Source organism: Dasypus novemcinctus, chromosome 21 (genome assembly GCF_030445035.2).
Source record: "Dasypus novemcinctus isolate mDasNov1 chromosome 21, mDasNov1.1.hap2, whole genome shotgun sequence".
Lineage (NCBI taxonomy): Eukaryota > Metazoa > Chordata > Mammalia > Cingulata > Dasypodidae > Dasypus > Dasypus novemcinctus.
In genome coordinates this window covers 56,401,894-56,472,442 of record NC_080693.1, presented here as the reverse complement: position 1 = coordinate 56,472,442, position 70,549 = coordinate 56,401,894, and the positions used below count along the sequence as shown (strand labels likewise).

The following is a 70,549-nucleotide window of genomic DNA, read 5'->3' as shown; positions in this document are numbered from 1 at the left end:
AAGTACTACATATTGTATTATTCCACTTATATATAATATGTAAATATAGATCAATTTATAAAGAAAAGATAATCATTGCCTGAATCAATAATTTCATAGCTTTTGATTTTCTAACTCTAGATTATTCTGTTAAATTTTCCCTTATCAATGGAATTTAAAGAAAAGATATATTCTTAAGCCTTGTCCTTTGAATGCCAGTGTTCGAAGTAAATGCTAGCCAAACAGCTGTATCAAATGATGAAAAATGACTGTCCTTATATCTACTCCAACCAGCTTTCATCCCCACCTATCCACCAAAACTTCTCTTGCCAATTGTTTAAGTTTGCAAGGCTGCTGAAATTTGACACCATGAAATGGGTTAACAGTGGGAATTTATTAGCTTACCGTTTTGAGGCTGAGAAAAATGTCTAAACCAAGGCATCATCAGGGCAATGCTTTCTTCCCAAAGACTGGTTGCTGGAGATTTTGATGCCTCTGCTACGCGGCAAGGCATATGGCAGTCTCTGCTGGTCTCTCCCTTCTCTTCCAGGTTTCATTCCTTTTGCTTCCTGTTTCTCTCTGTCTGAATTGCATTAGGGATTAAGGATTAAGACCCACCCTGGGCCAAACCTTAACTGAAGTAAATTCATCAAAAGGTCCTACATAAAATAGATTTACATCCACAGAAATGGACTAGCTTTAAGAAAATGATTTCTGAGGTACATACAGTTCCAAACAACCACACCAATTTCACCAATGATTTCCAGGTTTCTATATACTCAAGTCTAGTTCTCACCTGTCAGCAATATTTGAAGTCTCTCCTTGAAGCACTTTCTACTTCGGGCTTTTTATTTTTTTTTAAGATTTGTTTATTTTTTTTTATTTCTCTCCCCTTCCCCTCCTCCCCCCCAATTGTCTGCTTTCTGTGTCCATTCGCTGTGTATTTTTCTGTTACCGCTTCTATCCTTATCAGCGGCACCAGGAATCTGTGTTTCTTTTTGTTGCGTCATCTTGTTGTGTCAGCTCTCCATGTGTGCGGCACCATTCCTGGGCAGGCTGCACTTTCTTTCACACTGGGCGGCTCTCCTTACGGGGCACACTCCTTGCGCGTGGGGCTCTCCCACGTGGGGACACCCTTGTGTGGCACAGCACTCCTTGAGCACATCAGCACTGCACATGGGCAATCTCCACCCAGGTCAAGGAGGCTCATGGTTTGAACCGCGGACCTCCCATGTTGTAGGCGGACACCCTATCCATTGGGCCAAGTCCACTTCCCTTCTTTGCATTTCTAAGACACCATGTTGCCTAACTATCCTCTTACTCACTAGCTATTCTTCCTCAGACTCCTTTGCTAGTTCTCCTCATTTCCCTGACCTCTTAATATTGGGATGACCAAAGTCTCCCTCCTTGAACTTCTATATCTACACATTTTTTTTTTTTTAAATAATCTGGGGAAGCAGATTTGGCTCAACTGATAGAGCATCCACCTACCACACGGGAGGTCCAGGATTCAAACCCAGGGCCTCCCAACCCATGTGGTGAGCTGGCCCACGTGGAGTGCTGATGCGCACAAGGAATGCTGTGCCACACAAGAGTCCCACATGCAAAGAGTATGCCCCACAAGGAGAGCCACCCCATGTGAAGAAAGCACAGCCTGCCCAGGAGTGGTGTCACACACACAAAGAGTTGATACAGCAAGATGACACAACAAAAAGAGACATAGATTCCTGGTGCCACTGACAAGAATGCAAGCAGATAGAGAAGAACACACAGTGAATGGACACAAAGAACAGACAATGGGGGGGATGAAAGGAGAAGGGAAGAGAAATAAATATTTTTTTTTTTTAAATCTGGAACCCAAAGGGTTAAAAATAAGCTTTAATTGTTTTTTATATATTTGATTTTTCAAAATAAATGAAATATTTGTTCATTACATATAATTTAGAAATGCAAAAAAATAAAAATAAAATAAAAGCATTTTTTACCTTATAACCTCAAAACTGAGAGGAAACCATTGCTAACAGATACATTTTTAAGATTTTTCATTTCCTCTTTCTAATGACATAACATTAAAAATCATCAACATTTCACTTGAATATATTGCCCTCCATATTGTATTGTATGTACATGATCTCGAAATTATATATATTATTTATATATTTTTAAAGTTTTTAAATAACAGCTTTACTATGATATACTTCACATACCTTAAAAGTTCATCCTTTTTAAAAAAAATTTAAACTTTTTATTTTGAAATACTTTCAAACTTAAAAGAGAGTTTGGAGTTCACTAAAAGTTTTGGATGTGTATATTCACATCTTTTGCTCAATTTGGGTAGTTTTCTGCCATTATTTATTTGAATCGTTTTTCTGCCCATTCTCTCTCTCTTCTCCTTCTGAGACTCTCACAACACATATATTGGTATGCCTGATGGAGTCTCACAGGATTCTTAGGCTCTGTTCACTTTTCTTCATTCTTTCTTACTTCTGCTCTTCAGACTGGATGATTTCAATTGTCTTATCTTCAAGTTCACTGATTCTTTCTTCTGCCTGCTCCAGCCTGCTGTGGATCCCTCTAGAGAATTTGAAATTATGATTACCTGGAAGCAGATGTGGCTCAAGCAATTGAGCTCTTACCTACCACACAGGAGGTCCCAGGTTCAGTTCCCAGTGCCTCCTGGAGAAGATGTGCAAGACAGTGAGCTGGTGCAACAGGCAAGCATGGCGAGCTGATGCAACAAGGTGATGCAACAAGGAGACACAAAGAGGAAAGACAGTGAGAGACACACCAAAGCAGGAAGCTGAGGTGGCTCAAGCAATTGAGCACTTCTCTCCCACATGGGAGGTCCCAGGTTCAGTTCCCTATACCTCCTCAAGAGAAGATGAGCACATAGCAAATGGACACAGAGAGCCGACAACAAACACAAACAATGAGGAAGGGGAATAAATAAATAAAATAAATGTTTTTTTAAAAATTATGATCACTGTCGTCTTCAGCTCTGTTTGGTTCATTTTCACAATTTCCATCTCTATATTGATATTCTCTGTATTCATCTATCATTTTACTAATTTCCCTTAGTTCTTTATCCATGTTTTCCTTTAGCTCCGGAGTATATTTAGGACATTTAAAAAAAAATAGTCTTTGGTATATTCCAGATTGGGCCCTCTTAATTGCTTGTTTCTAATACTTTAATTTTCTCCTTCACCTGAGCCATCATTTCTGTTTATTTGTGTATTTTGTAATCTTTAATTGAAACCTGGGTATTTTGATATTTTAATGTGTTATTGTTGGAATTTAGACTAAAGCATCTGTTCCCTAAGTTTGTATCCAGCTAGTATTATAACTGAGCTTTCCTTAAATCCCAGGAGCTACAAGAAGAAGAAGAAAAAGAAGGAGGAGGACGTATAAAAGAAAACTCTCCCAGTCTTTGCAGACTGACTTGTGCGAGGGCTCTTCTTCAGGGCTTATCCATTCAATGACTTCAGATAATAGTTCCAGACCAGATCCTTTCTGCACATGCCCCTTGTCTTGGGCATGCACATGTGGCCCTGGGAATTTCCCATTGACATGGATATGATGACCTCAGGCTGACCAAGAGGGTGGGGTAAAATGCCCCAGGGTGCTGTCCCTCCATAGAATCTTTGAATAACTGACAAAAAAGGCAGAGCCATTTTCCTCATACTCCAGAAAACAATTAAAGTGTGCAGTAAATGGGCAAATGCCAAATCAAGAAAAAGCAGCCTGATAAACTGTAGGTGAAGCTGGAAGAACCCTTGCCAGCCCTCCCCCAACCCCTCCCCAGTCCATTGTGGAGCCAGTCTGCACTCCCATTGCAGGTCCCTGGCCTTGTTCCAAAGCAAGCAAAACAACCCCTATGCACATATGTGTTACATGTATATCAGTGCCAACCTATCTAGTAGAAGCCTGAAAAACTGAAACAGGAAACTTGTCTGAGGCTCACCTTCCCAGAATTTGCCCTGAAGACAGAGAAACAGCATACAGACAACTAAAGGAGTATAGGAAACAAATAGAAGTGACCTAGGGAACAAGACTACATGCATTAAGTCATAAAATAGATAACCCAAGAGAGCATGAAAGTCTATTTCAAAAGGAGTAGAAGCAACATTCAAACTCCTGTGTAAACTTTGAACTGAGTAATTCTTAAAACCATGAGCAAGCACAAGTCCAGGAAAAGAAGCAGGCTCCAGGACTCCATATAGACTCAGATAAAATTGAAAATCTGCACTTCACTTTCTACTTGGGGCTGATTTTCTTGATAAGAGGGCTAAATTCTAAAGGAAACCACCAGCAGAGTCAAATTGCAAAGTTGCTTTTTGTTTTGGCTTGTTTTTGTTAGCTCGTGACATTCATGGAAATCCTTAACATTTCAGTAGGGGGATACAAACTTAACAGCTCAGGGACTAGATCCCAGAGTTAACACTTTTTTAAAAAGATTTATTTTATTTATTCCCTGCCCCCTTCTTGTTTGCTCTTGTTGTCTGCTCTCTGTGTCCATTCATTGTGTGCTCTCTGTTCCTGCTTGTCTTCTATTTAGGAGGCACCAGGAACCAAACTTGGAATCTCCCATGTGGGAGAGAGGTGCTTAATTGCTTGAGCCACCTTCACTACCTGCTTTGTTGTGTCCCTTACTCTGTTTCTTCTTTGTGTCTCTTGATGTGCCAACTTTTTTTTTAAGATTTATTTTATCTATTTCTTTCTCCTTCCCCCCTGTTGTCTGCTGTGTCCATTTGCTGTGTGTTCTTTTGTGTCCGCTTGCATTCTTGTCGTGCGGCACCTTAAAACTGTGTCACTTTTTTTTGTTGTTGTTGCGTCATCTTGCTGCATCAGCTCTTCGTGTGTGAGGAACTACTCCTGGGTGGACTGCACTTTTTTCATGTGGGGCGGCTCTCCTTGTGGGGTGCACTCCTAGTGCATGGGGCACCCCTACATGGGGGACACTCCTGCGTGGCATAGCACTCCTTGCACACATCAGCACTGCATGTGGGCCAGCTCACCACCTGGGTCAGAAGACCCTAGGCATCAATCGAACCCTGGACCCTCCATATGGTAGGCAGATGCTCTCTCAGTTGAGCCACAACCACTTCCTTTGATGTGTCATCTTGTTGCATCAGCTCACTGTGCCAGCCCATCACGTCATCTTGCTGTCTTGCTCGTCTTCTGTAGGAGGCACCAGGAACCGAACCCATGACCTCCCATGTGGTAGGTGAGAGCCCAATCACTTGAGTCACATCTGCTTTCCCCAGGGTTAACACTCTAAAATATTAAAATGTACAGTGTGTAACAAAATATTACAAGACAAGCAAAGAAACAGGAAATGATAGCACCTCCAAAGGAACAAGATAAGTCAAGAAACCAGCAATGAAGAACAGATTTTGGACATATTGCACAAAGACTTTTAAAAAACATGGTTTTGAACATGCTCAAGGAGTTAAAGGAAAACATGAAGAAAGAATTAAAGTATATGAGAAAGACAATGAATGAACAATATGAGAATTTCTTTGAGATTCTCAACAAGAAACAGAAATATTGGAGTTGAAGACCACAATAATTTAAATGAAAAATTTCCTAGGGAGTTTCAACAGTAGTTTAGAACTGGCAGAAGAAAGAATGAGTGCTCTCAAGGACTATACAATTCAAGTGATTCAGGATGAGGGGCATAAAGAAAAAAAGAATGAATGGAAGTGAACAGAGCCAAAGAAATCATCAGATATACCAATATACACATTATGGGAATCTGAAGGAAAAGAAGAGAGAAAGGGACAGAAGGAATATTCAAAGAAATAATGGCAGAATAGTCCCTAAATTTAATGTAACATGAATATGCCCACTTACAAAACCCAACAAACCCCAAACAGTATAAACTCAAAGAAACACACCCAGACATATAGTAATCAAACTATCCAATACCAAGGACAGGGAGAGAGTTCTGAAAGCTGCAAGAGAAAGACAGTGAGTTGTGTGCAAAAGAATCCCAATAAGATTAAGTGCCTATTTCTCATCAGAAATCATGAAAGTAAGAAGGCAGTGAGATGAAATATTCTATAATGCTGAAAGAAGACAATTGCCAAACAAGAATTTTATATCCAGCGAGACTTTCTTTCAAAAATAAGGGAAATATTAGGACATTCCCATATAAACAAAAGCTGATGGAGGTCATCATCACTAGACCTGCCTGCAAGCAAGGTCTCCTCTATCAGTCTCGGCTCTTCTGCTCTCTTCCCAATTTCAGCTGTAAGCTATCAGGAAAATGGCTCATCTCTCCCCAGGGTCTCAGCTGTTTGGTCCTTCTCCTTTCTGTCACATGGAAGGATCAAAAATGACAGAGCAGGAAGCGGATTTGTCTCAACTGATAGAGTGTCTGCCTACCATATGGGAGTTCCAGGGTTCAAACCCAGGGCCTCCTGACCCATGTGGTAAGCTGGCCTATGAGCAGTGCTGATGCATACAAGGAGTGCCGTGCCACACAGGGATGTCCCTGTGTAAGGGTGCCCCACACATAATGAGTTCACCCTTCAAGGAGAGCCGCCCAGTGCAAATAAAGCACAGTGTGCTTCGTACACGGAGAGCTGATGCAGCAAGATGACACAACAAAAAGAGACATAGATTCCCAGTGCTGTTGACAAGAATGCAAGCAGACACAGCAGAACACACAGCAAATGGACACAGAGAGCAGACAACAGTGGCGGGGGGGGAGGGGGCGCGGCGGCTGGAAGGGGAGATAAATAAATAACAAATCTTTAAAAAAAAATGACAGTGCTCTCTCTCTTCCTGTGTCTGTCTCAGTCTGTCTTTACTGTGTTTCTGTTTATATCAGACCCAGCAAGGGGCCAGAGACCCAACCTGAGTTACACTTTACTGACATAGCCCAATCAAAAGTTCTAAAGTGATCTTATCAAGTAATCCAATCAAAAACTCCTCCACTGAATTTAATGCAATCAAAGGGTATCATACCCACAGGAATAGATTAGTTTACAAACGTCATCTTTCTCTTTTTGGAATTTATAAAATAATCTCAAACTGCCACACATGCATAAAACCACAACTTCTCTAAAAAAGAATATATTACAAATAGATACCAAAAGAGAGCTGGTATAGTTATGCTAATACCAGTTAAAATAGACTCTAAGTCAAAAATTGTTACAAAATTGTGCAGGAGAGAGTGTAAACTACAATGTAAACTATAATCCATGCTTAGTGGCAATGCTCTAAAGTGTTTTCATCAATTGTAATGAAGGTACCACACTAATGAAGGATATTTTTAATGTGGGAAAATATGGGAGGTATAGGGAACAGGGCATATTGGAACCCCCTATATTTTTATGTAACATTTATGTAATCTAAATACCTTTTTAAAAAAAATAATATATTAAAAAGAACTGTTACCATGGAGAAAAAAAGGTCATTATATACTGATAAAAGGGTCAATCCAACAAGGAGACATAACAGCTATAAAAATATATGCACCTAATGGAGGAGCCCCAAAATATATGAAGCAAATATTGACAGCTTTGACAGGAGAAATAGACAGTACTATATTACTAATAGGAGACGTCAACACACCACTTTTGATAATAGATAGAAAATCTATATAAAATATTAGTAAGGAAATAGAAAGACTTGAATAATATTACAAACCAACTAGACTTAAAGAATACTTCACCCAACATCAGCAGAATACACATTCTTCTAAAGTAAGTAGAGATAATTCTCCAGGATAGACCACACGTTAGGCCGCAAAACAAACCTCAATTAATTAAAAACTATTGAAGTCATACAATGTATCTTCTCTGACCACAATGGAATGAAGCTAGAAATCAATAACAGAGAGAGAAATGGAAAATTCACAAATATGTGGAAAGGTTGAACAAACATTCTTAAATTACAAATGGGTTAAAAAAAGAAATTCCAAAGGAAATTAGAAAATACCTGGAGGTGAAGGAAAATAAAATCATAATGTACCAAAACTTATGGGATACAGCAAAGGAAGTGCTGAGAAGTAAACTTATATAGCTCCAAATTCTTACATTAAAAAAAAAAAAGAAAAATCTCAAAGCAGAGATCTAAGCTTGCAATTGGAGGATCTTGAAAAAGAAGAGCAAAATAAACCCAAAGCAAACAGAAGGGAGGAAATAACAAAGATTAAAGCAGAGATAAATGAAATAGAGAATGAAAAAAAAATGGAATGAACAAAACCAAGTTTGGTTCTTTGAAAAGGTCAATACAACTGACAAAACTTTAGCTAGACTAACAAAGAAAAAAAGAACACAAATAATTATAATCAGAATAAGATAGGGACATTACTATCAACCACACAGAAATTAAAAGGACTATAAGAGGATAGTATAAATAACTGTATGCCAACAAATTAGACAACCTATATGAAATGGACAAATTCCTAGAAACACACAAACTACCTACACTGACTCAAGAAGAACTATGTCACACGTTTCCTCCATCTTTCTTCCAGGTGTGAAGCCTGGACTGTCTTGGGTATCAGGGAGAATGAACCAGAAGTTGCTCTGCTCCACTATCCAACTCTGCAGTGGCAGAACTTCTACCATGGGTTGGAGGCTGCTGAATGGAGAAAGGAACTGAGAACCTCCACCAAAAGTTGGTTGCCTTCCTCCAGAGAGGCCCTCTGCTGGTCTTGACCCAGAGCCTCCACTTCTGGGATGGTTTCAGCACCAGGGATTTTGACTGGGAGGAACTGCTGTTGATGCCTACTCAGAACAGTGCAAGACCAGCCAGGACTGGGGATGCTGCACTGTGAGAGCCATGCAACCGTGGGGGCTGTGAAAGGAAGGATGATAAAGAGACACGGTCTGGGCCAGGGATCCAGGATGGAGGTGGTGACTGGTTTCAGCAGGGAAATGAGCCCTGCCTTCTTAGAGGGAGCAGGGGAGGGGTCTGGGCAACCAGACAGCCCAGAGGGAGGGGAGTTTAAGTCTTGCTTTCTTGATTGATTACAATGGAAGTAATTTAAAGGTTTTTTAAAAAATGTAAATCAGAGTAATTCCAATTCAACATATAAAAACTCTGATGAAAATATACTCCCATTTAAAATAAATAAATAAAACTGAGTTGACGTGTACACAATATTTGGGTAAATACAACCTATTTTTTTATATATATATATATTTTTTAAAGATTTATTTATTTATTTAATTTCCCCCCCTCCCCTGGTTGTCTGTTCTTGGTGTCTATTTGCTGCGTCTTGTTTCTTTGTCCACTTCTGTTGTCGTCAGCAGCACGGGAAGTGTGGGTGGCGCCATTCCTGGGCAGGCTGCTCTTTCTTTTCACGCTGGGCGGCTCTCCTCACGGGTGCACTCCTTGCGTGTGGGGCTCCCCCACGCGGGGGACACCCTTGCGTGGCACGGCACTCCTTGCGCGCATCAGCGCTGCGCATGGCCAGCTCCACACGGGTCAAGGAGGCCCGGGGTATGAACCGCGGACCTCCCATATGGTAGACGGACGCCCTAACCACTGGGCCAAAGTCCGTTTCCCAATACAACCTATTTTTTGAAATTTTGTTGGAAATTAAAACAAATCCCATTTCCCCCTGTTTTTTCAAATGCTTCTTATTATGGATTGAATTGTGTCCTCCAAAAGACATGTTCAAGCCCTAACCCCTCAGTCTTTGAAGATGTGATTGTTAAGAAGAAGCCAGACTGGATTAGGGTTTGATCTAGTATGCCTGGTATCCTTATAAGAAGAGGGAAATTTGGACACAGGGACAGGCATGAGAAAGAGAGAGCATCATATGACAATGGAGACAGAAATTGAAGTGCTACAACTATAAGCCCAGGGATGCCAAAGATTGCCAAAAACTACCAGAAGCTTGGAAGAGGCAAGGAAGGATTCTTCTTTGCCAGTATTAGAGACAGCATGACCCTCTCTACACCTTGATTTCAGACTTCTGACCTCTAGAACTGTGAGACAATAAATTTATTTTGTTTTAAACCACACATACACAAAAGAGGAAGAAATAGAAGATGTTAACAGACCAGTAAAGAAATTCAATCAGATTGTAAACTTCCTAACAACAACAACAACAACAAAAGCCCAGGACTAGGAGGTTTTACAGGTGAATTTCACCAAACATCCCAAGAAGAATTAACACCAATCCTGCTCAAACTCTTCCAAAAAATTGAAGAGGAGGGGACACATCATAACTCCTTCTATGAGGCCAATAGTGCTGTAGTATCAAAGCCAGATAAAGACACTACAAGAAAAAACAAACAAAACACTACAGATCATTGTCCTATTAATATATTTGCAAAAATCCTCCACAAAATATTAGCAAACTGAATTCAAAAGCACATTAAAAGAATTATACACTGGGAAGTGGATGTGGCTCAACTGATAGAGCATCCGCCTACCATATGGAGGGTCCAGGGTTCGATTTCCAGGGCCTCCTGACCTGTGTGGTAAGCTGGCCCATGCACAGTTTTGCCGCATGCAAGGAGTGCTGTGCCACACAGGGACACTCCTGCATGGGGTACCCCACGTGCAAGGAGTGTACCCTACAAGGAGAGGCACCCCACGTGAAAAAAAGCGTAGCCCACCCAGGAGTGGCGCCACACACACGGAGAGCTGACGCAGCAAGATGATGCAACACAAAAGAGACGCAGTTTCCCTGTACCACCTGATAATGGAAGCAGACACAGAAGAACACACAGCGAGAAGACACAGAGAGCAGACAATGGGGGGAAGGGGAGAGAAATAAATAAAAATAAATCTTCAAAAAAAAAGAATTATACACCATGATCAAGGTGGATTTATCCCAGGTATGCAAGGTGGTTTAACATAAGGAAAGAGGAAACCGACTTTGGCCCAGTGGTTAGGGCGTCGGTCTACCACATGGGAGGTCCGCGGTTCAAGCCCCGGGCCTCCTTGACCCGTGTGGAGCTGGCCCATGCGCAGTGCTGATGCGCGCAAGGAGTGCTGTGCTACACAGGGGTGTCCCCGCGTAGGGGAGCCCCACACGCAAGGAGTGCACCCATAAGGAGAGCCGCCCAGCGCGAAGGAGGGAGCAGCCTGTCGAGGAATGGCGCCGCCCACACTTCCCGTGCCGCTGACGACAACAGAAGCGGACAAAGAAACAAGACGCAGCAAAAAGACACAGAAAACAGACAACCGGGGGAGGGGAGGGGAATTAAATAAATGAAAATAAAAATCTAAAAAAAAAAAAAAAAAAAAAAACATAAGGAAAGAAATTACTGTAACACAACACAATAACAAAATGAAGGACAAAACCATATGATCATCTCAGTTGATGTAGAAAAGCCATTTGACAAAATACAGCACCTCTTCTTGATTAAAAAAAACAACACTTTAAAAACTAGGAATAGAAGGAAACTTCCTCAACACGATAAAGGACATGTAATAAAAACCCACTGCTAACATTATACTCACTGGTGAAAGACTGAGAGCTTTCCCTCTAAGGTCTGGAAAAGACAAGGATGCCCACTGTCACCACTGTTATTCAACATTTTACTGGAAATTCTAGCCAGAGCAATTAGCAAAGAGAAATAAAGGCATCTAAATTGTGAAGTAAGAAGTGAAACTTTCCCTGTTTGCAGATGACACGATCCTATATACAGAAAATCCTGAAAAATCCACAACAAAACTGCCAGAATGAATAAACATATTCAACAAAGGGGTGGAGGTACAAAGCAAACATACAAAAATCAACAGTGTTTCTATAAACTAGTAATAAACAATTTGAAGAAGAAATCTAGAAAATAAAATCCATTTACCATAACAACTAAAAGAATCAAATATCTAGGAAGAAATCTAACCAAGGATGTAAAGGAATTGTACACAGAAAACTACAAAACATTGTTAAAAGAAATCAAAGAAGGCCTAAATAAATGGAAGGACATTCTGTGTTCATGGACTGCAAGACTAAACATTGCTAAGATGTCAATTCTACCCAAATCAATTTACAGATTCAAAACAATCCTGATCAAAATTCCACCAGGGGAGTCCTGCTATATTCTCAAACAGAGGGGCAAGAATCTCTCAAGTACATAGTCAGTGCCTAATAAAAGAAAACAGACCAATCCACCAAACCCTCGATATTAATGCATGTACTTATGGACTTTATTCTTGTAAAATTGAAATTTAGCTTAATAATAACTGTTGCCTAAGTGTTACCCCCTGAAAAACTCCTCTTTACTCAAAATGGTCTCTCTCTAAGCCAAAGTCAGCAAATAAATACACTGCCTTCCCCCTGGCATGGGACAGACTCCAAGGGATGAACCTCCCTGACACTGAAGGATTAATACCAAGCACCAGCTAGCAATGCATTTGGCAAAAGACCTTGACTAAAAGGGGGAAGCAAAGCTTCAAATAGGGGTGCTCCCGAGGGCTCTAGAGCCATCCAGGCATTACAAGCAATGCACATGACCCCTTGAAATCAGCACCCTGTTGGTGAAGCTTATCTTGGAATATATGACAACCTATTTCCCCAGTGTAACAGAGTCAGACTCATTTACAATTTCCCTACACATGACTCTTCTACCCCATTTATTTGAACCTATAATTAGCACTATATTCATTTAATTTTCTTCTCAGACTTAAATCTTCATTTGTTAATATGCCAATTGATCCCTGCATCTCAGCAGAGTTGTGGCCAACACCTACTATCTAGTTCACTGGACTTGCCCAGGAGGGCAAACAAAATGATGATGATGGACTACCCCCATCCCAAAAAACAGAGAGAATCCACAACTTCAAGTAAAACAGTTCCTTCCACCTGCTTCGTAAGATCAAAGCCCCCTCTCAATCCGAAGCAGAGCAACCATCACCATCCCAAAATCCTCAAGGATGAGGAATGAACAAACATAAGGGGGAAATGTAACCGTGGACAAAGTAAACTTAATAGTGTAGAATGGTAGAGCATGTAACATTGATATGAAGATAGTGGTTACCAGAGGTTCTGAGGGGAGGGGGGAGGGAATAAGGGGTGGAACAAAGGACATTTTTAGGGCATTGGAATTAAGTGCAAATCACAGCGTAAACTATAGATCTTGGTTAGTAGCAATGCTTCAATATTTATTCATCATTTGTAACAAATATACTACACTATTGTTAGATGTCATTAATAGTGGAAGATGTGGGAAGGCCAAGGGTGGGGCATACGGGAAACTCTTAATCTTTTGATGTAACTTTTCTGTATTCTAAAACCTCTTTAAAAATAAAGTTTATTATATGAAAAAAAAAAATTCTACCCGGCTTCTTTGCTGAAATGGAAAAGCTGATCATCAAATTTATATGGAACGGTAATAAGTCCTGTGACAGCTTGAATTTTGTGAATCCCAGAAAAAGTTTATGTTCTTGAATTTATCCATTCATGTGGGTATGGGGCCCTTTGATTGCATTGAATTTGATTGAGAGGACTTTGATTAGATTACTTGATAAGATCCCTTTAGGCCTTTTGATTGGACTGCATCCGTGAGGTGTGAGCCAGCTTGTGTATCTGCCCTCATCCTGGGTCTGAGAGAGAGACACACAGAGAGAAAGGAAGCTGACATATGTGATCCAGCCATGTAGCAGAAAGGACTCCAGTTTCCCCTAGAGGTGACAAGAAGAGAAGCCTGGAGAGGTTCAAGGAGCAGAGGTCCAGGGAGAGACGACTGACTGGCCACAGCTGAGTTCAAGGAGAAAGTAGAGAGCCCAGTAAAGTGTCTTGCCTGACTGCCACATGGCAGGATGCCAGGATCACCAGTAGCTGACTTTGGTGAGAAAACATGTCTGATGGTGTCGGTTTGGACATTTCATGGCCTAGGAACTATAAGGTTTTACTGTAAAAAATTTCCCACTATAAAAGCCAACCCATTTCTGGTACTTTGCATTGCCAGCCCTGTAGCAAACTAAGACAAGTCCCAAACAGTCAATCCATCTTGAAAATGAAGAAAAAGGTGGAGGACTCACGCACCTCCTGAACTTAAAAACTTATTAAAAAAGCTGAAGTAATCAAAACACTGTGGGGAAAACGTACTTGGCCCAGTGGTTAGGGCGTCCGTCTACCACATGGGAGGTCCGCGGTTCAAACCCCGGGCCTCCTTGACCCGTGTGGAGCTGGCCCATGCGCAGTGCTGATGCGCGCAAGGAGTGCCGTACCACCCAGGGGTGTCCCCCGCGTAGGGTAGCCCCACGCGCAAGGGGTGCGCCCCGTAAGGAGAGCCGCCCAGCGCAAAAGAAAGTGCAGCCTGCTCAGGAATGGCGCCACCCACACTTTCCGTGCCGCTGACGACAACAGAAGCGGACAAAGACACAAGACGCAGCAAATAGACACAGAGAACAGACAACCGGGGGAGGGGGGAATTAAATAAATAAATAAATCTTTAAAATAAAAAAAAAACCACTGTGGGGGAAGTAGATGTGGTTCAAGCAATTGAGCTCCTGCCTATCACATGGGAGGTCCCAGGTTCTGTTTCCAGTGCTTCCATTTCGCCTTTTTTTAAAAGATTTATTTTATTTCTTTCTCCCCTCCCCACTCCCCCCATTGTCTGTCCTCTGTGTCCATTTGCTGTGTTTTCTTCCGTGTCTGCGTGTCTTCTCATTAGGCGGCTCCAGGAACTGATCCTGGGACCTTCTGGAGTAGGAGAGAGATTACTCTCTTGCACCACCTCAGCTCCCCTGTTCTGCTACATCTTCTTATTTTCTCTCCTCTGTGTCTCTTGTTGTGTCATTTTGCTGCGCCAGCTCTCGGTGTCGACCAGCACCCCTGTGCAGGGCGGCTTTCCCACATGGGGCAGCATTCCCATGTAGGGCGGCTCTCCTCTGTGGGACTGCATTCCTGCATGGGCCGGCACTCTGCGTGGGCCAGCTTGCCCTCACCAGGAGGCCCTGGGCATCAAACCCTGGACCTCCTATATGGTAGACGGGAGCCCAATTGGTTGAGCCACATCCTTTTTCCCCCAGTACCTCCTAAAGAAAATGAGCAAGACAGCAAGCTGACACAACTGGCTGGCATGACCAGCTGATGCAACAAGATGATGCAACAAGAGACACAAGAAGGAAAACATAATAAGAGATCAATAAAGCATGGAGCAGAGGTGGCTCAAACAATTAAGAACCCACCCCCCCACACAGGGGAGGTCCCATTTTCAGTTCCCGGTGCCTCCTAAAAGGAAGAAGAACAGAAGCAAGTACAAACAAGGAGGGGGTGGGGAGAAATAAATAAATAAAATAAATCTTAAAAACAATAACAACACTATGGGTCCCCGCAGCAGTAGCGGGGTGGAGGTCGTCCCTGGCAGGTTCCCCTCTGGGCTCCCCATGGAGGAGTTGGCACCCAGGCTGCAGTCCCAGATGCTTTCACTTCCTCCTGGAGAGCAAGGAGGGCAGTGACCGTCCAAATGCCGGCAGGGCAGGCCATGGCAACCTGCACGGCGGTGAGTTGCAGTGACCCGGCCAGATCCAGGAAAGTCAGCTACGTGGCAGGCCTGCTGACCTGGGCTCTCACAGCTGTTATTCACCTTTTTTTGTTGTTGTTAACTTTTTTCCAAAGATTTGTTCATTTATCCCCCACCCGCCCCCTGTTGTTTGCACTCACTGTATGCTCTCAGCTCTCCACAGCGGTGCAGGCCTTCAGTTCTCTGCAATGGCACGGGCCAGCTTGCCTTCACCAGGAGGCCCCAGGGATTGAACCCCGGTCCTCCTATATGGTAGACAGGAGTCCAATCGTCTGAGCCACATCTGCTTCCTGTGATTGCCCTTTAATTACAGAGAATGAATGCAGAGCATTATCGAGTCTGAGAATACAGGAGAACTCACACTTGTCAGGATATTCATAGCAACGTCCTATTTTCACCTTGCTGGAGGATGCATTGTCCTGCCTCCAGTACCCGCAGCTTCTTTGTTCTGTGATCAATGTGATTCACAGGAACCAATTAAGTAGAAAATGAAATAATCCAGGGATGTGGAAAATAAGACTTTAATTTTGGTCTGGGGTTGACTATGAGCTCCAGCATTTTCACTGGGGGGAGTTTTATTTTGTGGGAAAAAAAGAGGCCTCCTGTGACTTGCCAGAAAAGGCTCCATGAGAGCAGGTCAAGGTAGCCAAGCATATCTTAAAGAATAGTTGTGGTGGACTGAACTGCTATCAGTGGGAGCTGGTTTAGTAGCCAACTTCGCTGCATATGCATTTGCTCCAGTCACATTAGTGACTTCATCAGAAGTTCTCAGTGTCTGAGTGAGCACCATTTTTCATACTTTCTAAACAAAAGAACTAATCTTCATGGGAAAATTGTTTGTTAAGTATTCTAGGGTCTACAGTTTTGGTCATCCACGCTCCAAAAGAAGAGGAGAGAGAAACCTTAAAATGAAATGTCCCACTAGCAAGGAGACCCAGGTTTTGTGGTCTATGCAACACTTGTTGTCACTGTGTCCTTGATATTAATCTTCATGGCGGGACCTCGCTGTGGACAGACAAACATTCTTGTGAATATAACAATCTGCTCCATGATTGGAGCATTATCAGTCTCCTGGTGAAAGGCCTGGGCATCGCTATTGAAGGAGTGTTTGCTGGAAAGCCCGTGCTGCGACACTCCCTGGCCTGGGTTCTGCTGCTGAGCCTGACAGCATGTGTGAGCACCCGGCTAATTACCTGAATAGGGCCTTGGACATATTCAACACTTCCACCATGATGCCAAAATATTACATAGTCTTCATAACATCAGTTTTAACTTGTTCAGCTACTCTTCTTAAGGAGGGGTGAGATATACCCATTGATGTCATCGGTACTTTGAGTAGCTTCCTTACCATCATTGTGGGGATCATTTTTTTTTTTTTGCATTCCTTTAAAGATGTCAGTTTTAGTTTAGCAAGTCTGTCATTGTCTTTTCAAAAGGATGAGAGGGGAGCAGATGTGGCTTAAACGGTTGAGTGCCTGCTTCCCACATGGGATGTCCTGGGTTCAGTTTCCGGTGCCTCCTAAAAACAAAAAAGCAAACAACGAGCAAACGAATGAGAAAACCAAGTCAGGGGAGCCAGTGTGGCTCAGGGGCTGAGCGCCAGCTTCCCACATACAAGATCCCAGGTTCAATCTTAGGCCCAGTACCTCAAAAAAAAAAGATGAGAAAGCAATGAATGTCAAGCTCTCTGATATATATGAAATTCTTAATAATAATGAAGAAAGCTTAACCTGTGGAATTGAACAACATTCTGGTGAAAAAAATCTCCTGAAGAAATGGGAATCTGACAGCCTTTTTAAAAAGAAAAATTTTAAATTTAATCAATAATTCTGCAATAATATGAATTTGAATATCAGAATGTGTCTGAAAAAGCAGCATACTCAAATCTGGTTCACTAAAAACAATCTTTTTAAAGGTTTCACTGATTGGGACCAAGATATTACTTTTCTTACATTTAAATAAAGGTAGCTCGCTAAAATGACCTCAGTATGTGGCTGAATTATATTTCTATTATTAACACTGTATTATTTTAGGGGTATTATAAATTTTGAGTCCTTTACCCCAAACTAATTGCACTAATGATAATTTTAAGTCTATGAATATGCTTTGTTTTTTTCATTGGTAATAAAAGTACTATATATACATTTGTCATCTTCTCTGTCAATCTCTGACCATTTTAAAGTTTTTGATTTAAAAAAGAACAAAACTACTCAAATACATTATGCTGTGGTTTACCTTGCAAAACAAAAGAGTATGATACTGGTACAAGGACCAACATATAGCCCAATGGAATCAAACTGAGAGTTCAGTAATAAACCCTCACATCTATAGCCAATTGATTTTTTAAATATATATTTTTTTATTAGGTAAGTTGTGAGCCTACAAAACAGTCACACATAATGTAGAGAATTCCCATACATCATCCCCACAATTCCTTGCATTGTTGTGGAACATTTTTACATATTATGAAAGAATATTGTCAGACTATTACCACTAGCTATGGTCCATAGCTTACATTTGGTATATTTTTTCCATACATCCCCCATTATTAACACCATGTATTACTATTATACATTTTATATAGTTCATGAGAGAACACTCATATGTGTACTGTTAACCACAGTCCATCTTCTGCCACAATCCATCTTCCACCACTTAGTTTCATGCCTTGTACAATCCATACAAAGTGTTCATTCAGTGGCTTTCATCACAGAGTTGTGCAGTCATCACCTAAATAATTTTTAAAATATTTTCCTTAGTCCAAAAGAAAAAACCCATTCTCCCCTATTATTGACACTTAGCATTGATATAGTACCTTTTTTGATATTGATGGAAGAATATTACAAAATTGCTGTTAATTATAATCCATAAAATTAGCTTAATTGTATTTTTCCCATGCATCACCATATCCTTACCATCTTGTCATAGTGGCATACCTTTGTTTTAGTTCATAGAAGAACATTATTGTATTTGTACTATTAACCACAATCCTCACCCACCTCTGCGTTCACTATGTTATTCAGTACCTAGATTATTCTCTAGATTTCTTTCAATTGACATTTACATCCCTAAACTATCCCTTTCAGTCACAATCCCATTTATAAAGTAACCAAGTTAGTTATACTCACTCTAATGTATCACCATCCACTCTATCCATTTCCACACTTTTGCAGTCATGTTAATAAAAAATTCTACATACATTAAGCATCAGTACCCCTTCTCAACCCTCAACCTCTCTCCCAATAACCTGTTGGGTTTTAACTCCATGTGTTCATTCCTTGTGTTTAGTTCATATTAGTGTTACCACACAATATTTGTCCTTTTGGGGCTGGCTTATTTCACTCAGCATATTGTCCTCAAGGTTCATCCATGCTGTCATATGTGACCCAATTTCATTTCTTCTTAGAGCAGCATAGTATTCCATTGTATGTATATGCCACATTTTGTTTATCCATTCATCAGTTAATGGATATTTGGGTTGTTTCCATCTTTTGGCAATTGTGAATAATGTTGCTATGGGCATTGGTATGCAAATGTCTTTTTGCATCCCTGTTTTCAGTTCTTCTGGACATACTCTTAGTAGACGAATTGCATGGTAATATGGCAGTTCTATATTTAGCTTCCTGAGGAACTGCCAAACTATCTTCCACAGAGGCTGCATAATTCTACATTCCCACTAACAGTGAAGGAGTGTTTCTATTTCTCCACATCCTCTCTGGCACTTGTTGTTTTCTGTTTTTTTGAGTAACGTCCATTCTATAATGTGTTAGATGATATCTCGTAGTTTTAATTTGCACTTCCCTAACAGCTAGTGATATTGAACATGTTTTCATGTGCCTTTTTGCCATTTGTATTTCCTCTTTGGAGAAATGTCTATTTAAGTCTTTTGCTCATTTTTAAATTGGATTGCTTGCCCTTTTATTGTTAGGATGTATGATCTTGGACTAAAGTAGCCTTACTGGTATTCTACTATAGACTTATGTGATTCTCCCAAAAGGAGAAATTATATCACTGATGTGGAGGCAGTGGCCACTGGAGGTTCTGGGAGCAGGGAGAGGGAAAAACAGGTGTAATATGGGGGCATTATTGGGACTTGGGAGTCGTCCTGAATGACATTGCAACAACAGATCCAGGCCATTGTATATCTTGCCATAACCTACAGAATTGTGTGGGAGAGAGTGTAAACTACAATGTAAACTATAATCCATGCTTAGTGGCAATGCTCCAAAATGTATTCATCAATTGCAATGACTGTACCACACTGAAGAAGGATGTTGTTAATGTGGGAAAATGTGGGACATGTGGGGAGCAGGGCATATGGGAATTTCCTATATTTTTAATGTAACATTTATGTAATCTAATCTTTTAAAGATTATGTAATCTATCTTTTAAAAAAAAAAAAAAGATGCATGATCTCTTTATATAGCATGGAAATCAAAGCCTTATTGGATATGTGGTTTCCAAATATTTTCCCCCACTGAGTAGGCTACCTTTTCACCTTCTTGACAAAGTCTTTTGAAGCACAGGGGTGTTTAAGTTCGATGAGGTCCCATTTATTCATTTTTTCTTTCATTGTTCATGCTTTCAGTGTAAGGTTTAAGAAACCACCACCTACCGCCAGGTTTTTAAGATGTTTCCCTACATTTTCTTCTAGGGATTTTATGGTTCTAGTTTTTATATTCAGATCTTTGATCCATTTTGAGTTAATTTTTGTGTTAGGTGTTAGATAGGGGTTCTCTTTCTTTCTTTTGGATATAGATATCCAGTTCCCCCAGCACCATTTGTTGAATAGAGTGTTCTGTTCTATCTGGGTGGCTTGACAACTTTGTCAAAAATCACTTGAGGGGAAGCGGCTGTGGCTTAATCAGCTGGGCTCCAGTCTACCATATGGGAGGCCCTGGGTTTGCCTCTTGGAGCCTCCTTATTAACACAGGCTCACACGCACACCAGCGAGAGCTGCCAGCCCGCAAGCACTGCGGAGTGCCGCCCGGCCAGCAAGTGCCGTGGAGAGCCAACTCAGCAAGGTGACACAACAAAAAGGGAGACAACTAAAAAAAAACACAGAAGAATGTGCAGCGAATAGAAACAGAGAAAAACAACAAGCAAGCCTCAAGGGGGAATAAATAAAATAAATACAAACACACAGAAGAAATGCACAGCAAATGGACACAGAGAGCAGACAGCAAGCAAGACGCAAGGTGGGGGGGAACTAAAAAAATCACTTGACTGTAGATGTGAGGGTCTGTTTCTAATCCATCAATTTGGTTCCATTGGTCTATACACTTATTTTTATGTATGACCAATTGATGTTTAAGCCAAGTTCACTTAATTGGGAAACAATAATGGTGCGAAGAAAACTGGATGCCCATAGGCAAAAGAATGAAGATGGAACCTTACCTCATACCATACACAAAAATCAACTCTAAATGATCAAGGACCTAAATATAAGAACCAGAATTATAAAACTCCTAGAGGAAAACATAGGGAAGCATCTTCAGGACTTTGTTTTAGGCAATGTTCTGCTGGATAGTACACTCAAAGTATGAGCAACAAAAGAAAAAAATAGATAAAGGGGGCTTCATAAAAATTTAAAACTTTTGTGAATCAAAGAACTTTATCGGGGAATGATTAGGCACCTCCCACCCACATGGGAGGCCCCAGGTTTGGTTCTCAGTGTCTCCTAAAAAAAAAAAAAGAAGAAGAAGGTGAGCAAACAGCAAGTGCAAACAATGAGGGGGGTAGAAATAAATAAAAATAAATAAATCTTTTAAAGAAAGGACTTTATCATGAAAGTAAAATGACAACACACAGACTGGGCGAAAATATTCAAAGTCACATAGCCCACAAGTGTTTAATATCCAGAATATATAAAGAAATCCTGTAATTCAACAACAAAGACAAACCACCCAATTTTTTAAAATGGCAAAAAACTTGAATAGACATTTCTCCAAAAAAGATGTACAAATGGCCAAAAAGCAAATGAAAATGTATTCACATCATTAGCCACTAGGGAAATGCAAACCAAAACCATGAGATACCATTTCACAATCACTAGAATGCTGCAAGAAAAAAAACTGGGGGGAAAAGACAGAAAATTCCAAGTATTAGAGAGGATGTGAAGAAATAGGCACACTCATTTACTATTGGTGGGAATGTGGTGTTGAGATAGGTAGTATGGTGATAACTTGGTGTGGTGGTTAGAAACTGTATGAACCCCAGAAAACCTCATATGAATGAGGTTACTTCAGTTTGGCATGGCCCAAGGTGGGTCTTAATCTTCTTACTAGAATCCTTTATAAATGAGACTAATACAGAGAAAAAGAGAAATCCACGGAGTTAGAACAATCCTATGTAAGAAAATAGAGGCACAGAGAAGTTAATCAACCTGCCCAAGATCACATGGACAGGAAGTAGAGAGACTGCACTAGAACCCATGACTTTAGAATCCATACCCATAACTACTTCATTTATTGCCTCTTTCATACAGATTTATAAATGCAATCGTAGCAGTTTGATATGGTTATGAATTCCAAAAATAGGTATTGGATTATGTTTGTAATACGGTCTTTGCCTGGGCATGATTGAGTTATGATAGGGCTTTGATTGGGCCACGTCATTAGTCATTAGGGCATGGCAAAGGACAGAGGTGGGGGTTCTTAATGTTGGAGTTTTGATGTTGGAGTTTGATGCTGAAGTCTTAAGCTGGAGCCTCAGGCAAAGAGACAGAGCTGTTCACCTGATACTCTTCAGCTGACCTTGTGGAAAAAACAGAGCTGCTGAGCCCAGAAGAACCCAGGAAACCTGAACCCTTGCAGATGTTGGCAGCCATCTTGCTCCAACACGTGAAAATAAACTTTGGTGAGGGAAGTAACTTATCCTTTATGGCCTGGTATCTGTAAGCTCCTACCCTAAATAAAAATCCTTTATAAAAACCAACCAATTTCTGATATTTTGCATCAGCACCCCTTTGGCTGACTAATACACTATCCAAGAGTTACATTATTGGAAATTCTTGCTGTTTGTTACAGCTGCTGATTCTTGCTCCCTGTGGACTGTCTCCTTGTGGAGCTCATTTTTCAGTGAGGCTTTAGTGTGGGAATCCTGTATAGATCCAGGGAAGTTTTACATTCAGCCCAGGACATCCCTGAACCAAGATCACTTTTAATGCCCATTGCTCAGCTTGGACGCTCTTGAACCACAGGATTTAGATTTGAATCCAAAACTGACATAACGTATAGCCCCTAAAGTTACAAATTCTTGGGAAATCTTTTTTTTTTATTTTAACCCAGAACCAGGAATAGATTGACAAGCTTACTTGTTACTGTGGATGGATTTTCTTTTAAATCCACCCTTTACCAAAAGAATGTAGCTTTTTGAGGATCTTAGCTTTATTTGGGAATTTGAGTTCCAACTATCTATCTTTCACAAGCCCAAAATCATTCTGTCCCCAGGGGAATTAAAACTCCAGCTGCTTAATTTCCAAGACTGACACCACTTTCACTATCCCACCATATTCCCAGCCACAGCAGCTTCAGTTTAATGTTACATGTTCACTGCTCTGGCTAAGTCCCCTCTTTGTTTTGGGTCTCTAAGGATTTCTCTTACTTTCTTGTGAGCACAGTTATGTATTTAAAAGCTAGCATTTAGGGAAGTGGATGTGGCTCAAGCAATTGGGCTTCTGCCTACCACATGGGAGGTCCTGGGTTTGGTTCCCATGCTCCTGGAAAAGGCAAGCTGGCGTGGCAGGCAGGCATGGTGAGATGACACAACAGAAGAGACACAAAGAGGAAAGACAATGAGAAACATAACAAACCAGGGAACTGAGGTGGTTCAGGTGATTGAGCGCCTCTCATCCACATGGGGGGTCCCAGGTTCAGTTCCCAGTGCCTCCTGAAGAGAAGACAAGCAGACACAGAGAGCACACACGAATTGGAAACAGAGAGCAGACAGTGAACACAAACAATGAAGGTGGGGGGGATAAATAAAGAAAAGAAATCTAAAAAAAAAAAAGCTAGCATTTACCTCCATGAACCCTCTCTACCCCCTCCCCCCCTCACACACACACAAAAGAAACTTCTTTACCTTTGCTAATATTCTTCATAGAGAATATATAATCACCAGTTGGGTCATTTGGTAGGGGAGGTGTTGTTTCGGCCTGTGGGAAATTGGTAATTTGGGTGTAATATAGAATACCTTTTCTTTTAGCTGTAAAAATGAAGCTATACATTTAAACATATATTTATTATATTTCATGCAGCATTTTCAGGCAGGAATGTTTTCAAAATATTTAGTGGAAGTGCAGCAGTCATCCTAGTACTGATCCCTGGCCATGGCTCCTTGGCCTCAGCTTGGATACTCCAACTCTTCTCTGTGTTTTTATACACGCTGTACACTCTGCCTGGAATAGCCCCACCCACTCTCATCCTCTCCTTTGATAGATCTAGCTCACTTATGCTTACCCTCAAACCCAGCTCCCAAAAATTTTTTTGAAAAAGGCTTCCTTGGTTCTCTCCAGATGGTGTTAGCCTCACATGTCTTTGTGTCTTGCAGAGTTTTTATTGTGCTACAATATGGCTTTTTTTTTTCTTTTTAAAAGCTTTTTAAATTGTTTATCTTTCATACATGAACATCCATAAAAAAATAAGTGTGTGGTATAAGTTGTGAACTCACAAAACAAACATGCATATCACCATACAGAGCTCCCATATATTACCCCTCCACCATACAATATAGAGTTAGGGGTTTTTTAACAATTTTTAAAAATTAATTTATTTTTTGAAGTACTGGGGGCCAGAGATTGAACCCAGGACCTCATACGTGGGAAGCTGGCACTCTACCACTGAGCTACACTGGCTCCCCCAGAGTTGGTTTCTTCATTTGTTTGTTTGTTATTTGTTTTGTTTTTAGGAGGTACCAGGGATCAAACCCAGGGCCTTGTATGTGAGAAGAAGTTGCTCAACCGCTTGAGCTACATCTGCTCTCCTACAATATAGTTTTGGTTTTCTTTTTTTTTTTTAAAGATACATAGATGACACAAAATGTTACATTAAAAAATATGAGGGAAGCAGACTTGGCCCAATGGATAGGGCATCCGCCTACCAAATGGGAGGTCTGTGGTTCAATCCCAGGCCTCCTTGACCCGTGTGGAGCTGGCCCATGGCAGTGCTGATGCGCACAAGGAGTGCCGCGCCACGAGGGGTATTCCCCGCGTAGGGGAGCCCCATAGCGCAAGGAGTGCACCCGTAAGGAAAGCTGCCCAGCACAAAAGAAAGTGCAGCCTGCCCAAGAATGGCGTCGCACTCACAGAGAGCTGACACAATACGATGACGCAACAAAAAGAAACACAGATTCCCAGGGCCACTGATAAGGATAGAAGCAGTCACAGAAGAACACACAGCAAATGGACACAGAGAGCAGACAACTGGGGGGGGGGAGGAAGGGAGAGAAATAAATAAAAAACAAATCTTTAAAAAATATATATAATATATATATATATAAGAGTTTCCCATATACCCCATTCCCCACTACAATATAGTCTTAATCATTTAAGTATTTATGTACTTATGTTTACGTATTTATGTACTTGCCAATTTTGAGTTATTTTAGGGCAGAGAATGATTTTCTATCATCTGTGTACTCCCAGTGCCAAGGACAGTGCTTATACAAGTTAAGTGCTCAAAAATGTTTGTGGAATTGAATTCCCGAAGTAGGAGTAAGGAACTGGGCTTGCGGGAAAAGAGGGATCTGGGTAAGACTCTAGGTAGAAGAGGTGAGTTTTGAAAGGAAAGTCAGAAATGCCTTTGGAGAGAGGTACCAGCTGGTTTATCATCCACAAATTTGCCCTTTGCCTCCTTAAACAGAAACATTCTGCCTATTCAGGAATTTGCTCCGAGTTCTCTCAGAAGCTGTTGTGCCTCCTCCAAGCCACCCTGGTATAAGCCCCAAATGTCAGAGCTGGACTTGAGGCTTCCAACTCCCTTCCGGTACACACGTCCTCTCCTGGTTAACCAGGCTTTCTATTTCAATAATAAAAAGAGCACTTCCACATATATTATTTCATTTATTCCTTGCAACAACTCTGCTGAAGCCCCATTTTGCAGATGATGATGCAGAGTATTTGAGAGGTTAAGGACCTTGCCCTAAATCATACAGTGGTAGGTGGCAGTGCCAGGACAGGACTTGAACCCTGCTTGTTTAACTCGAAAATACACATTCTAAACATGACTCTGAACTGCCTGCCTCTCAGTAGGTTACAAGATGACCTTGACAACTTTGAATACATGCTATGAATAGAGCTAGGTGACAAACATGTATATGAAAAAAATTAATACATGTAGACAAAGTCAAGATGATCTACGTGAAAATGTAACTTGTTGTAGGATAGTGACAAAAAGAGAATATTCACCAACCACCAACCTTGCCTAGCATTTATTTTATCTCGTATTTCTGTAAGACAGGTATTATTAACCCTATTTTATAGCTTCCTTGGTTTTTGGAAGGCACAAGAGTTAATGGTTAAGAGTCCTTTGGACCTAGAAAGACCTGGGTTCAAACTTTACCTCTTACTAAATATACCAGCCTGAGAAAGATATTCTGTGAAGTGGAACAATAATACCTACCTCAAAGGGTTGTTGTAAGGATTAAATTATATAATTGACAGGTGAAAGCACCTAGGACACACTTGCCATATGATGAGTCCTCAATATCAGCTTCTAAAACTAAGATCAAGAGACACTTGCAGGGGGAAGCAGATTTGGCCCAACAGATAGGGCGTCTGCCTACCACATGGGAGCTCCAAGGTTCAAACCCAGGGCCTCCTGACCCGTGTGATGAGCTGGCCCATGCGCAGTGCTGATGCGCACAAGGAGTGCTGTGCCACGCAGGGGTGTCCCCGCGTAGGGGAGCCCCACACACAAGGAGTGCGCCCCATAAGGAGAGCCGCCCAGCACAAAAAAAATGCAGGCTGCCCAGGAATGGCGCCACACACACACACGGAGAGCTCACGCAGCAAGATGATGCAACAAAAAACAAGAAACAGATTCCAGGTGCCACTGACAAGATACAGGTGGACACAGAAGAACACACAGTGAACAGACACAGAGAGCAGACAACTGCGGGGAGGGGTGGGGGAGGGAAGAGAAATTAAAAATAAATAAATAAGTAAATAGATAAATAAAACCTATGAAACAATTTCACACTATATTTTTAAAAAGAGAGACACTTGCAGGAAGCAAATGTGGCTCAACCAGTTGGGCACCAGCCAACCACATGAGAGGTGCTGGGTTCAGCCCCTGTGCCTCCTAAAGAAAATGAGCAGATACCACAACCCACCATATGCCACAACCTGCCACAAGAAGCCAGATGCCTAAACCAGCAGATTCCATAAGCCAGCCTGCAGGCAGTGGATGTGGCTCAGGCCATTGGGCACCCCCTCCCATGTGGGAGGTCCGAGGTTTGGTTCCTGGTGCCTCCTGGAGAAGGCAAGCAAACAATGAGCAGACAGATGAGAGAATCATCTGGGGGAGGGGGGCGAAATCTTTTCTAAAAAAAGAGAGAGACTTGCTCAGAGTTACATATCAAGTTGTATGGCAGAGCTTTGACAGGAACTCAGATCTGTGTGATTTCAAAACTCCACACTCCTTCCATTATACTGGCAGGATATATTAAGTCCCTTAATATTTAAATGTTTTCGTAAAGACAATGTGGTTTTGGCATAAAGACAGACAAGCATATCAAAGGAACAAAATAGAGCCCAGAAATAAACCGACACATACACGGACAACTTTTTCTGACAAAGGCACAAAAGCCAAGCAATGGAAAAAGAATAGCCCTTTCAAGAAATGGAGGGATAGCCAAGGGGGCACTAGAAAACTTTAGGGGATAATGAATAAATCACTATCTTGATTGTGGTTATGGTTTTATGTATACAAGCAAATGTCAAAAGTTATAAAAGTGAATATTTTAAATATATGCTGTTTATTATATGCCAATTATACCTTAATAAAGCTGTTTATTTTTTTTCAAAATGAAGGGGAAAAAAGTCTTCCTAAGAATCCAGAGCTTTGACTTTCCAAACTAATGTAGTTATTTTTTAAATTTATTTTTCTCCCCTCCCTCCCAGTTGTCTGCTCTCTGTGTCCATTTGCTGTGTGTTCTTCTGTGACCACTTCTATCCTTTATCAGCGGCACCAGGAATCTGTGTTTCTTTTTGTTGCATCATCTTGTTTTGTCAGCGCTCCGTGTGTGCGGCACCATTCTTGGGTAGGCTGCACTTTCTTTCGCGCTGGGCGGCTCTCCTTACGGGGCACAGTCCTTGCACGTGGGGCTCCCCTACATGGGGGAAACCCCTGCGTGACAGGGCACTCCTTGCGCGCATCAGCACTGCGCATGGGCCAGCTCCACACGGGTCAAGGAGGCCTGGGGTTTGAACCCTGGACCTCCCATGTGGTAGGCAGACGCCCTATCCATTGGGCCAATTATACTTCCCCTAACGCAGTTTTAAAATAGTTTTCTACTTTAAATTTAATACAGAGAAGTAGATTTGGCTCAACTGATAAAGCGTCCCCTATCACATGCGAGGTCCAGGGTCCAAACCCAGGTCCTCCAGGCCTATGCGGTGAGCTGCCCCATGCACAGTGCTGATGTGAGCAAGGAGCGCCCTGCCATGCAGGGGTGTCCCCCGTGTAGGGATGCCCCATGCACAAGGAGTGGGCCCTGCCAGGAGAGCTGCCCTGCACTAAAGAAGCACAGCCTGCCCAGGAGTGGCGCTGCACACACAGAGAGCTGACACAGCAAGATGACGCAACAAAAAGAGGCCCAGATTCCCAGTGCCGCTGACAAGAAGAACACACAGAGAATGGACACAGAGAGCAGACAACAGAGGTGGGGAGAAGGGGAGAGAAATAAATAAATAAAAATAAATTTAATACATACTCATAAAAATTTGGAAAAAGAAAATATAAATCACCTTACTACACCATCCAGAATTAATCTTTAGTTTTCTTTGCTTCCAATCTTTTCTTCCTTACTTTTTTCACAATGCTATACACTTTGGCATTTTTCATGTCTTAAATCATGAAAATTTTCTTCTCTCAATATAAAATACTCTTCAAAAACATGATTTTTAATATCTCATTTCCTCAAGTGAAGATACTATAATTAATTTAGTTGTTTACCATTTACTTGTTTCCAATTTTCTAGTTCTACAAACGTCAATGTACATCCTTTGAACAAAATCCTTGATTGCATTTCTGATGCTTTCCTTAGGATAGATTCCTAGAAGTGATATTACCAGGTTAAAGAGGATAGAGTTTAAAGGTCCTCGATTTCTGGGTCAGAGAATTTCTGGGTCAAAGAGGATGGATCACTTAAAGGCTTGAAAACAATAAATACTAATACTGCCAAATTGCTTTCATGAAGGTTTTCCAATTTACACCCTCACCAGCAATAGTGCCCCACTCACATCAATAAGAACTCTTTCGATACGTGCAAAATGGTGCTCTTAAACTATTTTCTTTGATTAGCAAGGTTGCACAGTCTTTCTTGAAATGTATATTTCTTCTTTAGTAAATTGCCTCTTTTTTTGGCTAACTTTTCTAACGGGATATTCAATATCCTTAGAATATTGTTTTACAATATAAAAAAATTATTTAAAAAAAAAAATCTGGTTGCTATGCCAAGACTGCTAAAAGCGCGCCCACTTCAAAACTTTTAAGCTCGCTGGGGCCGGCCTCTTTATCTACCGGGGCGGAAGGAAGCGTTTCCTCAAATCTCTTAAGCAGCTACTACTGCAAAGGCGTTGGCTCTCCCTGCTTGCGGAGGAACGTCTCGCGGGATCTCAGCTGTTTTGAGGGCCTCCGAACCGACTACAAATACCAAGATGCAACGCGCCTGAAGGCCGAAGCGCCCGAATGAAAACTCAAGTCTAAGGTCGTGTGTCTGTCTGCGTAATACGTCCGGTCATCTCTCCCACGCCTTTTTCTTCAGCTTCCACCTTGGTCGCCATTTTGTGCGGGAGGGTACAGAACCTTTGAGTTCCACCGTCTCTATGGTCGACTATTTCAGGGATTAACCAATCGTAAACCACATCTCGTAGGAAACCCCGCCTTTACCCGCATGGAGGCGGGAATTGCCATGAAGCCCCCGTGGAGAGAGAGGAAGAAGCTGTGGAAAACCAATAAGAAAGAAGGACTCGAAGGCTTCAACCAATAGGAGTTCGAGAGGGATTTCGGCCAATAAGAGTGGAGGAGCCTCAGGACACGTGTGCTGGGAGGAGCTGAGCGCTGAGACCAAGTGCTAAAGCTGGGAGGTGAGTCAGTCACCTTGAGGTGGATGAACTCCTTGGTCCGAGCTGGGGTGCCAGGGCAGTGGGAGTGCAGGTGACTTGGGGCCGAGAGCCAGTGACTGCCAGAGTTTTGGGTTGGGTTGTGTGCAGAGGCTTTTGACCCCAGGACCGGGAGAGGCGATGGGCACCTTTATCCTTACCAGTTAATGTTAATACCCACGATGACGAGTGATTAACTGTCCCGGCTGGGGTGAGCTGAATGCAGCCGTGTAAAAGGGACCGGACTATGCACGACGTGTGCTCATTATCTGCCTTCAGCCTTCTCGGGAGACCATCCCCTTTTGCTACGTTTTCCTTCTGGGTCTTGGGTCTCCTTCCTTTCCTTCTGATCTCCGTGCCTTTCCTTTGCGGACCTGACGCGCTGAAGGTGGTGGACCGGAGACTTTACCTTGTCTTTCTGACCTCTAATGCCCTCAGCTGGGTCACGATGCCAGGAAGAACGTGGTCTTGGGAGGGCGGGCGGGGGTGAAGGGGTCGACCGAAGGTCGCCAGGATAACCAACCAACCAGGTTCTCAATGGAACTTTTTTGTTGTTGCCTCTATAGACTGAAAAAAAAATGCAGACCACGGGGGCACTACTCATTTCTTCGGCTCTGGTAAGCTGAGGTTCTGGGGTGCTCTGTAGTGCCAGGTGCGGGAGCCATCTCTATTTGATGAATGAACTCAGAGGAACCTAGGCGTCCTGATGATACTGACACTTTGGGAAGGCTATAGGGTGCGATGCAAGTAACCCCTGTTTATTTAGGCTTGTAGAATCAAGCAGATAATTCTAAACCAAGCCAGCTACCTTGGTTTTGGAAGTTTATCAATCTGGATCCGACCTTTACCCCCTGGCTTGGCCAGTAGCCAGGCATCCCATTACAGTAGATCTCAACCTTGAATAATCTGGAGAGCTTTTAAAACTCCTGATGACCAGGCTTCACCTTAGACCAATTACAACAGACTCTGGTAATGGAGGTGGAACCCAGGCATCTGTGTTTTTTAGAAGTCCCCAGGTGATTCTAATTTTCAGCCAAGTTTGAGAGCCTCTGCACTAAAATATTTCAAGAAAGCCATGTTACAGATGGCTTTGTTAATATGGCTGTTTCAGGAGTCTTTGCCAGACTTACCGACCCAGTTAATCCAGGGTGTGCAATAGTAAGTAATTTTTAGCAAAATAAGATTTCCCATCTGGTACAAACCCTTCCTGTACCTGGTTTGATAATTAGTGTAGATTCTATTTGGTTAGTTTTGGATATTGATTAAAGTTGGACCCATAGAAGTGAGCTTTGGTATATAGTTTTGAATGGTGAAAGTTGCCACTGCTGACTACAACAGGGTCTTAGCACAGCTGTCTTCTGGCATAGGCATATCTAATAGTAACAGTAGTAAATTAATTGACCTTGAATACATTGAACTTTTTCTGTTGAAGATGTTTGCAGTTACTTTTGACTGAAGTCCAAAAATTGGGAATTTTGTTACCTGATTTGGGGTGTGCATGTGTTTGTTTTCTGATTTTACAGATCCGCTCTTGTACCAGGGGTCTAATCAGGCCTGTGTCTGCCTCATTTCTGAGTAGGCCAGAGATCCCATCTAAACAGGTAAGGGCTGTCTTATGAATTCCCCAGACAGGTCCTTTAGGTTAATTGAGTTGCCTTTAGGTAGAAATGGGAGGAGAGTTAGAGAATCTGGTATTTTTATAGTTCTAAGTCCCAGATGATGAGCAATGTAGGTGAGAAACTTGTAAAGGTAAGGATTCCCGAGCCCATGAAATTTCCCCAGCCATGTCTGAGGACAGACCCCAAGACTAATTCCCAGCAGGCTCTACAATAAGAAAATTCTGTATTTGCCAGGCAGTTTGCTAATAGTTTCAGAGCTCAGATGGATGGGGGAGAGTATGGAGTCAGCACCTGTGCTTGGGCCTCACTATATCCTTGCTCTCTCTCCCTAAATCTTTCCCTTTTTCTTGTTGCTCCATCTTCTAGCCTTCAGAAAGTAACTACCCACTCCAGGTGACCAGACGGGAGTTTCAGACCAGTGCTGTCCCCCGGGACATTGACACAGCAGCCAAGTTTATTGGTGCTGGGGCCGCCACAGTTGGTGTGGCTGGCTCAGGGGCTGGCATTGGGACAGTGTTTGGCAGCTTGATCATTGGCTATGCCAGGTAAGTTTGGAGGTGGCTGAGAGAAGCTCCCTTTGTAAATTGCACCATCTTTGGGGTGTATCTCAGGAGGAGGAGCTCCTAAGCCTTTGGGTTGACTTCATCTGCCTTCTGTTTCCTCCTGTGACCTCTGAATCAGAATTTTTTTTTTATTTTTATTTTTTGAGGTACTGGGGATCAAACCCAGGACCTCATACATGGGAAGTAGGTGCTTCACCACTTGAGCTACATCTGCTCCCCTTGAATCAGAATTTATGTATCCAACCTGACTCATTGTTACTTGCTTGCCCATTGAAATCCCCCAGGAAATGTGCAGGCTAGGCCCTCCCCAGTCATAGAACTTCCCACCCACCTTGACTACCTATGCCCTCCACTGCCAGCTATGCCCCCTCACCCTTTCTTCTCCCTGGGCTGGCATCAGTTTCTGTCCCTGGCAGGAACCCGTCACTCAAGCAGCAGCTCTTCTCTTATGCCATTCTGGGCTTTGCCCTGTCTGAGGCCATGGGGCTCTTCTGTTTGATGGTTGCCTTCCTCATCCTCTTCGCCATGTGAGGCTCCACTGGGTCACCTAGCCGTCCCTGCTGCGTGGATTCCAGGCCATACCCCATGCTGGAGTGTGCTAAACTTTACCATTAAACACACTGTTTCTCTAATCCCATAAGCCTGTGCCTCTGTCCTTTACCCTTAGGGAGGGCCTTGGGGGAAAGGTGGGAAGAGAGGAGAAGGAAGTGGGTCTGCCAGTGGCAATTAGGAACTCTTTAGGGCTGAAAAGTAGCATTGTGATGACTGTAAAAACTTGGGGGGTTCTCTTCATCTCCCATGACGAGCATGGATTTGTCCCAGTAGTGATAACTGGTGTTTAGATTTATCTGAAAAAACATTTTGAATTATAAATACAACTATTAAACCAGTTTTGCAAACGGGGGACCAAGGCTTAGCCAAGTAAAATAACTTGTCCAAGGTCATGGAGCTAGTAAGTGGTAAAATTGGGGCTTTCCCCTTAGGCCAGCCTGAACTTTTAACTGCTATCCAATCTATTTTCATTTTGGTGCCACAACAAGAAGGTGGTATAGAAAGAGAAACTTGGTCCCGAGGAGTTGTACAGCAAGTTAGAAGTGGAGCTAGGGCTACATCTGGTAAATTTAGCCTCACTTCTAAGTTTCACTTTCATTATCAATTAGCCTTTCATAGAGTACCTAAATGTTCTTGCATAAAGCATAGAAGATACACAAATCTTGCTTTTGGAGAATTTACAATCTTATCTTTGCTAGAGACATGGTGTTTGGGGGATGATACAACTAATAGATTTAACTTAGAAAGCTAAAGTAAACATCTTTGTGGGTTTATAACTCTCTGCCCTGCAGTCTCCCCCAACTTGGCTAAAGTGGGACTGATAGCCCAGGTAAGATCAAACTAAGTTAATATACCAACAGAAAGACACTGCTTCCTAAACCTCAGCAGGAATGATTCATGGACAGAGAATTAATGCAGAGGTATCAGGAGAAACTTGGTCTCTCCCAAGTTGGGTGGTTTTAAAAGGAGCAGTAAGACGGGCAACTGTTTAAGTTCCTTCCTAGGGACTGGAGAGAAGGCAGGTGTAAGGTCCTTGCCCTCAAGGGGCTTGGGGCATAGAGACCCAAGAAGAAACAATAGTGAACAGTGCTATGTATTATGAATGTTGTGGATAAAGAAGCCGTATGCTGTAGGAGTTCAAAGAGGAAAAGAAAGGAGGCTAACCTTAGTTGTAATGTCATCTAATGTTTAAGCACTTATAAGTCAGCTAAACACTCTCCATATTAATTAACCCAACATCCCTGTGAGGTAAGTCATTTTATAAATAAGGAACAGAGATAAGGCATCCCTTCTGAGGTCACACAGCTGATTGGTAAAGCTGGGATTCAGACTCCAGAACTTATGTTTTTATCACTGCTGATTCATCTAAGGCTCACAGAGGTTCAGTGACTTGCCCAAGGTCATATAGAAGGCCATTGGGTCCAATCCAAGTCTGTCTGACCTTCATTCACAATTATGGTCTTTCTACAACAGAGTTTCTCAACTTTGGCATACTTGGGGCCAGGTAATTCTTTGTTGTGGGGGGTTGTCTTGGCCAACTGAAGAATGTTTAGCAGCATCCCTGGCCTCTACCCACTAGGTACCAGTAGCAGCCCCCTTGCCCAGTTATGACAACCAGTTGCCAAATGTCAGGCATTAAGTATCTCCTGCCTGTGGGTAACTCACCCCTGGTTGAGAGCCACTGGTCTACCATTATCTGCTGCTCTAAGCCTCTATGCTTTAAGTGACTTCCTCAAGTTGACCTGCAGCAAACCAGTGATAGAACCCAAAGAGCTCAGGAGTCTCAAGGCCACAGAAAAGGAATGGGACTAAGACTAGATTGGCAGCTGAGGTGCAGCAAAGAGCAATGGATTAACTGGCAATGTTGTTACGCAAATGGAACTTTGTATCCCTTTGGGACCGCTTGCTGATATCCTTTCTGGATCACTACTCCTTGGTGGTAATCAAGGAGCAGCCCCCAGGGAAGGTGCTTATCTTCCTCTCTTGGTGAAAATCCAAGAACCTAGTTTTTGCCAAAGGATTGATAAGAATTTGTCTTCATTGCAGGCTCCAAACAGTCTTAGTATTGCTGGGTTTGTAAACCCAAACCAGCAGTGGGATTGGTGGGCCCTCTGGAGCCATAGAGGGTTGGGGGGAGTGCTTTCCCATCTCCAACCAGGCTGGTTAAGTCACTACCACTGAGGTTCTTTATCTAAGGTCTAGGGATGAGACCATTTTGCTTAGTGCAAATTATTTGGGAATGGATACAAAGGTGCATTTTTCTTGCGAGAAGATTTGTAGCTTTCATTATATCCTCAGTGGGATAGTGACCAAACACCAGTTAGAAGTCATTGCCTTAAGAATTCAGAATGGTGGCAAAGAGCATGAGCTTGGGAGTCAGACAGGAGAGCAAGTCCAGGCCATTAAGGATCTCCCCCTGAGCCTTGATTTCCTCATCTCTAAAATGTAGATAAGAAAAATTCATGGTGGTGGTGGTGACCAAAAAAAAAAAAAGAGGGAACACAGGTAAATATATGCAAATAATGAAGATACATATAAAATAAATGTACCGTATTGAGATACATGTAATATACATATGAAGATTTAGGAATGATATATGTGATAGTACATGCAAATATACTTACTAAATTATTAAATATAGCTCTTATTACTTGTAATCAGAAGCCTCAGAACAGTCCAAGTTCTGATTTCTCCTTTTAGTTCAGAATTTATAACCTTGGTATTGTTTCATCTATATCAGGCATTGAGCTTAAGACAAAAGAATAGGCCCTGGGGGGGAAGGACTCCCCCAGAGGCAGGCAGACACAGGACATTGGAAAATGTAAGAAGAATCTTCATGGAGTATCTTTTTGGAGAGGATTTAGGGCTCAGAAGTGACCTGAACTCTAGGACATTTGCTAGCCCCTGACCTTGAAGGAGGGCACTAGCCATGAGCAAGGTACTACCAGACTTTGTTGCACCCTGTCCACCCCAACACAGGGCAGTCCAGAGCTAGGGGAGGAATGGGAGAGGCTTGGATACAGGTTCTTGGAGGAAAGCAGCTTGGTTGTGTCACTTATCCTTACAGGACATGGGAGTGACTCCAGAAGGCACACTCTTGCCCTCTGGCCAAGTTGACAGTGAGAAGTAGCTGGGTGCTGCCTTGAAACCACTGGACTAAACAGTGGCTCATAAAGTTCTGCTGGCCTCTCCCTGGCCCCTTCCGTACCCCAGCTAGAAGGCTAGAGTTCCCGTGGGAGGTGGTGAGCTGATCTTTAAGTGGCTCCCATTCCCTGCAGCCCTTCAGGCTTTGACCTGCAGATTCTTTGTGCAAGCTTAGTTCAAGCCTTAGGAAGGAATATAGGCATCTCTGAGGAGGAGGAGGAGACAAAATCCTGAAGATCCAAGACCAGAGGAAGGGCCACTGACTACCATGTCCTCATTGCCATTCTATTCACCATTTATGTAGCACCCACTGAATGTCAAGTCCTAGAGTTGCAAGGACAGGTGCCCCACACTTCCCTATCCTGGAGGAGGTCTTTCCTAGTGGCTGGACAGATGAGTAACCAAGCCACTAAAATAAAAGTAGTATGTGCTGTCATAAAGATATGAATAGCCAACCACAAGAACCAGAAGAGGGAGTCATTAAAATGACTAATTAATAATAATAATATGCCTGGAAGTATTTCTCTGCCTTGGCAGAGAAAGTAATATTCCAGCCAGCCTTGAAGGATGAGTAAGAATAATAAGACTTAATTATTACTGAGCATTTACTCTAGCCAGGCTTGGTGCACATTCATTATCACATTATATCTACTAAGTAGCTACTGTTATTTCCCCAGTTTGCTGATGATCAGAGGCTCAGTGACGTTAGACAGTTAGGATTTCCCCTGGTTTAGTAGAGGGAAAGAGAACTCCAGGTAGAGAAAACATCGTGAGCAAAGGACTGGGGGAGAGAAAGTACATGGGCAAATGAAGCACCCATTATTTGTACAATGCTTGCCATTTTACCAAACACTTTTGGAAATGTCACACTTAATACTCAGAAAAACCTTGAGAAGTAGGAATTCTCACTATTCTATGGATGCAGTACTAGGCTCAGAGAAGCTGATTGTGATGTAGATTAGAGGCTTGAACCTCCTGAATCTAAGGTAAATGTTTTCTCTTCATTGCCTCATCACTACTAGACCTTGCACTTGAAAACAAGCGTCCAGTAGTGAGAAGCTGCACTGGGGAATCCACATCCTCTCACCTCACAGACCATCTTTTGGGCTTCTTCAATCTAGAGGAGCTCTGGAGTAGTGTTATTTGGGTGAGGCCTGACAAGTTGACCTTTGATCACCTAACTAAATAAATAACATCCAAGCAAAATTCTTGAATTCCTTAAAAAATGAGCAAGATACATAGCTTGAATAGACAATAGATGCATAGTACAATGTTTAAAAGTATATGCATGAAATCTGTGTAAAGAAAGTTTTATTTCACTTCATGATGAGTGCCTAAACTATGCCATACCCTGTGCTGGATTCACAGATAAGACATGGTCTTCAGCTCCAAGAGTATGTGTGATGAAAGGGTGGGGTGGGGGCAACAGGTACCAAAAAACTAATTAATACAAGGTACAATTTGAGAGATGGAGCAGTGACAATATCACATGGCAGTTAAAACTTGTTCTCTGGAATAAGACAGATTGGCTCACAATCCCCTTTCTGCCGCTCGCTAGCAGTGTGACCCCATGGAAGTGACTGAACCTCTGTAGGCTTCTGTTTTTCCATCTGTCAGAATGGACTAATAATAGTACTTCATAGGATTGCTGAAAGTAATAAAGAAGATAAAGTAGGTATTGTGCCTGGCACATATTAAGCACACACATTAAAATGTTACCTAAAAAAAGTTTTTTAGTCCTTAATAAATGTTGGCCATTATTATTCACGTTCACAGTCCCTTACTGGAAATTCACAAAGCTCTGAAAACTGGACTTCTTTTTTAAACGAATATGGCGGCAAAATGTGATCCAAAGTGAAGCTATTCTTCCAGCTCATCATGAATATTCATAAAGTATTCAAATTAGCACAAATAGACATTTACTGCAGTGATATCAATGTTTGGCATCTGGTGCTGTCCCAGGCCCTGCTGAGGGGGTCACTTTCAAGTCTGAAACACATCTGGCCCCAAGGGCTTTGAGTTAAGATTATTGGCCTGTATTCTCCAGAAAAAGGGAAAAAAATTTTTGGAAGGCACCCTCGTAGTCCATAAGAAATTTTAACCTTATATACCTCACGGAAGTCCTGAGGAATTCTCTCAGTATTTACACTCACGGCCCCTTGATTCCTGTATATTCAAGGGTTTGTAGGAGAAAAAGTACTGATCTGAACTAAGTACTGAGTCAGGAGGCCTGGTTTTTCTTCTCTGTGCCATCACTAGTTTTTACCAAGCCGCTCCAGATCTGTTTTATTATCCCTATGGCAATGTTAGCAACAGTGCCTGGCATTTAGTAAGCCCTTAATAATAAAAGTATGTTGAATAAACTCTAAAATGAAGTGGTTTTTCATTAGCAGGCTCTGATTCCTTCCTTCCTCTTCGTCCCGTTGCAGGCAGGGGGCGGGTAAGGGTGCAGGGAGGAACCTTTCCGACAGAACTTCATCCATCCTGGGGCTCCCGGCAAGTAAGCTGAATCCCCAGTTCCACTCCACGAACACGTCCCCCTACCTTTAATACATTCTCCTACCCGTTTAACACCTGAAAATAGAAGAGTACGTGGAATTGGGCTTTCAACTGCACCCAAGCGTCCTGACTGACACGCCTCGGAACCTCTATCCGCAAAGCGCGGGCGCAAGGCGGACCCAGAACCCACGTTCGGCGGGTCAGCTCCTAGCCCCTTCCGCCCTGGAGGACTATGGGTGGACACTCTTGCAGAGAGTCTCTCGCTGGTCGAGGCGGGGGTGGGCGGAGCCAGCGCCGCCAACGCAGCCCGGGCTGTGGAAGCGGAGGGTGGGGACACTCTGGCCCGGCTCTCGGTGGTGTGGTAGCTGGAGGGAGCAGCGGCCGCTCTGGTCGGCGGAGGTGCTGCTGTGCAGTCCCGGAAGCGAAGCAGCGATGGCGGAGAGTCCGACTGAGGAGGCGGCGACGGCGACGGCGGGCGCCGGGGCGGCGGGCCCCGGGGCAAGCGGAGTTGCTGGTGTTGTTGGCGTTAGCGGGAGCGGCGGCGGGTTTGGGCCGCCTTTCCTACCGGATGTGTGGGCGGCGGCGGCGGCAGCGGGCGGGGCCGGGGGACCCGGGAGCGGCCTGGCTCCGCTGCCCGGGCTCCCGCCCTCTGCCGCTGCCCACGGGGCCGCGCTGCTTAGCCACTGGGACCCCACGCTCAGCTCCGATTGGGACGGCGAACGAACCGCGCCGCAGTGTCTACTCCGGATCAAGCGGTGAGCCGGGGTTTTTCCTCCTCTAGCCCCGAGCTCCGGGGGCTCGACCTTCCCCGCCCCCCACCCTTTCCCACTACAACTTCCCTTCTTCCCCCGCAGCCTCCGAGCTTCCCTCGCGGTGGCCCAGCTTGAAGGCCCCGGTCTTGGCAGGCCCGAGCTTCGGGATTTAAGCCCCCTCTTTCCCCGCCCCGCCAGCCCCACGCGCACCAAACCCCCCCCCCCCCCTCGCTTGGCTAGGTCCGACCCCGCCCCTCAGCAACCTCCCATGAGCCCTCCGTTTCCATTCCGGACACCCTCCCCGCTGTGTCTCCCGCCCGAAACCATACCCTTTCGCGCTTGAGTAACGCCCGCTTCACGCCGTCCCTCTACCCACCTTTCCCACTCTAGTCTTGCTAGATGCTGCCCAGAGGCCTCACCCATCTGTCTCCCCCCAGGTATCCTTCTGAGCCCTGTTTGTAATACACCTACACCCAAAGCTTGTTTTACCGGCCTCGGACCCAAGTCAGTCTTTTTATCCACCACCTCCTCACCTTCTTCACATACCAGCAGTCGTCCCTTGAACCCTTTTTACAGTACCCCAAAGCTGTCCACTCTCACATCTGTTTCAGAGACTTAGCACCCCCCCCCTTTCCCCCAGTTTCTGGCTTGTAATATCCCACTCAGGACATTTTTTCCTGTATTTTTTTTTTCCTCTGCATCATTTGGTTTATTTTTCTGAAGCAAATGCCCAATTCTAATATAGGAACAAAGACCTATGTCCTCTCTGTACTTCTTATTTCTGGGATGACTGGTTTTAGATCATTTAATAGATAAATTTTACAAAGCACTTAGCATAGTACCTATTGCATAGGGAAAGGGTGATACTTATTAGTTGCTATTAATCCTGACACCTGTTTTCCTGGTGACCAGACTCTTTCCCCTCCGTGTGCCCCCACTGTAATTATCTTCATCTAGGTATTATCACCCCCCACATTCTGAGTCCCTCCAGATGTCTCTTTGCCTACCTTTCAAGGTTGTAACAAAAATTAAGCTGTACAATGTGTTTGAAGTACCTGGAGGAGTGCCTGACAGAGGGTGCCAACTCTGCCCAGATTCCTACCTCTAACTTAAGAGAAAAACTCCACACTCCTTCTCAACTCTCATACTCCTTGAGCCATTTTAGTCTTAATATCCTCACACACTTTTGAGGTTGGCTAGTTCTTTTTTCCTCTCTTCTGTCACCTATTTGCACTTCTTATGTCCTTACCCACCCTAGCAAGTCTTTAGTCTTTTTCTCACCTAGAATGTCTTTTAGACCCTTGCTCTCAACAGATGCGGATTCCAGTTTGTGAGGCTGGACCTGGAAATGTTTTACTTCTCTAGTAGTCATCTTCCAGTTGTGAGATTCTCACCAATTTCAAAGACTTCCCTATCCCCAGGTTGAAGATAAATCTAGTTTCTGGGCAAGAGGATGACCATTCCAGCCTTGCTTCCCGCTGGCTTCCTTCATATAATCCCCTTTCCATCCAGGGTCCACTGTGTGGCTTATGGGGTTAGTCTCTTAGTGAAGTTGATTATGCCTTTCCAGCTCCTAAAAAAAAATTGTTCATTAGCATTCAGCTATAGTACCTGGGAACCTGGAGGTGGGGAGTGAATGAGTTGCCATGTGGGAGGAAGTGAGTAAATGGGGTGGCTTTTCCAGGGTGACATCTGATGCCATTGGGATCTCTGCTTTTTTTTCTCCTTCTCCCTACGCTCCTGAGGAACAATGCCCCTTTGATAATAATTTGCTCTCTGCCTGCCTGACAAATACTCAGCTGAGACGAGATTTCTCAGCCAACAAGACAGTGCAAACATTTGTGGTACCAAGCACCACTTTCTCGAACCCTGGCCTCATTAAGGTGATAACAACGGTTCTGCTCAAGGGATTCCCCCTTTTTCTCCCCTCCCTCACTCCCTCCCCCACCTCCTCTTTGGTGTTATACAGGGATATCATGTCCATTTATAAGGAGCCTCCTCCAGGAATGTTCGTTGTACCTGATACCGTTGACATGACTAAGGTATGTAATTTGGTGGGCACTGGGGATTATTGGGAATTGGGCCCATAAAGTTGAAAGAGCCCAAAAGACATTATTCAGCACACCTTTCTGATTGTATAGATGAAGAAATCAAGACCCCGGAGGGTACGTGGCTTGCCTGAGGTCACACAGTGAAATGGAGCAGAGCCTTGAACAAGACCCCAAGTGTCTTTTCTTAGAATTCCCATAGGTACTTGCTGGCCTGGAAGATCCCAGTTGACACCTGTTGTCCCCTCCCTTAATTATTGATGTGGCACTTACTCTTAGAAGTGTTTGCTTTGGGGTCAAAAACTATATGGGTACCCTATTCAGCTTTTCTCCCACTTCCCACCCTTGATCTTTTAATATAGTGCTATAAATCGGGCAGGGAAGGTTGGGTGTGCGGCCAAGCTTGGCTGAATAGTGTTTATAGTTAAAAGGCCTTGTTTAGGCTCCTGTCCGTACTGGTTGCTTTTGAATATCCCTTCCACTCCAAAGACCTCTTTGTCCACATAGAGAAAGCTTAGGATGTAATGCTCAATTCTTCAGGTATAAATACCTAAGCTTCCCTTGTCATTGTGTGCTCTATCCTCAGAAGTGAATTTGTACTTAAACCTGAAAAAAAATCACATTTCCTAAATCTAGTATTGTTTATATGAAAACTCCATATAGTTTCAAATTCCTTATAGTAAAATTTCAGGTTTTGTATTGTTGGTATGTTTTAGTTGTTTTGAATAGAATTCCCTTAAGTTGACTTTTTTTTTTTCTTTTTATGTGGTTGGAAATGTTTTTCTCGGGACATCTTGTCCTCAGTTAAAGTACTGGTGTTAATATGCCGGTCCCAGAACTGATGCCATGTTGAAATCAGCTGAAATTGCTATTCTAAATGACTGAGGGCTAGAATATAATCTAGAGCATCTCCAGGGCAAGATAGGGACTATAGACTGGGGCATTCAACCCCAATGTTCTTTTTCCTCATGCAGGTCAAGTTTGCACCAGACTTAGGTCAAGGAGCCTTAGGATAAGAAGAAATATGACTGATTCAGTTTAGGTTTTTCTCCCTTCAGAAGGGAAGTCTTGTTCACTAATTACAGCTAGAGGAAGAAAATTTAGTGTTCTGTTTTAAGGCCTACTGCTTTTTTTCTTTTCTTCCCCTTAACCAACAGTTTGGGGGGGAAATTCTGGGAATGGTCTAATGGCTCTGAGTGGACCCTGAGCTTTCCTCATTTTACTTTGTATCTTTGACACAAAGCTGTATGCTGCCTGAGCCACATCCTTAGACTCCTCCACAGTAGATTTGATCCTCTGGGGAGGAAGCAGACACCCTAGGCATCCATCACAACCCTCAGCTCTGTACTTTACTGGCTCTGGTGCTGTGCCCTCCAATACTTTCCCTCTTTTCCATTCATCTTACCTCCCTCCCCTTTGTGCCACAGAAATGGAGGATGGAGTTGCATCATATGCATGTATAACCTAGGTAAATTCAGAGGTGCATTCTGTAAATATATGCATTAATTTCTTAAAATTAGAAACACTAGAATTCTGCTCTATATGTGTATACTATCTTTTGCATGTTGGTGTTCTAGCTGGTTATACATACCATTATACAGGAAGGTCTGTACAATAAATATGCTTTAGGGGAGTTTTAAGAGATACTCAAGGGTGATTTTGACAAGATTCAATTTTCGCTTGGGCTCTAATTTCAGAATATAACTACTGAGTAAGATGCCACTCCACTGTAAAGGAATTTATTAAAATTCCAAACATAAGCATACTTACTAGTATGGGTGAGGACAGGGCATTAATTCTGCATGGTGAGGATATGGGATATGGATACCAGACTGTAAAGGCCCTGCTTTTGGCGTGGGGAGCAAGTTGAAGCTAGGAGGGGTTGGGGTGGGACATCACCTCACAATTTTGAGATGGGGTTTTATTTTGCAGATTCATGCATTGATCACAGGCCCATTTGACACTCCTTATGAAGGGGGTTTCTTCCTGTTCGTGTTTCGGTGTCCGCCCGACTATCCCATCCACCCACCTCGGGTCAAACTGATGACAACGGGCAATAACACAGTGAGGTTTAACCCCAACTTCTACCGCAATGGGAAAGTCTGCTTGAGTATTCTAGGGTAAGAGGAGACTTCTAAGTGGCCAAGTTGGTTGTTAGCAAATAATTATTCTAGGCCAGCCTTTATCAACCAGGGTTCCTTATCTGAACCACAGAACACAGAAAATGATTGGAGTGACTTTTCTCAATTCTCCCCAGGATGGTACACAACTATTATCATTCTAGGTGCAAAGGAGAGAAGTTAGCTTATTACATGCAAGGGATGCCTTAGCAAAGTGGTTCTCCAAGGTTGGTTTCTGATCAGCAGTATCAGCACCATTTGGGAAATGGCAGAAGTGCAGATCCTGGGGCCCCACTGTAGACCTACTATATCAGAAACTGTGGGGGTGGGGCCCTGCAATCTGGTTTTATAAGCCCTCCAGGTGATTCTGGTGTACACTGCAAGCTTGAGAACCACTCCCTTAGGGCATTAGGGCTTAATTCTCTCCGGAACAGGTTGAGAAAGGCTGCGGATTTGTGCCACTCTAGATTGTGGGTGTCTTCTTTTGAGTCTCTCAATTTGTGGCTTTGGAGGTGGTGGTGGTGGTGATTGTGATGATGATATTTTAACAATCAAATGAAAAATGTCTGAGATTGGAAATCACATTGGATATGAAACAAGTTTTGAGTGCATCTTGTGTCTGGGTGCTTCTGTGATTTTGCTTCATGAAGTTCCCTCCATTCCAATCTCTTAATTGCCTTTGGGGGTTAAAAATTTAGAATGGGAATGACTAGCATATTCTGGGTATGTCTCTTTGGTGCAGTCTGAATTTTCCTGGGGTAGAGAACATGTGCAGGTAGAAGTTGAGACAGTTGCCCAAACTGGTGATAATGGCTTTCTTCTCATCCAGCACATTTCCAGTTTGTGTGAGGAAAAGGCAACTGAAAGAAACTGGAGATACCCATTTTTTCAGAAGTCTTTAACCCAGGGATATTTTCAGCTGTGATTGTGGCCATGAGGGAAGTCCTTTTAAAAAAAGGGTGTCCTGAGAGTCCTTCATCTTGTTAAGGCACATGATGGTCTGTGCTGGGAGGACAGTGCTATATATAATCCACAGTAGTAAGAAAATTTAGTCATTGCTTCTATATGCAGTTGGTTTATGAAGGTGTTTTTGGTAGGTTTTCCCTTGTTAAGCCAAAATATTTGAGGAAGCGGATGTGGCTCAAGTGATTTGAGTGCCTGCTTCCCACATGGCAAGCCCCACGTTCAGGTTCCAGTGCCTCCTTAAAAAACAACAAGTGAACAAATGGAAAAGCCAACTCAGGGGAGCTGATTGCCTTAGTGTTTGAGTGCCAGCTTCCCATATATGAGGTCCTGGGGTCAGTCCCTGGCCTGGTACCTAAAAAATATTTTTAAAAATATTTTGAGCAGACACCAGCTAACAGTGGGAACAGGGGAAGTAGGACAGTTGAGAAAGGTAGCCAGAAGTGTATTGGGTGGAAAATGAGAAGCTACCATGAAATTGAAAATTTGACATGAAGCAAACTGGGAAATTCCTACATTTTCTTAGTTGAATATATTAGTGTTTTATCAGCCTCTTTCCTTCCCTCCCTACTTAGAAAAAAATTTGGGGCTGGCTTACTGGCAAAAGAAATTTAGTGAGAGCTTACCCTTTTGCTTTGAATCCCCAAATATATGAAGCCTTAGAGAAAGTGAGGTCTTAAGTTCCTGGGGGAGCAGAGCTAAGACAAGAGCAGGGTGAGAGTTACCTCAGAGTAAGCTTGGAAGAAGTTACTATTATGTCTCACTTACTTGGGCTTTCTTCCAGTACCACAGGGAAAAGGAAGTGGTCGATTAACTTGAACAAGGCTGGCCTGGCTCAGATTATGTTGAGATTATGTTGATGCCTTCTCTTCAGTTAGCTAAGCCAAAATGAATGGCTTTAATGTCCAGGCTACCCAGCCCTCCCCATTATACTTGATCAGGTTTATGAAAGAGAAGAGTAATTTTGGTGTTTCTCTTCATGTTCAAGATGTTTTCCACCTATTGTTTTCAGACCTTCCACAGTCTGGAACTCCCCTTCTGTGCTTCCTGTCCTTTGGCAGAGCTCTGTAGTCATGAGAGAATTTGACACTCCTTGGGGTCCTGGCTAGAACTAGGACCCCACCATGTGGCCTCTAAATCTTAGGTCTTCAGTCACCGTGCGCCTCTATGCTCAACTCTTTTTCTCTCCTCACTCCATCATTACCCATAAATAAATAGGTGAGCTCTTGAAGGTCCACAGAGGTTAAAGTTTAGATTTCTTATTTCTTCCATTTTGCTTATCATAATCTTCCCCAGTTACTATTTCTTTTCTATCCCAAAAGAAAAGCCCTTCAAAGTTACCTTGCTTGCTTTACCCTCTTTTCCTTTGTCCCACTTCTGGATATGAGGATTAGGCAATTGACTGATTTCTGGTGAACGAGGGTGAGACCAAAGCTGGGAAATTCCAGAGTAAAAATAGTGAAAGAGAAACATTGAGTCACATATGGTGGTGCTGCCAGGGCCCCACGAACTTTTGCACTGGTGTTTCTGAAGTGGCCTTTTCCATGTTTCTCAGCCTAATGTCTTCCCGTCTTTCTGATGTGTTTTGCAGTACGTGGACTGGCCCTGCCTGGAGCCCAGCCCAAAGCATCTCTTCTGTGCTCATCTCCATTCAGTCCCTGATGACTGAGAACCCCTATCACAATGAGCCTGGCTTTGAACAGGTAAGGTCAGGTGGGCCCAGCTCTGGGGCATGGATGGAATATTGAGTCTTAAGAGCTCAGAAAACTGCTTGAGAGTTTTGTTACTGATTTTTGCCCTGGGTGGATGCATGAAATTGTTCTGTAGCCCCATGGATTATACTTGTCTCACTGTAGGAGAAAAAAAAGAGAGAGCTGGCATTTGTGCTCTTTAATAATGAAAAAAAAATTTTTTAATGCGAGTTACAATAACACTGTTGAGCTATTTCCATATGACTTGGATTAATCCAGTGTAGAGGTCACTGGAGTCATTTGAGAATTAATTCTGAGCATGCTTTGGGAGCTCCTGCAGCCATTGGGTCCTTCTGTACACCTCCATTCTCCAGCATCCCCCTAAGGTACTTCCTGGTGACAGCAGCCCTTCTGGGGTTATGAAATACTGTTACCTGCCGAGCCAAAAGGCTCCAAGGCAAGAATATCCTAGTCAATTCTGCTGAAGAGATAGCAGAAGAAACTCATTTTCTAAAGGTATGCTGTGTGCCACACAATGCCAAGTGTTTTATATGTAATTTCTCATGTAATCTTCATACTAACTCTGTGAGGTGAATAATAATATCCCCACTTTCAAATGAGGAAATTGGCACAGAAAGGTTAAGTGTCTTTCACAAGGGTGCACAGATAAGGGTAGGATCCAGGATGTGCTGAGGACTATAATTCCAAAGCCAGAATGCTTGTTTTTCAGTGTGCCTTCTTTGAATTGCTCAGGAACTCAGAAAAAAGTTTCCATGACATTCCCAAAAGATAACCTATGTGATTAAAACAGGCTAATTCATTCCTTTTTTTTTTTTAAAAGATTTATTTTATCTATATATCTCCCACCCCCCTTGTTGTTTGCACTTGCTATGTCTGTTCGTCGTCTTTGTTTCTTTAGGAGGCACCAGGGACCAAACCCAGGACCTCCATTGTGGGAGGGAGGTGCCCAATTGCTTAAGCCACCTCTGTTCCCTGCTTTGTTGTGTCTCTTGTTATGTTTTTCCTCTTGTGTTTCTTGCTGTGTCATCTTTCCGCATCAGCCCACCGTGCCTGCCCATGGCTCCAACTTGCTGTCCTCTTTAGGAGGCACTGGGAACCAACCCACATACCTCCCATGTGTGTATGTGTGATATGGCCCAATTGTTTGAGCCACATCTGATTCCCTAATTCATTGTTAAGGTTTCTTTCATTTCAGGTTCATAAAAATTTGATCTAGTTTGCTGGTTATAGGTCAGGTGACCTGTAACAGAAGAATGAGTATTGATATATGTGTGGATGGTATGTGTGTGTGTGAGAGAGAAAGAGAAAAAGAATAGTCTCAGAAGTAAAGGTTTTACTCTTCATGGTTCTGCCATGCAGTGGAAAAGGTATTCTCTACTTGGTTCAAGTACCTGGCTCCTGGATCACAACCCCATATCAATCTGAAATCCTTTCCCATTGACTTTCTCTTTTACCTAAATTTTGTACTGGGATACTATGGTGTCTGTCACATCACAGGAAAGACATCCAGGAGACAGCAAAAACTACAATGAATGTATCCGACATGAGACCATCAGAGTGGCGGTCTGTGACATGATGGAAGGAAAGTGTCCCTGTCCTGAACCCCTCCGGTATGTATCACAAAGGTCCATTTGGCATTCCCTTTGGAGATTTAGCTGGCTTGCACCTTTGTGGACCACTGGGGCAAAGTCCAATGTTGGACACCAGGTGGCATCTCTGTCCTTTGAGAGTGCCCAAACTTGTAGAAAAGACATACTCCATGCATACAGAGAGCCTCCAGTGTCATGAGGGCCTGCATATAGTAAAGATACTTAACTCCTCTACAGCCAAATTAGGTATAGAGGACTTCATAATAAATTCATTTCTCAGTATTAAAGAAAGCTGAATGAACAAAGTCAGTTAATAAAACTTCCTAGGAGAATGCTGAGCAAGGTTTGGGGTTAGGGATTGTCTGTGGAAAACAAATGAGATGGAGCAGGTCCTAAGTTGGTGTTGGGAGGAGTTGATGAGTATTACAGCCACTCTCATTTTACAACCCCTAAGGTATAAGGGAGATCATGGGCAATCAGCTGTTACTTTCTTCATTTAAAGATCTTTATGGGAAACCAAATCTGGGCTTGGGAGGTCTGCTTAGGTTGGCATCAAGGATAGGTGGTGAAGGGGTGACCCCTTTCCCCCAAGTTCCTAACTTACACTTCTCTGCTTGTTTCCCAGGGGGGTGATGGAGAAATCCTTCCTGGAGTATTATGACTTCTATGAGGTGGCCTGCAAAGATCGTCTGCACCTTCAAGGCCAGACCATGCAGGTAATACCCCTGCTACTAATTCCAGGGACTCCATATCAGACCATGTAAAATTATTCCACCAAGGTGACATAGAATGCATCTTTCATAGAATGTCAGAGCTAAAATGTGTCTTTTGAGGAATTGCCCAGAGAGGAGACTGGCTTGCCAAATGTTGATACAGAATTGGTTCAAAGTTATTCACATAAAGTAGGTGCCCTAATGAGTAAAATCTTTCTAGGCTAGTAATCCTTCCCTTCTTGGTCAATAGTCTTCTCAAACCAAAAACATTCATACCACTCAGAATCTTAGGGATAGAAGAGTCATTTATTGAAATTGATGAAATCTTTCTATCCCTAGCCCAGAAGGTGCTCGTAGAGAAAAAGGCTTAGGGCAACAATGGATATGCAGTGTCATAATGTTGAAAGACTCCTTTTCCAAAGGTGGTAAAACCACGTACCTTTTTGTGACTACAGGAAAAGAAGATTACTTGTTTGGATCCTGGCCATATTGTGCTTCTGTATTCCCTATGCAGCACTTCAAATAAATAGACAAAAAAAAAAACAACAATTTTATTGAGATATATTCCCATACCATACAATCCATCCAAAGTGTATAATCAGTGGCCTTTAGTATAGTCACAAAGTCATGCATTCATCACGACAGTCAGTTTTAGAGCATGTTCATTACCCCAAATAGAAAAACCCTCTACCCCTTAGCAATCACCTCTCAATCCCTTTATCCTTCCCCAGCTGCATATAACTGCTAATCTATTCCAAATCTATTTATTCTAAACCTCCTCTCTTTTTTGTACCCTCCACCCCAACCATGATTATTTTGGGGGTTCAGGGGATGGTTCACCCCTTTCTGTGAAATGTTTAGAGATCTCTGACCTAGAATGACAAGGACTAGGATCAATGGAAGGGGGCCTAGAACAGTCCTCAGAGACCTGGACAGGGGAGTGCTGCAGGGTTCCTGGGCAGGATGCAGGTGCTTATCTGGAGGTCAGAACTCCTGAGTGCTAGACCGATCTGCAAATTACCCTTTCTGGATATAGGGAATGGAGAATAATTTTTCCCTTGTATGATTTTTATGAGGTTAGTTGAAAATACGCACACTCAATGATTACAGTCCTGGTCTTGAATTTCTCTTCCCTGCCTACCTCACCTTTACCACTTCCCCTTTCTACATATGGGGACCTATTTGAGGTAGCCAACATCTGTGCTGTAATATTCTTGAACACAAAGATAATGGTGTCTGCTATGAGGAACTCTGTGCTCTGCTCTCCTCTGTTCCCATGGTTTACAAGAGTGTGCTTTTCACATGGACCCAAGCTGCTATCTCTAGGATAAGCTACCTGGACTTGAATCTCCCATCCCCTTGTCTCCTTTCCCCACAGGACCCTTTTGGAGAGAAGCGGGGCCACTTTGATTACCAGTCCCTCTTGATGCGTCTGGGACTAATTCGTCAGAAAGTGCTCGAGAGGCTCCATAATGAGAACGCCGAAATGGACTCTGATAGCAGCTCTTCTGGGACAGAGACAGACCTACACGGGAGCCTGAGGGTTTAGACCCTGCTCCCCTTTCCCATCCCCCCAACTCAAGAGTCCCAGCAAAGTCCCTTCCCCCCACCCCAGGGATGGAGAGGCACTGTGTATCCCTCCAGATGTGACATCATCCCGCACGATGGCAAGAACCAAGCGAGCTCGGATCCCAGGGTGTGGGAGTGGGGGGCTGTTCCAGATCTGACCTCCTTGGCTCTCAAGCATCTGGGGCCATGTTCATCCCATATCAGGGGGCCAAGGTAGCTATACAGGAGCACCTAGGGTAAGGGCCTTTGGCAAACAAAACAACCAACACACCTCCACAGGGCCAGCTCCTTAGGGACAGGTGGGAGACGGGGAGTGTGCCCACATGGTTTTGGAGGATATCTGGAAGGGAGCTTGGGGAAGGGGCTGTCTGTGACATTTAAGCAGTCTGGGTGGTGGTTTGTCTTCAGTCTTGAAGCTGGGCTTCCCAATGCTCTTTCCTCCCTGCCTCTTTCCCCCATCATTTCCCACAGGCCAGCATAATTTTGTTTTTCGTAATTTATAGTCACTGTTCTAGGCAGACCAAAGAGAAGGAACAGTGGTGGAGTCTAGGCTGCTGATCAGTAAGCTTTACCTAGCACCTAAGCACCTTTCTTCCCCACCCCCCAGCTCTTCACCCTTTTCTTGGTTTAAGACGGGAGGTAAATGTGACTGGGACTGAACCAAACTCTTGGTAAAGCCTACCCAGGCACCATAAGAAACTGAAAATACTATTTGTTCCCACAATCACTGATTTGAAAGGTTCCCAATACAAGCAGCTGCTGTGTATATGGGATTAGAGCCACTACATAGAATAGTCTCTTACAGATTTCCTAAATACTAGCCACAATGAGGATATTTCTCTTGGGGGTGGGGCACAGGGGAAGACTGATGCTACTCCTATTGTATTTTGTTGGCTGTCCTTGTGTGTTATCATCCCAGCCTGTAGGCCCTCCTCCTGACCCCAAACCCCAGGGACTTTTGGGGAGCAAGGGTAGCCAATGGCAGAAGGGAGTTGGGGCTAGGCTCTAGAGACTGCTCCCCTTTCCTCCCCCCTCTTCTCCCAGCTGCTCTGATGGGTTGCTGGCTCTGATGGCTGTTTGCCTGACTGTGTCGCTTCTCTATCTGTATTTAGCTGCAGTGATCCTTTAGCTGGTTGGCTCAGAAAATGTGCTTTAGGTGCCCTGTAATACTGGGCATCCAGGGAATCCATCCTTCCCCTTTTTGACGTGTTCTCCCCAGTACTTTCCAGATTCTTATTGTGTTATGGCTCCCAGCGGGGTATCAGTGATGCCTGTGATGCAGAACCTCTCAGTATCCCGCTACCTGTAAAGGAGAGGATAACTGCCCTGCCCGCTGCTATGAAGGTCTCTGCCTTGTGGATCATGGGGCTCCCCTGGGGAATCTGGGGGAAGGAGGGGCTCAAAGGAGAATGTCCTACTTGGGAAGGCAGGAAGCAGAGAAACTGGACAGGGAGTGGCTTAGGGAATGGAAGTTTATCTCTGACACCTGAAGGATGGGTCCATTCACATGGAGACCCAAAAAGGCATCCTGCTTCCAATTTCCCTCTTCCATTCCCAGAGCTAGTCCAGGGCCTAAAAGAATGCCCTTGGTCCTTAGGTCCAGTGTTGTCTGTCATCCATTTAAGTGTTCCCACTTTCAAGTGACAATCCTCTCCTTGGCCCTGCCATGGGCAGAGCACGTCTGGCATACTGGCCTGACTTTTACGCCCTAATCTTGAGTTAAGGAAATATATGCACAGGAGTCAAAGAGATGTCTTTATATCTGACTGTACATAAATGAAGTTTTTTTTTTTTCTTTTTGGTGCAATAAAGTTTGTTTTGGCAGAAGGAAGCGCCTATGGGTGTGGGAGGGTTTGTGTAAAGGAAACAGGAGTCATTTTAACAACCGCATCGCTTACCTGGGACTGAAACTGTCAGAGAGAAAGTGCTAAGTGAACTGTCCAGAAGCTGAACATTTGGTTTACATAATGTGGGAGGAAGCAGGACTACTGGTGACAAGTTTTCTACCAACTGGGAATGAAGGTTTTTTGTTTTTTTAAAGGCAGTCACTGAGAAGAATGCTGTCTCTGTCACCTCCAAATACATATCTTTGCTGAAGCTTTGGGGAGTGAGCCTTCCCTGGGAGGGCAGGTAATGGTAGAAACAGGCTAAGGAAAGGTGCCTTAATAAGGATAGAAACCATGGATTTTAATTTTCTGATACTAAACCAATCCTTTAGGGATTTAGCATTTATGCCGTTAAGACGGTGTTGGACACTGGGCTCCTAGCTCATCACCTTTCCAACTTCCTAGAAGAGGTTCTTAGTTTCTGGTGCAGCAGCTTTTTTTCTCCCTAACCACATGTGAAAAGACCACAAAATGTCCCACTAGCCTGTGCTGTACAAAGGACTGATAGAGGGAAACATAGGCTCTCAAGTGAATAGCCCTAAGCTCTAGCTTTTATTCTGCTTAAGTGGGTGACCTCTAGTAAGTTACTTAGATTCCTCACCTGTTTAGTTTTTTTTTTTTTTACTTTGTGAGGATTAAATGAGAAGTACAAAAAGCCTAGCACCGATAGATGTCAGGAAGAGATTATCTTTCCCACCACTAAGGATAGCGGGAGGGACCTGATAATATGGAAGGGAAAGTACGGAATTTGAATAAAAAGTAAATTGTTTACTAGGTTGATGTCCCTTAAATTCCATTGTTTTCTTTTGTCCAGTCTAGCTAACTTCCCTTCACATTCAGCTGAGTCTGTCATAACAACCCATAGACTCCATAAAAGTGGGAAGGAGACTGTTATTTACTAGTCCATTAGCATCTGTGAGTTTGAGATATGGAGCATTTTATAAGGTGAGACTTGAATTAGAGGTTGTAATTCATGTTCCGCTGCTCCAGAGAGACTAGATTAGCCAGGAGACAAGGCCTTCATTCTAGGCTCAGCTCTTCTGTGAACTTGTGGATTACCTGGGCAAGTCACTTTATATGTGTTTTCTCCAGCTATTTATTGGGACTCAAGTTACCCATACTGGATAAATGTGTTCTCCAGGAAAGATGCAATGTGAAGGCACTTTTAAAAAAATATATGTGTGAAGAGTTTTGGGGGAAGAAAGAAAAGACTTGGAACTTTCCTGTTTTTTTTTTTTTTTTTAAACAAAATCCTTCAGGTTTTATTCACCAATAGCTCCTCCCTCTTCCTTTCTGCTTCTATACCCTCTTCCCCTTCTATGCTCCAGTCAGGGGAGGGCTTCTCTAGCCTCCTCAGCTGTAATCTCCTGGGAGTAGAGGTCAGTGAAGAGAGCTGGCAGCCAGTAGTGGGCCTCCCCTGGGGCCTGCAAGTCCAGCCAGGCCAGCCCCTCCTTCAGCAGGTGTTCCTGGAGGAGAAAGGTGAGGGAAAGTTTCCACATGCAAAATAGGGAAGACAGCAAACTTCAAGCTCATTTTGGCTTCAGTGAAGTTTTCAAATGAAATCTACATGAGTGCATTCACAGGAGTACACAACCACTGGAATTGATTTGGTCTGGTCTTTGCCTGAGGTAAGCAAAATGCCAAACGTGAGGATGGGGCAAAGACAACATACAGTGGGATGTAATGGAAAGGCCACAGGGCTACAGAAACAATTGCTGTATGTTCTTGAGCAAATCGCTGACTCAGTTTTCCATGAAGCAAAGTGGAAATTACCATTCTAGCTATCTTTGATTTGACCTTACTGGGTAGCTGGCAGATGTGGCGAAATCATTTTAGAGAAGATAATGGCAGGACCATATTAGTATTAGAATGGGCTCAGGGTTTCTACAGCTGAAGATATCCTTGGGATGGGTTGAGTCTGCCCAATATCACTGGCTGATATTCATGTTTACCCCCATTTTACAAATGAAATAAAAAATCTAGAGAGTTGAATTGGCTATACATGAACGAACTAAAAGCCAAGGTTCCTCCATTCTCATGCTGCTCTCTCTTCATCAGTCTTTCATTATAGTACCATGAGATCTGTATATAAAACTACCCTACATAATATTCAATGATAATGTGTAATTACAGATTTGTAATTATAATTAATACTTCACTCTATACTAACAGTGTTACTTCCAGTACAAATTTTTTAACAATCTGACCAGCAACTCCAGGTTCACATGCCTTGGAGAGATGCCAGGGACACAGATTCCCAAGTGGCAATGGTAGCCTGGTTTTGCATACATGCCTGGGTTAGAAACCTGTTTACGTGAGTTCTCCCTTCTCAGTGCCAGCTTCAGAGAAATGCTGGAGTCATTTCTGGTGTGGTGCAAGAAGCCATCACACTGAGACTGAAGCTCCTGTCCCTGTGGTATCTATCCATCCACTTCCTCCTCCCACCTGGGACCCATCTTTTCTGGGCCCTTCCAAAGTCACATACCAGCACTTGGCGTGCTCGCTCTGTCTCCCATTTCAGACTGGTTTTGATTTCACTGACAGTCACGAAGCCATTTTTCTGAAGGAAAGAGGAGTAGGGATTGAGTCGGTTAGAGTATACTTTCCCTCAGAATGCAGCACCTGCCCAGGGCCATGGACAGGAGGAAGTGCCCATGAACGAAACCTAAGAGCACAGGAAGAGAGTATTTAGAGGTCCCAGCTTTGAAAGAAAAGTGACTTTCAGGGCGACAGAGGTAGGCTGGTGGGTCCAGTCTTAAGAAGTGGGGTCTGAAGTACTAAAATATTAAGTTAGACCTCCTCAAGGAAGACTCAGCTCAAGAATGATTTAACTGACAGGAAGGAATGGTGATAACCATAAACAATGATATGAAGTATTTAAATACCCAGCCCTTGCCCTGTCCCACCCTACTTATACCCCGATAAAGAAAAACCCCTTCCTTATTTGGTTTAGTTCCACATTAACAGAATTAAGAAAACTGAACATGCCTTCCCTGAATACATGATGAGGATTAGGGGAAGGTGGTATAAGCTTAAGGCATACTAGAAAGCAGGGGTATGGCAAATTAGATTCAAAACTTGTTTTGAAGACTCGTTGTTTAAGATGTCTTCTACCCGATAAAATATAGTTAGTTGCCTGCATGTCTGTCTACCCCACTAGAATGTAAGCTCCTTGAGAGTAGGAAGTTTATCTTATCCATCCTTATATGCCCCAGAGCCTAGCCCAGTGCTCTGCACTATAGCTGCTCAATAAATGTCTGCAAAATAAGCACAGGTCTGAGTAGTTCATCCATGAGACAGGCTCAGCAAAAGACCTGAACAATGGGGAGGACAGAGCTGTTCCAGAATCCCATCCAGGACTGCATGCACTCACTCTCAGCACACCAGTACCTCTGCCAGCTGCAGCACCACCGTGTGATCCATATTGAGCTCAGCTGGAACAGACTGAATGAGGTAAGTGCCGCCCACAGGGATGATGCCGAAGCCAGTGCCAAGTGCCTTTAGTTTCTTGATGGCCCTGATCAGGTCGTCTCTGAGGTGAGGAAGAGTTGCTTAAAGACTTCTGCCAGACCACACCTAGCAACAATGCCATTTCAGCTCTTCCCTGGTCAGGATACCCTGACAGAAGACTCAAAAGGCTGTATAACACTCAACTACATCATTAAAAAGGCAGGGTTAAAGAGAACAAAATGGTGCTTGGACATTTGAGGGTGATGGAATAGGGAGGATTCAGGCTCTCCACTCAGCAAACCATTCCAACACCCAGTCAGCGGTCAAAAAATATGCCTGTACAGGAACTCACCAGGAAATGTGGATGAGAGGTGAATGTAAGACAGAGTAGCAGAAACTATGGCAAATCAGAGAATGCTAGAGGGATCAGCCAACTATCATTTGGAAATTCAGGCCATTACTGCAACATTTTCTGATTTTTCCAGAGGCTAGAAAGCTGGAATTTTAAATAAAGTCCAGAGTTCTTAGTTGACAACCGACTAAAATTAAGGAAAAGAAAACTCACGAAACATTGTAGACTACATAGCTAGCCCTCACTGAAAGTTTATAACCTATACCAAAGCCCAAGAATGTATCGCCTAACCTGGACAGGGAACTTTTAGGCAGACAAATGCTTTTTTCAACCCCCTAGAATGGCAAATTAAAATCTATTTCAAATGTACTAATTCTCCCTCTCTTCATGAGAATTCATCTTCAATGTTATCACTTTATTTTTAATACTGCAGGTCTCCAGGATATTACACTAGACTGGCTTCTTGGGACCTACTTATAAAGCAGCCCTTCATGTTTTCTCAAACTGGGGTTCCACACAGGCTGCTGAACCAGGTTAAGTTACACCCCATCATCTGCCCCCACTCCCTTCACAGCCTGTCTTGGTGCTTATTCTAGTCTCCTTCACCTGATATAATCTCAAAAGTATATATATCTCTGCCAACCAATAATTCTGTATCTGGCAAAACTGTCTCTCAAAAATAAAAGCAGGATTAAGACATTTCTAGATAAACAAAAGCTGAGGGATTTCATCACCACTAAATCAGCCCTATAGGAAAGCCTAGGGGGAGTTCTGCAGGTTAACAGGAAAGAATACTATACAACTGACTGAGGCCACATGAAAAGCTCTCCAGCAATGATGATGATGGTGGATATAAATGTCCATACTATTACATTTTTTATTTGTAGCTCCATTTTTTGCTTCCTGCAGGATCCAGAAGGCAAATACATGCAGTGTAATGATAGGTCAGTGATTTTGTACTCATAATGTATATATAATTTGTGATAAGAACTGCATGAAGGTAGGAGGCAGAAGGGTATAAGAACAGTTTATATATGTTGTTGAAGTTAAGCTGGTATCAAAGTGGGACTGTTGTAGATTTAGGATGTTAAATTTAAGCCCAATGATAACCCACAAAGAAAAACACTGAAGAATGTGTGGACTCATGGAGACAGGAGAAAGCGAGCATGCAGGCTGTCAGCGGAGCAGAGGCAATAAGGATTTGATGTAGGACGGGTGTGGGTTTCTGTTTGGGCTGGGGGAGAAGGTTCTGGTAGTGGATGGTCGGGTGCGCTGGAACATTGTGAATGTGCTTAATCCCACAGAATGATGTGCTTAGAGGGAAGATTTGTGTTGTATGTTTGTTATCATGACTGAAAAAAAAAAAGGATAATGATGATTAAAATGCAATGCATTATTCAAAAAAAAAAAATCGTAATGCATGACACCAGATGAGCTCTAGCAATGGAGGAGACTCAAGGGAACTTGTTGGGACATGGGAAAGGGTTGGAGGACAAGGGGGAACTTTGTATAAACACTGAATTCCTTGCCATGGATGGCTGCATTTAGGATGGCTGCATAGGTGGGTGTCCTGGTTTGTGAGGGCTGTATCTGGAGGTGCTGTGTGTTCGGGAAGTACCAGTGTGTGCAGCCTGCTCTCAGGTGTTTGGAAGTAGAAGGGTGGATGGTTGGGTAGAATGATGTGGCAAGGAAGGCAGGCAGGGTGCTGAGGTTGGTGGACCCGGGTGTGTGTGTGTCTGGGGAGTAGAGTCCTCTGTATGGGGTATAGACTGTTTTTGCAGCTGTCTTGTGAGTTTGGGCTTGTTTCCCAGTAAACACTAAAAAACAAAAAGTAGAAACATCCCCAATTATGTTTTAAAAATAATATATATTTATACATGAAAAAAATGCTTAGAAGGAAATATACCGAAATGTTTACAGCTGTAATCTCTCACTTAATAACGTAAGGTTTTGTTTTCTTCTTTATACCTCTCTGTATATTTCAAGGTTTTCTAAACTGAAAATATACTTTTTCTGATTATAAAGAGTAATAAAAATGATTTCTTAGCTAGCCCAGACATATGAGAGAAGTAGGGAGAAAAGAATTCCATCTGATTGTTAAAGACTTCTTTCTACCCTCTGAGGGGTTGGAAGGCAAAACCTACTGGCTGACATCCTGGGCGAACTTGCCCCTTCCTTTTAACACCTGTTGATGTAGCTCCTCCAGTGTTATAAGACCTATTTGAGAGGGGAGACAAAAAACAGATGAAGAGATTACCTATATGGCTACAACCACTTATATAAAATGGATAGTCATTACTTTCTAGTAGCCTACAAATAGCAAACAAGATTCTCATTACTAAAATTCCTTATACTTCTCTTAGAAATTTACTAGCCACACGAGAAAAAGGTTCTAAGACCTCATTAGGACCCTCAAGAGTCAGAGTGAGACCTATAAAAATCTGAAAACAAAGGCAGCAGCATCTTTGAAAAAAGTAAATGTTCTCTTAATATCAAGGCTGTGATTTGTAACTGGTTATAGGTTTACCTTTTTCTCTCATTTTGAACACAGACCATTCAATGTGCTTATTAAGAAGTATAGCACCACTGACTTATTGTTTTTAAGGTCCTATTTTGGGGAATATAAAGACTCAGTTGGCATCACCATACCTTAGAGACAAGGCAGAACTACAGTAACTACTGAGAAAACAACAACTCAAGACACATGGCCTATCAGCAGAAAAGGCCTAATTCCTACTTCCTTATTATCTGTAATGACTGGGTCTGGACCTTCCTGAGCAAAGACCTTTGAAGAATAGAAACAATCATTTAGGTAATTCCATTTACCCTTGGCTACGAAGATCTGCCATGGATTCAACTACCTGAAAGAACTAAGATGTCAATACCCAGCTTCTCAAGACCTCTCAGGCCTGTAGACTAGAGGATGGAAAAGACGATCATTCAAGGTATTCTCCCTCTCAGAAGTCCAAAGCCTAGTCCCAGGACCCAGCCACCCTCACCTCCATTCCGGTGCTTGAGGGCCAGGCATACTTCAATAATCTGGACACCCAGCTCATAATAGAAATCCCCTACGCCCAGCATCTCAGACCAAAATCCTTTTCCAGCTGAAAGACAGAAAAACCAAAACTAGGTTATTCCTAATCTTACATCTCTTCTTTCCTTTCAAAGCTGGATTAAAACATCTATTCTGTAGGAAGTCCCTGACTAACCACCTAAGTCCTTCTGCCCCATCTAGTACTCAAGCTCCTCTAAACGACTCTTGGTAACCCCTGATAACAAACAGGCTCAGACATCTCCAAAGGGTGGGCAATCTAAAGCATTTCTATTTGGTTGAGATCATACTGCATGACTACTGTCAATATTCCTTCCTAATTCTGACTCAGGGTACCAAAAAAATTATTTTTTCCTTCCCTAAGCATACAGTGAAATATAACGGGCCATATTGTATAGACAAGGCTAAGGGTGAGAATATGTAGACTTGGCTTTCAAAAACCCACCAAAGACATATTCTACTGAATGAAAATGGCAGGTTATAGAGCAATAATTATAGTATAATCCCATATATGTTAAAAAAAAAATTATAAATATCAGGAAGGTGTTTATAAAGATTTACATTGTAAACAGTACTTATCTCTGAATTACAGGACAAGGTCAGGAGATTGCTACTTCTTCCTTTATATAGCTCTTTGTTGATGGACTATATGATCACATGCTACTTTCATGAAAATATTTTTTAATAAAGCAAAAAAAAAAAAAAAACCATGAAAAGTCTATTGTAGACAGCGGCCGGGGTAGGGTAAGGAATGGGAAATTAATGTTTAAATTGTACAAAGTTTCTGGGAAGCAGATATGGCTCAACGGATAGAGTATCCGCCTACCATATAGGAGGTCCAAGGGTTCGATACCGAGGACCTCCTGGCTCGTGTGGTGAGCTGGCCCATGTGCAGTGCTGATGCGCGCAAGGAGTGCCGGCCTATGTAGGGATGCCCCCGCATAAGGGTGCCCCACATGCATGGAGTGGCCCCTGTGCAAGGAGAGCCACCCCGCACAAAACCGCAGCCCACCCAGGAGTGGTGCCCCACACACGGAGAGCTGACAGAGCAAAATGATGCAGCAAAGAGAGACACAGATCCCCAGTGTTGCCTGATGAGAATACTTGCAGACACAGAAAAACACACAGTGAATGGACACGGACAGCTGACAATGTGGGGTGGGGGAGATATATAATAAATAAATAAATACATCTTTAAAAAAATAAATTGTACAGTTTCTAGTTGGATTGATGGCAAAGTTTTGGTAATAAATGGTAGTGATGGTAGCATAACATTGTGAACATAATTAAAGGCACTGAATTATATATTTGAGAGAAGTGACTGTGGCTCAAGCAATTGAGCTCCCATTTACCATATGGAGGACCTGGGTTCGATCTCCAGGACCTCTGGTAAAAAAAAGAAAAAAGGCATTCCAGACCTGCGTACAGCGCACCAGCAAAGCAACACACCAAAAAGACGATTACGCAACCAGATAGGGGAAAAAAAAAAGATTAAATATTTGAATGTGGTGAAAAGGGGAAATTTTAGGTTGTATATATATCACTAGAAAATATATATATATTTTTTAAACAGGACTGACTACACAACATGAACAGTGAACCCTAATGTAAAACATGGACTACTCTGTATTTTATACGTGATTTTCCTATAAACCTACAACTTTTTGGAAAAAAAAAAAAATCTACTACAGATCGTTCAAGGGAAGATCACATACACTGGCTCCTCAGCCTGCACACTGATGTCTCCCTCTTCCTCCAATAGACTGAACACTGACTGAGGATAGGGATCATAGCCATCCTTCTGGATACTCCTTAAAACATCCTCTGAATCTCCCTGCAGGCCCTTCTACAAATGATACCCAAATAATGATGACAATTAGGTGAACTTCAGTCCCTTAGGAACTCTATGAGAAAAATGGACCCCTACAGGCAACTCCTTACAGGCCAAGGGATCCACCCCAATGGTGGCACACATGTCCTGGAACTGTACTCGGAACTCGGGATTCTTCCGGATCTCCTGTTTGTGCTTGCTGGCAAATTCCTCCAGGTTGGTCTTGAACATATCCAACTGCTTTGACATCTGTAGGATGGAGAGAGTGAGTTTGAGGTAGCCCAGCCGGCTGATAAGTAGGTACCAACAATAGGTTCCTGGCCCAGTGGCAGGGCAAAGGCTCAGGTGTCTCCTTCAGGCGTCTCCATTATGGTATTTACTTTTCCCTTTCTTTTTATCCCTGTCTTCCCTCCACAGTTGTTGTCAGCAGAAATGAGATGTTGTACTGTGTTTTTTCTCAGTTCTAAAATACACATTGTTTCTTCTTGTGTTCCTGTTCTAAAATCTGGGTGCATCTAACAATCCATGTGCATATCTAATGTGGTGCTTTTTTGCTCTTTCCCAGAAAAACTGTTATTAAATTGAAGGTGCACCTAATTATCCATTGTCTTAGAAATCAGGGAATGCAGTGTTCACACAATGGGAAATCTTCAGCCACTGACAGTAAGGCCAAATTGGAGAAACATGAAGCCTGGTGTGAATTAGAGGAGTGCAGTGGTTGTTTAACCTTTGCGTTATGGCCCTCCTTGGGGGTCTAATCCAGGTGAAGAATTCCTGAGGTGTGTTTATGGATCTACCACATTGCACTTCAAAGTCAAGTACAAATGATTTGGGAATTTTCTAGGCATTATATTCATATTATTCATTCTCTTTCCCTAGTTAACAAAGCTTATCTTCTACCCCACTAAAAGTAACTACTCCTGACCTAACATCCCCTTCTCATTTCCCACATAAAACTATTAGAAATCTTCATATTCTTATAAATACCATTTTCAACTGATTCCTACAAGTTATTTTATCTATGAATGGGTGCTTTTGAAGAGGATAGCCTGTGTCTACTCTTGTCCTCAGTTCAAAGGTCCATTTCCCTACTTAATTGATTCCTCCTCTTTTTCATCAGTCATAATTGAGTACACTCAGAGGATATGCAGAAAAGGAAAGTGTTAAGAAAAGGAAATTGTGTGCAGGAGCTACACCTCTGTCACTCACACACCCTACTGGTATGGTGGTGGTAGGTTCCATAGGTTAGGCTATATTTTCATTTTATTCTGAGATGTCTAAACCAAACAGTTCTACCCACTTACTACTTTTCTAACTTTTAGATAACACTTAACACCTCAGTGCCCTCAGCACTAAACTTCATTATGGGATTGTTGCAAGGATTGACCAAGATAGTGTACGTAAAGTTAACAGACATGTGCCTGGGATATTACAGGCATGTTATCATTCACAGATGTTAGCTACTATTATTAGCAATTTACCTAAAAGATCTCAGCCACCTAGAATGCAGGATTTGCCAAACACTTCGTTTTTAGTTCAATCCAAACAATCTAGTTTACATCAAAGGTGCGCTGTTCAGACCTTATCAGGTCTCCCTTCCAACCTGGAGCCTTCCAATCGACTCACCTGGGCCAGCTGGTCCTCTGCCAAGACAGTCCCTCGCTCCTTATACTTGGCCTGTGAGAGAAAGAGATGAACATGAGTTGAGTGAGTGGGCGCTTATGCCTCCCACTTGTACTGCGAAAACCAAAGTCTGAAAAAACGAGGGCGTCTTTTAAATGGTTATTTTTAGAGAGAAGGACTGGGTGAGGGGGTAGATGACTCTCTCGAGCCAAATCTGGACAGGTGGGGTAAAGGGCGGATTGGGTCTGGGGATGCTAACACTCCAACCCACCGGGAGCAGGAGAAACTCAATTCTCCGGGGCCCAAGATGCCTGTCTTAGGTTCTATTGAAAGGCGGTTTCAGGGTACAAAATTCAGTGTCTCGCCGGGGAGGGGGTGGGCCTTCCTCTCCCTCACCTCGGCAAGCTTCTTTTTGGCGATGGCGCCGGCTCCCACCCCGCGGCGGTGCATCCCCGCCCTGGACCCGCGGGCCGCCCCACTATCCGGACCCCGGGTTTCGGCGACCCGGGATCCGCCGCCAGCTCCCCAATGCGGAAGTACCGGTCTCGCGTCATCTCCGCGCGCCGGAAACAATGCGCCGACTTCCTGCCGCCAGGCGAGGGTCTCCCGCTGCCCAGGGCCTAGAGGCTCCGCCTTTCGCCAAAGATCGAGTTCCCTCTCCTCCTCCCACCCTCCCCACTACCGCCGAAGCCAAGCAGGGGGAGGGCGCGGTGCGGGTTCTAGCAGGCGGGAGCGGACGCTTATCCCCAGTCGCCTTTGTACTGTCCGAGGCATTCCACCCACGTGGGCGCCCCGGGCCCTCTTGTTTCCCAGCGACTTCTTCAGCGCCGCAGAGGGGTCTTACCTCAGGCTGGAGGTCAACAAATGCTCACTGATCATTTATTAACACTCGGCGCTATGTGGGGCACCAGGGGTCCCACCTAACGGATCTTATCTGTGGGAATCACCTGCAGAGATTCTGATTTGCAGGAGCCTTAAGGTTAAGAACTTGGACCCTGGAGTGAGACTGCGTGGCTTGATAGCCTTTCCACTTATTTATGATTCAGTGGTTTTTAGGCAATTCCTCAATCTCAATGTTTCACTTTCCATAGTTGTAAAATAGAATATTCCTACCTACATTATGAAGTTGTTGTATTAGGTGAGAAAATTTATAGTATTTAGTGCAATGCCTGGCATATAGTAGTCAATAAATATCAGCTACAGTTGTTATTCAACAGGTCTGGAATGGAATCAGTCATCTGTGTGTTTAGAACCCTCCATAGGTGATTCTGATAGCATTATTGACTAACAGAGCTAAAGGAGAACTCAAAATAAGGGGTTAATATGAATAAGATTATTTTAGGAAAAAGTATTCTAGTGGCAACCAGGACTTACTTAAGTTAATTGTAATCCAAACTAGAAATGATGAGGGCCAGAACTAAAGTAGTGGCAGTGAGGATGGCAAGAATGGGACAAATTCAGGAGATACCAAGAAGGTAGAGGGAAGCGGATGGGGTTCAAGCGATTGATCTCCCGTCTACCATATGGGAGGGCCAGGGTTTGAGTCCTGGGACCTCCTAGTGAAGGCAAGCTGGCCCAAGCAGAGAGCTGGCACAGCAAGATGATGCAACCAAAAGAAACACAGAAGAGAGACAATAAGAGACACAGCAGACCAGGGACCTGAGGTGGTGCAAGAGATTGAGCACCTCTCTCCCATTCTGGAAGGTCCCAGGTTTGGTTCCTGGTGCCATCTGAAGACAAGCAGACACGGAAGAATGCACAGCAAATGGCGGAGAACAGACAGTGGGGGCAGGGAGTGGATTAATAAATCTTTTTAAAAAGGGGGGAGGGGAAGCAGATGTAGCTCAAGTGATAGAGCTTCTGCCTACCATATGGGAGGACCCGGGTTCAATCCCTGGGGCCTCCTGGTGAAAAGATGAGAAAGCATGCCCACACAGCGAGCCAGTGCCCAGGCGAGTGTCTGCGTGGTGAGCCAGTGCCCATGCCAGTGCCCACATGACTGCCTGCATGGTAAGCCAGTGCCTGCACAAGTGAGTCACACAGCAAGATGATGACGCATCAAAAGAGAGACAAGGGGAGAGTCAAGGTGAAGTGCAGCAGAAACCAGGAACTAAGATGGTGCAATTTGACAAGGAACCTCTCTCCCCATCAGGGGTCTCCAGGATTGTGTCCTGGTGAATCCTAGAGGAGAGAAAATGAGAAGAAAAGACAACACAGACAGCAAAAACAACAGGGCAGGAGGTTGGGAAGGGGAGAAATAAATAAGTAAATAAATCTTTTTTAAAAAAAAGGTAAAATGTTAAGATGGGCAGGGAGTGTGAGGTATATGGGAACCTCATATATTTAACGTAACATTTTTTGATCTATGTATCTTTTTAAAAAGGCAATTAAAAATTCATAAAATGTAAAAAAAAAGATGGGCAGGGAACAAGATGGGTGGGAAAATTAACAGGGATCCCCAATTTTCTGGTTTGAGCAAAAGAGTGGGTATGTGCAGAGATGGGGGGTGGGTAGGGGATGAAAAAGAAACTGGGGAAACAATGAAAAATACTTTTGAACACATTGAAATTAAAGGTTGTGGGACATCCCAGGAGAGATGGTCAATTGACATTAGTATGCACTGTTATGAAGTTCTTCAAAAAGAGCTGGAATGGAGCTACTGCTCTGGAATCATCACACAGTGAAGTCATGAATGTCAGTAATGTTACTAGAGTGGTTTCAAGTAAAAGGTTAGATAGAAGATGCGAGCATGGGATGCGGATTTGGCTCAACGGATAGAGCATCCGCCTACCACATGGGAGGTCCAAGGTTCAAATCCAGAAACTCCTGACCCATGTGATGAGCTGGCCCACGCGCAGTGCTGATGCACACAAGGAGTGCCCCACACGAAAGGAGTGCGCCCCATAAGGAGAGCTGCCCAGCACGACAAAAGTACAGCCTGCCCAGGAGTGGCACCGCAGACACGGAGAGCTAATGCAGCAAGATGACACAACAAAAAGAGACACAGATTCCGGGTGCCACTGAACACACAGTGAATGGACACAGAGAGCAAACAACTGGGGCGGGGGGAGGGCTAAGGGAAGAGAAATAAATAAATCTTTAAAAAGAAGATGGGAGCAGAGGTTGGTGGCAGGAGATCACCTGTCATTTTGGAACTTGAGGGATAGTGGAGGGATAAACTGAAAAGAATTTGGGTCCCTGAGGATTTCATGGAACAGAGCTGTCACACTAGACCTGGGCTGCCTGCTTCTGAATTTTGTGAGAGAGAAATAATGTCCTATCTTGCTAAAGCTGCTGTAATTTTTATATTTTTCTGTCACTTGAAGCCAAATCTAATTTTTTAAAACTTATTTAAACATAACTATGCTTACAGAAATACACTCATATAGGTTAATAGAATGCAATTTTTTTAAAAAGATTTATTTTATTTATTTCTCCCCACCCCCTCATTGTTTGCATTCACCATGTCTATTTGTTGTGTTCTGGTCTTCTCTTTTTGGGAGGTCCTGGGTTCGGGTCCCAGTTCCCAGTACCTCCTGTGTGGGAGGGAGACGCCTAATCAGCCTGAGCCACCTCCACTCCCCTCTTTGTTGGGTCTCCTCGCTGTGTCTCTAGATGGCATCACTGCATCTTGCTGCATCAGCTTGCTGTTTTGCCCATCTTCTCCAGGAGGCATGGAAACCGAACCTGGATCTCCTATGCGGTAGGCGGGAGCCCAGTCACCTGAGCCACATCTGCTTCCCTAGAATGCAATTTAAAGTTTAACTTATGTGAAGCAGATGTGGCTCAGGTGACTGGGCTCCTGCCTACCACATGGGAGGTTGCTGGTTCATATCCCGGTGCTTCCTAAAGAAGACAGCAAGCTGGCGCCATGGGCAGTCATGGCAGGCTGACACAACAAGAGATGCAGGGAGGAGAAACATAATGAGAGTCACAATAAGAGCAGGGAGCAGAGGTGGCTCAAGTGATTAGGCACCTCTCTCCCACTTCAGAGTTCCTGGGTTTGGCCTCCTGGGTTCAGTGTCCCGGGTTTAGCTCCCAGTGCCTCCTCAAGAAACATGGAAGATGAACAGACACAGCAAGTGAAAAACAACAAGAAGGTGGGGAAATTTTTAAAATAAATCTCTTTAAAAAAAAGTTTAGGGAACCAGATTTGGCTCAACGGATAGGGTGTCTGCCTACCACATGGGACGTCCAGAATTCAAAACCAGGGCCTCCTGACCCATGTAATGAGCTGGCCCACGTGCAGTGCTGATGTGTGCAAGGAGTGCTGTGCCACAAAGGAGTGTCCCCCGTGTAGGGGAGCCCCACATACAAGGAATGCACCCTGTAAGGAGAGCCACCCAGCACGAAAAAAGGGCAGCCTGCCCAGAAGTGGCGCCGCACACACGGAGAGCGGACGCATCAAGATGACGCAACAAAATGAGACACAGATTCCAGGTGCCACTGACAAGAATACAAGTGGACACAGAAGAAGACACAGTGAATGGACACAGAGAGCAGACAACTCGGGGGAGGGTGGGGAAGGGGAAATAAATAAATAAATCTTAAAAAAAAAAAAAGTTTAGGAAACGGATGGGCTCAACCAATTGGGCTCCTGTCTACCATATAGGAGGTCCAGGGTTCAATGCCCAGGGCTTCCTGGTGAGAGCAAGCTGGCCCAAGTGGTGACCTGGCCCATGCAGAGTGCTGGCCCACACGGGAAAGTCACCCCACACAGGAGTGCCGGCTGATGCAGAGAGCTGGCGCAGCAAGATGATACAACAAGAGACACAAAGAAAAGAAAATAAGAAGACATAGCAGACATAGGGAGGTGAGGTGGTGCAAGAGAGTAATTGCCTCTCTCCCACTCCAGAAAGTCCCAGGATCAGTTCCCAGAGCCACCTAATGAGAATACAAGCAGACCAAGCAGACACAGAAGAACACACAGCAAACGGACAGAGAGAACAGACAACGGGGGGAATGGGGCTGGGGTGGGGGGGGAGAAATAAAATAAATCTTTAAAAAAAAAACAAAATGGAGGCACTGGGAACAGAACTTAGGACCTCCCATGTGATAGGCAGGAGCTCAATTGCTTGAACCACATCTACTTTGCCCACAGTGTTTTGATAACTTATGCTGCACTATTTGCCCCAAAAACTTGGTACATGATTTAAGATCAAAAGAAAGAAAGAAAGGATTTGCGTCAGGTTTATTTTCATTTATTACAAATGTATAAAACAGTCTCTCTCAAATGCTGCTATAGCTGACAGCAAGAACCATGAGAAGTTTACCTTCAGTTTGCTTTAAAAAAAAATAACATGAACTGCACTGTAAAAGTTTTAAAAATTGGTGAAAAAAAAAACGCTGTAATGTTTCAATGCCAGCTGACAAAGTTCAGTAACTAATGGATGTGGTATGGGGAAAGGGAGCGGGTAGCCTGTATATACATTGTTAAAACTGTAAAAGCTGTCTTAATATTGCACATAGATTGTGAATCTACACAAACCAAGACTCAGATAATTCCTTGAATCTGAACACTATCGGTTCAGTTCATCTGCTGAGGTCAACAAGGAAACTCAGCCCTCTGGCTGCAAGTTTTACTGATTCATACATAAAAGAACAAAATCAAGTTTCATCTCTGGCTTTTTAGTTCAGAAGCGAAACTTTTACTACAGGAAAGGTATTCCTTCCGGAGTCCACTTACATGGGGTGACATGCCATGGATCTACTTAAGTTAAAATCTGTATCAGGAGAGCAGATGTGGCTAAAGCAGTTGGGTGCCTGCTTCCCACACTGGAGGACCTGGGTTCAGTTCCCAGTGCCTCCTAAAGAAGATGAGCAGACACAACGAGCAGATACAACAAGCAGACAAGGGAGCCATCTCGGGGGAAAACAAATCTGTATCAGCACCCAACGCAGAACAGTCCCTAAAGTTCAAAGGCCACTTGACTTTATAAGTGACTCAAAAATTTAAAAAGTCCTTTCTTGGGAGACTACAGCAGAATATTCATCCTAGTTATAAGAAGGCTTATAAAAAAAAAAAATAACAACAACAACAACAAAAAGCCAAATCTAATTTTAACAATGAAAAGACCAAGCTGGACCATTCCTTCAGACCCTCATAGTCATGCCTTCAGATTCACTCTCTCACACACCCGGTGTTCAGATGGTGTAAGACCCCTTCGATATGAACTGCCCTCCTCCAACACACATACGGGCCTTTTCAGGCACCCTCTCAGACACCGTCCTCCTCCACTATCCCAACTCACCCCTTCGTGCGTAAACACAGTGGATCTTTACATGTGTACACATGGCCCTCATATCCTTACCACATCACCCCAAACACAAAAACGTCATCAGCTCACTGACCCTCGTCATTCTTGGACTCACACTGTATGACCCCTTAATGTATACACACTGGCCCCTCATCCCCACTCATCTCCTCAGATTTAGCTGTTCACCACCTCAAGTGCACACCCACATCCTCACTCCCTCACTCGGCACAAACTCTGGCCCTCGATACACCTTGTACGTACTCAAACAGACATGCTCATCTCCCTTTCAGACACACTCATTCCTTTTAAAATTTTTTCTAAAAGTATGCTGATTTTACATACATTTTAAGTATGCATTTACCAGTAAGTGCTGGTAAATGTTTAATAATCGCCTTGCCAGGTTGGGACAGGGAGCCCTGGTTTGTAGAATTTGACTTCAGGTGAGCTTGTCTCTTCCATTTGCCCCTTCCCTCCTGTAGTCTTACACTCTGCTGATTCATGTTAACCCACCCAGCCCTTCAGCCAATCCAGCTTGCAACTCCCTGATATTAAGTGAATGTCGTTTTTTGTGTTTTTTTAAAGGTTTATTTTTTATTTATTTCTCGCCCCTTCCCCCCCATTGTCTGCTCTCTGTGTCCATTTACTGTGTGTTCTGTGTCCGCTTGCATTATCCAGCTGCACTGGGAAACTGCTGTCTCTTTCTTGCTGGGTCATCCTGCCACATCAGCTCTCTGTGTATGTGCTGCCACTCCTGGGCAGGCTGCACTTTTTTCGCATGGGGCAGCTCTCCTTGCGGGGTGCACTCCTTGCGCGTGGGGCATCCCCGTATAGAGGACTCCGTGCACGCGGCAGCACTGCACATGGGCCAGCTCCACATGGGTCAGGAGGCCCTGGGGATCGAACCCTGGACCCTCCACATGGTAGTCGGACACTCCACCAGTTGAGCCACATCCGCTTCCCAACTTATTTTCTTTATTTTCTCTAACCTCTGCTGTTGAGTGTCATAAAACTATCTGCCGCTACATTCTGAGAAAGGGTCTGTGGTTTTCACCTGACTGGCAAAGGGGTCCATGGGACAAAAAAGCTCAGAACCCCTGCCTAGTCCAAGCCACCATCGTCTCTCTCCTATAATCCCACAAGAGCTTCCTAACTGGTCTAGCTCTATCACTTTTATCCCCAGTAATTTCAAGGTAACCTTTACTATCATCGGAGTAATTGTTCTGGAATGCAAATAGATCATCTCTGGCATGCCCCTGCTTAAAATTCTTCAAGGACTTGCCCTTGCCCTGGGGATAAAATCCAGAATCTTTACCATAGTCTTTATGGCCATGCGGCTGTCCTCCTCCACTGTGCAGCCTCCACCTGTGCCCGTTTTGCTGTATAAGAATTGGGCTCTCCCCTCATTCTTTGCCTGGGCATCTTATCCTTCCAATCTCGCCCAGTTTAAATGTCATTTTCTCAGAGAGGCCTTCCTGACCACCTCATGCCATCTAAAGCGAGCTTCTCTGTTCTTCTCTTTCTTCTCTAATCTGTCCCCACACAATTTAGCACTCTATGTGACTATTCTCTCTGTCATTAGGGTGTAAGCTCCTTAAGGGCAGCGAGAGTGCCTGCTTCCTCCACACTGTATATCCGGTGTTCAGCACAGGAGGCTTGCAATAAGTGTTTGTACAATGAATGGGTGAATAATAAGGGGAGGAGCCATATCTTCTTTTCATTGGGTGGTGCACGTATTCACAGACGCATACAGAAAAACATGCCCCATCAGTGCTCAGTGGACATTTGAATAAGTTTTGACGATGGACACAAAATTGATTTCAGCTTCAGTTTTATTGGCTTGGCTTCTCTTGGGTGCCCTGGAGTGGGACTGAGGAAGGAGCTGAGGAAGTGAAGGGCAGAGTCCAGTACTGAGCTGGGTTTGGTCAGAGTCACTGAAACCTGGGGAGAGTGGGACAAGGAGAGGAGAGTCTTTACTGACTTGGAGCTAGCAAAGTAAATTTATCCTGGTGCCCATCCATAGCTAAACCTCTCCTACCTCCAAACTACCTTTTTAATTTTAAGTTATCCAAATAATTCAGAAAAATACGGAGACCCTTACCCACCTTCCTGTGGCGCTTTTCTCCTACTCCCCTCTTTTTTTTTAAGCTTTATTTTTTATTTATTTCTCTCCCCCCACCCCGTGTCTGCTCTCTGTGTCCATTCACTGTGTGTTCTTCTGTGTCTGCTTGGATTCTTGCCAGCAGCACAGGGAATCTGTGTCTCTTTCTGTTGCGTCATCTTGCTGCATCAGCTCTCAAGTGTGCATGGCGCCACACCTGCGCAGGCTGTGCTTTCTTTGCGCTGGGCGGCTCTCCTTACGGGGCATACTCCTTGCGTGTGGGGCTCCCCTACGCGGGGGACACCCCTGCATGGCAGGGCACTCGTTGCGCGCATCAGCACTACGCATGGGCCAGGTCCACACGCGTCAGGAGGTCCTGGGTGTGAACTCTGGACCTCCCATGTGGTAG

General features: G+C 43.6%; 4 protein-coding genes and 1 pseudogene across 7 annotated transcripts in view; 3 read left to right on the top strand and 2 right to left on the bottom strand.

Moving 5' to 3' along the window:
* The first annotated feature begins 13,716 nt into the window (after window positions 1-13,716).
* Window positions 13,717-29,636, top strand: LOC101429005 (magnesium transporter NIPA2-like; annotated as a pseudogene).
* A 5-nt stretch (window positions 29,637-29,641) lies between these two features.
* On the top strand, window positions 29,642-32,562 carry ATP5MC1 (ATP synthase membrane subunit c locus 1). Of its 2 annotated transcripts, none has more exons than XM_004455381.4 (5): window positions 29,642-29,733; window positions 30,315-30,365; window positions 31,272-31,349; window positions 31,734-31,912; window positions 32,347-32,562. In XM_004455381.4, exons 2-5 carry the CDS (start codon window positions 30,327-30,329, stop codon window positions 32,459-32,461), a joined length of 411 nt encoding a protein of 136 aa, XP_004455438.1. In that variant the 5' UTR covers window positions 29,642-29,733; window positions 30,315-30,326; the 3' UTR covers window positions 32,462-32,562. The 2 variants fall into 2 exon arrangements, with proteins under 2 accessions (XP_004455438.1, XP_004455437.1); XM_004455380.4 differs by having other exon boundaries at window positions 29,702-29,803.
* Window positions 32,563-38,452: 5,890 nt separating this feature from the next.
* On the top strand, window positions 38,453-54,745 carry UBE2Z (ubiquitin conjugating enzyme E2 Z). Its single transcript, XM_058284029.2, has 7 exons — window positions 38,453-38,880; window positions 40,847-40,919; window positions 42,858-43,045; window positions 45,600-45,711; window positions 47,218-47,330; window positions 47,935-48,025; window positions 49,401-54,745. Exons 1-7 carry the CDS (start codon window positions 38,558-38,560, stop codon window positions 49,569-49,571), a joined length of 1,071 nt encoding a protein of 356 aa, XP_058140012.1. The 5' UTR covers window positions 38,453-38,557; the 3' UTR covers window positions 49,572-54,745.
* On the bottom strand, window positions 52,731-62,332 carry SNF8 (SNF8 subunit of ESCRT-II). Of its 3 annotated transcripts, none has more exons than XM_071210613.1 (8): window positions 62,057-62,332; window positions 61,789-61,839; window positions 60,273-60,411; window positions 58,279-58,383; window positions 57,424-57,496; window positions 54,868-55,009; window positions 53,963-54,037; window positions 52,731-52,943 (listed from the first exon to the last, which is right to left on the bottom strand). In XM_071210613.1, the coding sequence occupies exons 3-8, from the start codon at window positions 60,409-60,411 to the stop codon at window positions 52,806-52,808; spliced, it is 672 nt and encodes a 223-aa protein (XP_071066714.1). In that variant the 5' UTR covers window positions 61,789-61,839; window positions 62,057-62,332; the 3' UTR covers window positions 52,731-52,805. The 3 variants fall into 3 exon arrangements, with proteins under 3 accessions (XP_071066714.1, XP_004455439.1, XP_058140013.1); XM_004455382.4 differs by having other exon boundaries at window positions 62,182-62,329; XM_058284030.2 differs by lacking the exon at window positions 58,279-58,383 and having other exon boundaries at window positions 62,182-62,329.
* Window positions 62,333-69,970: 7,638 nt separating this feature from the next.
* The window catches only part of GIP (gastric inhibitory polypeptide), a 4,188-nt gene continuing 3,609 nt past the window's right edge, over window positions 69,971-70,549 (bottom strand). Inside the window, exon 5 of the mRNA XM_058284992.1 lies at window positions 69,971-69,980. Within this exon, the coding sequence (XP_058140975.1) occupies window positions 69,971-69,980 (10 nt within the window). The remainder of the gene's footprint in view (window positions 69,981-70,549) is intronic.

Bases quoted from the DNA above. Each gene is read 5' to 3' on its own strand.
- ATP5MC1 (XM_004455381.4), top strand. From the start codon at position 30,327: ATGCAGACCACGGGGGCACTACTCATTTCTTCGGCTCTG. The intron at 31,350-31,733 runs GTAAGGGCTGTC...TCCATCTTCTAG, and splicing joins CAGAGATCCCATCTAAACAG to CCTTCAGAAAGTAACTACCC. The intron at 31,913-32,346 runs GTAAGTTTGGAG...TGTCCCTGGCAG, and splicing joins TTGATCATTGGCTATGCCAG to GAACCCGTCACTCAAGCAGC.
- UBE2Z (XM_058284029.2), top strand. From the start codon at position 38,558: ATGGCGGAGAGTCCGACTGAGGAGGCGGCGACGGCGACGGCGGGCGCC. The intron at 40,920-42,857 runs GTATGTAATTTG...TTTATTTTGCAG, and splicing joins ATACCGTTGACATGACTAAG to ATTCATGCATTGATCACAGG. The intron at 43,046-45,599 runs GTAAGAGGAGAC...TGTGTTTTGCAG, and splicing joins GTCTGCTTGAGTATTCTAGG to TACGTGGACTGGCCCTGCCT.
- SNF8 (XM_004455382.4), bottom strand. From the start codon at position 62,235: ATGCACCGCCGCGGGGTGGGAGCCGGCGCCATCGCCAAAAAGAAGCTT. The intron at 60,412-61,788 runs GTGAGTCGATTG...TCCATCCTACAG, and splicing joins CAGAGGACCAGCTGGCCCAG to ATGTCAAAGCAGTTGGATAT. The intron at 52,944-53,962 runs GTATGTGACTTT...TTTCTCCTCCAG, and splicing joins AGCGAGCACGCCAAGTGCTG to GAACACCTGCTGAAGGAGGG.